Here is a 72,089-nt window from a genome sequence, read left to right on the forward strand (position 1 = left end):
ACCCATGACCACTGGCACTGTGCCTGCACCAGCTGCCAAGGGGAAGGGCAAGGAGGCACCAGCAGCTGCAAAGGGCAAGGAGGCACCACCACACGGCAAGGGCAAGGAGACACCACCAGCTGCCAAGTGCAAGGAGGCACCACCAGCTGCCAAGGGCAAGGACAAGGGCAAGGAGGCACCACCAGCTTCCAAGGGCAAGGGCAAAGGGCCTGCTCCTGCAAGCAGGAGGGATAGGAGGCCTGGTGCTGTGACAGGATCTGAGCCCCCACCACCAACCATGGCACTTCAGCCGTCTGAAGCTGCACGGTAAGTGCTGGAGCCTCCTCCCACCACTGGCAGCACCGCCACCTGCACCGCCACCTACATCGCCATCAGCACCACTGGCAGCAGCCCCAGTGGACAACCGTCCGAGGCTGCAGGGGAAGGGCTGGAGTCTCCCCCCACCACTGGCAGCAACACCACCTGCACCGCCATCAGCACTGCCACATGCACCGCCACCAGCACCACTGGCAGCAGCAGCCGCCCCAGTGGGCAGCTGTCAGAGGCTGCAGGGGAAGGGCTGGTGCCTCCCCCCACCACTGGCAGAACCAACACCAGCACTGGCACTGCCACCACTGTGCAGCCGTCGCCGCCGGCGGATAGACTGTAGTCCTGCCTCCATGTAGTGTTATGCATCCTGCCCACTGCAAATCTTGTGGGTATGACACACAAGTGAGAGACTGTGACCTTGCACTCCCCAAGTGCTGCATCACAGGGCACAAGGCCCCCTCCAGAACCAGTGGAAGAAGGAATCCACTCACCCCCTCCTTGCCAGGATGAAGCACACTGGGCACAAAGCCCCCTCCAGAACCAGTGGAAGAATGCATCCACTCAACCCCTCCTTGACAGTACAAAGCACAATGGGTACACAGCACCCTCCAGAACCAGTAGAAGAAGGCATCCACTCACCCCCTCCTTGCCAGGATGAAGCACAATCGGCATGAAGCCCCCTGCAGAACCAGTAGAAGAAGGCATCCACTCACCCCCTCCTTGCCAGTATGAAGCACACTGGGCACACAGCCCCCTCCAGAAGAGGTGGAAGAAGGCATCCACTCACCCCCTGCGTGCCAGGATGAAGCACACTGGGCACAAAGCCCCCTCCAGAACCAGTGGAAGAAGGCATCTACTTGAAAGACTGTGGCTTTGCACTCCCCAGGACCAAGCAGTGGGCAAACCACCCACTAGAGAGACTGTGGCTTTGCACTGCCCAGGACCAAGCAGTGGGCAAACCACCCACTTGAGAGACTGTGGCCTTGCACTCCCAAGGACCAAGCGGTGGGCAAACCACCCACTAGAGAGACTGCGGCTTTGCACTCCCCAGGACCAAGCAGTGGGCAAACCAGCCACTAGAGAGACTGTGGCCTTGCACTCCCCAGAACCGCGCAGTGGGCAAACACCCACTAGAGAGACTGTGGCTTTGCACTCCGCTGGACCAAGCAGTGTGCAAACCACCCACTAGAGAGACTGTGGCCTTGCACTCCCCAGGACATTGCTTAGGGCATGTGCCCCCCTCCAGGACCAGTGGTGTTGTACCATATTCCGGCTGAGGTGCCCCCGTTACCCGTCCCCCTGAGGTGCCTGTGTATTTTCAACCTGTTGCCCCAGGAGTGTTCTCTCCGTGTTGATGCAGGAGTCAAGTGGGGCCTTGGCCTATGTGATGTGGCCCTATGGCCCACAGACATTATGGACTGGGCAGTGTCCCTCTATTTGTATATCTGTAAATACTGTTTAGAATTTCGAGGACGTATTTCTAGTTTTTAATCTTATTACACTCACTTAAATCACTTCCTTTTGTCCTTGCATTATTCCTGAGAGGTACGGGGTTGATGTGTATTGTTGTTGCATCTGTTTGTGTGTATGGTGTTGGGGATGGGGGTGGGGGTGTTGCGTGTTGCATATGTGTGTCACTCTCTTTTCCTCCCCCTCCCCTGTGTGCTAGGTGGCAGTACTCACCGGGGTCGGCGTTGGTATTCCTGGTGTACGAGGAGGTAGACCACCATGGGGAAGATCTGCGGTTCGGGCTCCATGGTGTCGTTGTTCTTCCTTGAGTCTCCAGAGGTGGGTCCTTTGCCTTCTGTGTACTGTTTCCGCCGTGCTTTTGTCACTGGTAGCGCCCCTGAAAAGGTGGCGGATAGGCCAGTTGTAATAGTGCGGGCGGTACATCATCTTCCGCCTGGCTGTTGGCGGTTACCGCCACAGTGCTTGTTGCTACCGCCATGGCGGTCGGTGGGTTAAAGTGGCTGTCTGTGTTGGCTGTTTCTGCCGTGGTCATAATGACATTTTTTTTACCGCCGGCTTGTTGGCAGTATTACAGCCGCTTTATCACCGACCGCCAGTGTTGTAATGAGGGCCCCAGTGCCTTAGCGCGGTCACTTTTCTAATAGCAGCAGTGTGAGGTGGGGGGATGGGAGCAATCAAGGATGAGTGATAGGCAGCCTGCATCTGGAAAATCGACATGTGATGCATCCATCACTTGGTACAAGCGCCTAATATTTAATGACGTTCTACAACCTGGTATAGACCCGCATAGGTTCACATGGACCAGATCTGGTAGCAATGGGAGCAATCTATGGGCTAGTATTTTACTAAGGCCCAGATTTAAGAGGGCCTAGAACCTCCTTGCACCACATTAGCGTCTTTTTTTATGCTAATGTGGCCCAATGAGACCAAATTTGTTGCACCATATTTACAAAGTGGCGCAATGCAGGAATTGCACCACTTTGTAACCCCTTGCGCTACATTATGCCTGCGAAAGGCATAATGTATGCAAGAGAGACCGCAAAAATGACGCAGTGGAATCTAAGAGATTCCACTGCATAATTTTTCATAGCTACTTTTAACACCTGCACAGAGTAGGCGTTAAAAGGGGGCACACCAATGTTTTCAATAGGCCCTTATGTACTGTGTAGGATTAGCACCAACATTTTGGCACTGATCCGACACAGTACATCAATAGCCTAAAAAATGTCCACGCTATTGCTCCTACCCTGTGCCATGGTGCGTTGTCTATTAAATATAAAACACACTTGGTGGAGGTAGGAGGAAGCTAAGGAGCACAAGGAAATTGGCGCTGCATTGGATGCAGCACCACTTTTCTTAAATCATGCCCTAAGCATTTTATATTCCTTAGTCAGGAGGGAGAGCGGTCTGTAGGAAGACAGCTCTGTGGGATCTCAAGCTGACTTAAGCAGCGAGGTGACCAGAGCCTGTTTAGTGGTTGGGGGCAGAGTGTTCTCAGCTAGGGTGGCCTGGTATAATTTTTCAAGATTTGGTACTAAACGTGAACTAAATGTGTGATAAAACTCCACAGGTATGCTGCCTAAGCCAGGTATCTTATTGCGTGCCATATCCCTGATCACTGGGGTAATGGGTGACCCCAATGCTTCCTGTGCCGTGGGGGTAATTTGTGAAAGTCTCAGAGCTTCAAATAAATGTTTCTGTCTGTATCAGATGGGGCAGACGGATGTTTGTAAAGCTCTGTATAATAAGCGCGGAATGCTGTGTTAATGTCTGTTTGAGTGGTAAATAAGGTTCCGGCACTGGATTTAGGACCACATGTACGTAGCCTTTTGTACGTCGCAAACAGCGAATCGGGCCGTTTGTGACATGCAAAATTCATTTCGAAATGTACCGAACCATTTTTGTGATTCGGTAAACTATTTAACGAATTGCAAAAAGGGATTGCGAGTCGCAATTAGGAAGGGGTGTTCCCTTCCTGATTGCGACTCGCAGTCCCATGTATGATTGCTTTGTGACCGCGATTGCGGTCTCAAAACAATCATAGTTACCCATTCGCAAACAGGAAAGGGGTCCCATGAATGTCAGTAAAAACATTTTTTCAGAGCAGGCAGCCCTGAAAAAATTAAACAAAAACGTTTCATTTTTTGTTTTTGAAATGCATCTCATTTTCCTTTAACCCCTTCGCTGCCAGGCCTTTTCCCCCTCCTGTGCCGAGACTTTTTTTGGCTATTTGGGGCAGTTCGTGCTTAGGCCCTCATAACCTTTTGTCCACATAAGCTAGCCAAGCCAAATTTGTGTCCTTTTTTCCAACATCCTAGGGATTCTAGAGGTACCCAGACTTTGTGGGTTCCCTTGAAGGAGGCCAAGAAATTAGCCAAAATACAGTGAAAGTTTCTTTTTTTTTTTTAAATGGGAAAAAGTGGCTGCAGAAGAAGGATTGTGGTTTTTTCCCTGAAAATGGCATCAACAAAGGGTTTGCGGTGCTAAAATCACCAGCTTCCCAGCTTTCAGGAACAGACAGACTTGAATCAGAAAACCCAATTTTTCAACACAAATTTACATTTTTTTGTGCATTCCGCCTCCTTCCAATCAGTGACAGAAATGGGCATGAACCGAATGCTGGATCCCAGAAACCTAAACATTTCTGAAAAGTAGACAAAATTCTGAATTCAGCAAGGGGTCATTTGTGTAGATCCTACAAGGGTTTCCTACAGAGAATAACAACTGAAAAAGAAAAATATTGAAATTGAGGTGAAAAAAAATCACTTTTTCTCTACGTTTTACTCTGTAACTTTTTCCTGCAATGTCAGATTTTCAAAAGCAATATACCGTTACGTCTGCTGGACTCCTCTGGTTGCGGGGATATATAGGGCTTGTAGGTTCATCAAGAACCCTAGGTACCCAGAGCCAATAAATGAGCTCGACCCTGCAGTGCGTTTTCACTCTATACCGGGTATACAACAATTCATTTGCTGAAATATAAAGAGTGAAAAATAGCTATCAAGAAAACCTTTGTATTTCCAAAAAGGGCACAAGATAAGGTGTTGAGGAGCAGTGGTTATTTGCACATCTCTGAATTCCGGGGTCACCATACTAGCATGTGAATTACAGGGCATTTCTCAAATAGATGTCTTTTTCACACACTCTTTTATATTTGGAAGGAAAAAATATAGAGAAAGGCAAGGGGCAATAACACTTGTTTTGGTAATCTATGTTCCCCCAAGTCTCCCGATAAAAATGATACCTCACTTGTGTGGGTAGGCCTAGCGCCCGCGACAGGAAACGCCCCAAAACGCAACGTGGACACATCACATTTTTTTAAAGAAAACAGAGGTGTTTTTTGCAGAGTGCCTACCTGTAGATTTTGGCCTCTAGCTCAGCCGGCACCTAGGGAAACCTACCAACCCTGTGCATTTTTGAAAACTAGAGACCTAGGGGAATCAAAGATGGGGTGACTTGTGGGGCTCTGACCAGGTTCTGTTACCCAGAATCCTTTGCAAACCTCAAACTTTGGCTAAAAAAACACATTTTCCTCAAATTTTGGTGACAGAAAGTTCTGGAATCAGAGAGGAGCCACAAATTTCCTTCCACCCAGTGTTCCCCCAAGTCTCCCGATAAAAATGATACCTCACTTGTGTGGGTAGGCCTAGCGCCCGTGACAGGAAATGCCCCAAAACACAACGTGGACACATCACATTTTTTTAAAGAAATCAGAGGTGTTTTTTACAAAGTGCCTACCTGTAGATTTTGGCCTCTAGCTCAGCCGGCACCTAGGGAAACCTACCAAACCTGTGCATTGTTGAAAACTAGAGACCCAGGGGAATCCAAGATGGGGTGACTTGTGGGGCTCCGACCAGGTTCTGTTACCCAGAATCCTTTGCAAACCTCAAAATTTGGCTAAAAAAACACGTTTTCCTCACATTTTGGTGACAGAAAGTTCTGGAATCTGAGAGGAGCCACAAATTTCCTTCCACCCAGCGTTCCCCCAAGTCTCCCGATAAAAATGATACCTCACTTGTGTGGGTAGGCCTAGCGTCCGTGACAGGAAATGCCCCAAAACACAACGTGGACACATCACATTTTTGGAAAGAAAACAGAGGTGTTTTTTGCAAAGTGCCTACCTGTAGATTTTGGCCTCTAACTCAGCCGGCACCTAGGGAAACCTACCAAACCTGTGCATTTTTGAAAACTAAAGACCTAGGGAAATCCAAGATGGGGTGACTTGTGGGGCTCTGACCAGGTTCTGTTACCCAGAATCCTTTGCAAACCTCAAAATTTGGCTAAAAAAGCACATTTTCCTCACATTTCGGTGACAGAAAGTTCTGGAATCAGAGAGGAGCCACAGATTTCCTTCTACCCAGCGTTCCCCCAAGTCTCCCGATAAAAATGATACCTCACTTGTGTGGGTAGGCCTATCGCCCGCGACAGGAAATGGCCCAAAACACAACGTGGACACATCACATTTTTGGAAAGAAAACAGAGGTGTTTTTTGCAAAGTGCCTACCTGTAGATTTTGGCCTCTAACTCAGCCGGCACCTAGGGAAACCTACCAAACCTGTGCATTTTTGAAAACTAAAGACCTAGGGAAATCCAAGATGGGGTGACTTGTGGGGCTCTGACCAGGTTCTGTTACCCAGAATCCTTTGCAAACCTCAAACTTTGGCTAAAAAAACACATTTTCCTCAAATTTTGGTGACAGAAAGTTCTGGAATCAGAGAGGAGCCACAAATTTCCTTCCACCCAGTGTTCCCCGAAGTCTCCCGATAAAAATGATACCTCACTTGTGTGGGTAGGCCTAGCGCCCGTGACAGGAAATGCCCCAAAACACAACGTGGACACATCACATTTTTTTAAAGAAATCAGAGGTGTTTTTTACAAAGTGCCTACCTGTAGATTTTGGCCTCTAGCTCAGCCGGCACCTAGGGAAACCTACCAAACCTGTGCATTGTTGAAAACTAGAGACCCAGGGGAATCCAAGATGGGGTGACTTGTGGGGCTCCGAACAGGTTCTGTTACCCAGAATCCTTTGCAAACCTCAAAATTTGGCTAAAAAAACACGTTTTCCTCACATTTTGGTGACAGAAAGTTCTGGAATCTGAGAGGAGCCACAAATTTCCTTCCACCAAGCGTTCCCCCAAGTCTCCCGATAAAAATGATACCTCACTTGTGTGGGTAGGCCTAGCGTCCGTGACAGGAAATGCCCCAAAAACACAACGTGGACACATCACATTTTTGGAAAGAAAACAGAGGTGTTTTTTGCAAAGTGCCTACCTGTAGATTTTGGCCTCTAACTCAGCCAGCACCTAGGGAAACCTACCAAACCTGTGCATTTTTGAAAACTAAAGACCTAGGGAAATCCAAGATGGGGTGACTTGTGGGGCTCTGACCAGGTTCTGTTACCCAGAATCCTTTGCAAACCTCAAAACTTGGTTAAAAAGCACATTTTCCTCACATTTCGGTGACAGAAAGTTCTGGAAACAGAGAGGAGCCACAGATTTCCTTCTATCCAGCGTTCCCCCAAGTCTCCCGATAAAAATGATACCTCACTTGTGTGGGTAGGCCTATCGCCCGCGACAGGAAATGGCCCAAAACACAACGTGGACTCATCACATTTTTTCATAGAAAACAGTGCCTACCTGTGGATTTTGGCCTCTAGCTCAGCCGGCACCTGGGGAAACCTAGCAAACCAGCGCATTTTTGAAAACTAGAAACCCAGGGAAATCCAAGATGGTGTGACTTGTGGGGCTCTGACCAGGTTCTGTTACCCAGAATCCTTTGCAAACCTCCAAATTTGGCTAAAAAACACATTTTCCTCACATTTCGGTGACAGAAAGTTCTGGAATCTGAGAGGAGCCACAAATTTCCTTCCACCCAGCATTCCCCCAAGTCTCCTGATAAAAATGATACCTCACTTGTGTGGGTAGGCCTAGCGCCCGTGACAGGAAATGGCCCAAAACACAACGTGGACACATCACATTTTTGGAAAGAAAACAGAGGTGTTTTTTGCAAAGTGCCTACCTGTAGATTTTGGCCTCTAACTCAGCCGGCACCTAGGGAAACCTACCAAACCTGTGCATTTTTGAAAGCTAAAGACCTAGGGAAATCCAAGATGGGGTGACTTGTGGGGCTCTGACCAGGTTCTGTTACCCAGAATCCTTTGCAAACCTCAAACTTTGGCTAAAAAAACACATTTTCCTCAAATTTTGGTGACAGAAAGTTCTGGAATCAGAGAGGAGCCACAAATTTCCTTCCACCCAGTGTTCCCCCAAGTCTCCCGATAAAAATGATACCTCACTTGTGTGGGTAGGCCTAGCGCCCGTGACAGGAAATGCCCCAAAACACAACGTGGACACATCACATTTTTTTAAAGAAATCAGAGGTGTTTTTTACAAAGTGCCTACCTGTAGATTTTGGCCTCTAGCTCAGCCGGCACCTAGGGAAACCTACCAAACCTGTGCATTGTTGAAAACTAGAGACCCAGGGGAATCCAAGATGGGGTGACTTGTGGGGCTCCGACCAGGTTCTGTTACCCAGAATCCTTTGCAAACCTCAAAATTTGGCTAAAAAAACACGTTTTCCTCACATTTTGGTGACAGAAAGTTCTGGAATCTGAGAGGAGCCACAAATTTCCTTCCACCCAGCGTTCCCCCAAGTCTCCCGATAAAAATGATACCTCACTTGTGTGGGTAGGCCTAGCGTCCGTGACAGGAAATGCCCCAAAACACAACGTGGACACATCACATTTTTGGAAAGAAAACAGAGGTGTTTTTTGCAAAGTGCCTACCTGTAGATTTTGGCCTCTAACTCAGCCGGCACCTAGGGAAACCTACCAAACCTGTGCATTTTTGAAAACTAAAGACCTAGGGAAATCCAAGATGGGGTGACTTGTGGGGCTCTGACCAGGTTCTGTTACCCAGAATCCTTTGCAAACCTCAAAATTTGGCTAAAAAAGCACATTTTCCTCACATTTCGGTGACAGAAAGTTCTGGAATCAGAGAGGAGCCACAGATTTCCTTCTACCCAGCGTTCCCCCAAGTCTCCCGATAAAAATGATACCTCACTTGTGTGGGTAGGCCTATCGCCCGCGACAGGAAATGGCCCAAAACACAACGTGGACACATCACATTTTTGGAAAGAAAACAGAGGTGTTTTTTGCAAAGTGCCTACCTGTAGATTTTGGCCTCTAACTCAGCCGGCACCTAGGGAAACCTACCAAACCTGTGCATTTTTGAAAACTAAAGACCTAGGGAAATCCAAGATGGGGTGACTTGTGGGGCTCTGACCAGGTTCTGTTACCCAGAATCCTTTGCAAACCTCAAACTTTGGCTAAAAAAACACATTTTCCTCAAATTTTGGTGACAGAAAGTTCTGGAATCAGAGAGGAGCCACAAATTTCCTTCCACCCAGTGTTCCCCGAAGTCTCCCGATAAAAATGATACCTCACTTGTGTGGGTAGGCCTAGCGCCCGTGACAGGAAATGCCCCAAAACACAACGTGGACACATCACATTTTTTTAAAGAAATCAGAGGTGTTTTTTACAAAGTGCCTACCTGTAGATTTTGGCCTCTAGCTCAGCCGGCACCTAGGGAAACCTACCAAACCTGTGCATTGTTGAAAACTAGAGACCCAGGGGAATCCAAGATGGGGTGACTTGTGGGGCTCCGAACAGGTTCTGTTACCCAGAATCCTTTGCAAACCTCAAAATTTGGCTAAAAAAACACGTTTTCCTCACATTTTGGTGACAGAAAGTTCTGGAATCTGAGAGGAGCCACAAATTTCCTTCCACCAAGCGTTCCCCCAAGTCTCCCGATAAAAATGATACCTCACTTGTGTGGGTAGGCCTAGCGTCCGTGACAGGAAATGCCCCAAAAACACAACGTGGACACATCACATTTTTGGAAAGAAAACAGAGGTGTTTTTTGCAAAGTGCCTACCTGTAGATTTTGGCCTCTAACTCAGCCAGCACCTAGGGAAACCTACCAAACCTGTGCATTTTTGAAAACTAAAGACCTAGGGAAATCCAAGATGGGGTGACTTGTGGGGCTCTGACCAGGTTCTGTTACCCAGAATCCTTTGCAAACCTCAAAACTTGGTTAAAAAGCACATTTTCCTCACATTTCGGTGACAGAAAGTTCTGGAAACAGAGAGGAGCCACAGATTTCCTTCTATCCAGCGTTCCCCCAAGTCTCCCGATAAAAATGATACCTCACTTGTGTGGGTAGGCCTATCGCCCGCGACAGGAAATGGCCCAAAACACAACGTGGACTCATCACATTTTTTCATAGAAAACAGTGCCTACCTGTGGATTTTGGCCTCTAGCTCAGCCGGCACCTGGGGAAACCTAGCAAACCAGCGCATTTTTGAAAACTAGAAACCCAGGGAAATCCAAGATGGTGTGACTTGTGGGGCTCTGACCAGGTTCTGTTACCCAGAATCCTTTGCAAACCTCCAAATTTGGCTAAAAAACACATTTTCCTCACATTTCGGTGACAGAAAGTTCTGGAATCTGAGAGGAGCCACAAATTTCCTTCCACCCAGCATTCCCCCAAGTCTCCTGATAAAAATGATACCTCACTTGTGTGGGTAGGCCTAGCGCCCGTGACAGGAAATGGCCCAAAACACAACGTGGACACATCACATTTTTGGAAAGAAAACAGAGGTGTTTTTTGCAAAGTGCCTACCTGTAGATTTTGGCCTCTAACTCAGCCGGCACCTAGGGAAACCTACCAAACCTGTGCATTTTTGAAAGCTAAAGACCTAGGGAAATCCAAGATGGGGTGACTTGTGGGGCTCTGACCAGGTTCTGTTACCCAGAATCCTTTGCAAACCTCAAACTTTGGCTAAAAAAACACATTTTCCTCAAATTTTGGTGACAGAAAGTTCTGGAATCAGAGAGGAGCCACAAATTTCCTTCCACCCAGTGTTCCCCCAAGTCTCCCGATAAAAATGATACCTCACTTGTGTGGGTAGGCCTAGCGCCCGTGACAGGAAATGCCCCAAAACACAACGTGGACACATCACATTTTTTTAAAGAAATCAGAGGTGTTTTTTACAAAGTGCCTACCTGTAGATTTTGGCCTCTAGCTCAGCCGGCACCTAGGGAAACCTACCAAACCTGTGCATTGTTGAAAACTAGAGACCCAGGGGAATCCAAGATGGGGTGACTTGTGGGGCTCCGACCAGGTTCTGTTACCCAGAATCCTTTGCAAACCTCAAAATTTGGCTAAAAAAACACGTTTTCCTCACATTTTGGTGACAGAAAGTTCTGGAATCTGAGAGGAGCCACAAATTTCCTTCCACCCAGCGTTCCCCCAAGTCTCCCGATAAAAATGATACCTCACTTGTGTGGGTAGGCCTAGCGTCCGTGACAGGAAATGCCCCAAAACACAACGTGGACACATCACATTTTTGGAAAGAAAACAGAGGTGTTTTTTGCAAAGTGCCTACCTGTAGATTTTGGCCTCTAACTCAGCCGGCACCTAGGGAAACCTACCAAACCTGTGCATTTTTGAAAACTAAAGACCTAGGGAAATCCAAGATGGGGTGACTTGTGGGGCTCTGACCAGGTTCTGTTACCCAGAATCCTTTGCAAACCTCAAAATTTGGCTAAAAAAGCACATTTTCCTCACATTTCGGTGACAGAAAGTTCTGGAATCAGAGAGGAGCCACAGATTTCCTTCTACCCAGCGTTCCCCCAAGTCTCCCGATAAAAATGATACCTCACTTGTGTGGGTAGGCCTATCGCCCGCGACAGGAAATGGCCCAAAACACAACGTGGACACATCACATTTTTTCATAGAAAACAGTGCCTACCTGTGGATTTTGGCCTCTAGCTCAGCCGGCACCTGGGGAAACCTAGCAAACCAGCGCATTTTTGAAAACTAGAAACCCAGGGAAATCCAAGATGGGGTGACTTGTGGGGCTCTGACCAGGTTCTGTTACCCAGAATCCTTTGCAAACCTCAAAATTTGGCTAAAAAACACATGTTCCTCACATTTCGGTGACAGAAAGTTCTGGAATCTGAGAGGAGCCACAAAGTTCCTTCCACCCAGCGTTCCCCCAAGTCTCATGATAAAAATGATACCTCACTTGTGTGGGTAGGCCTAGCGCCCGTGACAGGAAATGCCCCAAAACACAACGTGGACACATCACATTTTTTTAAAGAAAACAGAGGTGTTTTTTGCAAAGTGCCTACCTGTAGATTTTGGCCTTTAGCTCAGCCGGCTCCTAGGGAAACCTACCAAACCTGTGCATTTTTGAAAACTAGAGACCTAGGGGAATCTAAGATGGGGTGACTTGTGGGGCTCTGACCAGGTTCTGTTACCCAGAATCCTTTGCAAACCTCAAAATTTATTTTGGCTAAAAAAACAAATTTTCCTCACATTTCGGTGACAGAAAGTTCTGGAATCTGAGAGGAGCCACAAATTTCCTTCCACCCAGCGTTCCCCCAAGTCTCCCGATATAAATTATACATCACTCGTGTGGGTAGGCCTAGGGCCCGTGACAGGAAATGCCCCAAAACACAACGTGGACACATCACATTTTTTTAAAGAAAACAGAGGTGTTATTTGCAAAGTGCCTACCTGTGGATTTTGGCCTCTAGCTCAGCCGGCACCTGGGGAAACCTAGCAAACCAGCGCATTTTTTAAAACTAGAAACCCAGGGAAATCCAAGATGGGGTGACTTGTGGGGCTCTGACCAGGTTCTGTTACCCAGAATCCTTTGCATACCTCAAAATTTGGCTAAAAAATCACGTTTTCCTCATATTTCGGTGACAGAAAGTTCTGGAATCTGAGAGGAGCCACAAATTTCCTTCCACCCAGCGTTCCCCCAAGTCTCCCGATAAAAATGATACCTAACTTGTGTGGGTAGGCCTAGCGCCCGCAACAGGAAATGGCCCAAAACACAACGTGGACACATCACATTTTTTCATAGAAAACAGTGCCTACCTGTGGATTTTGGCCTCTAGCTCAGCCGGCCCCAGGGGGGGCAGAAATGGCCTAAAATAAATTTGTCCCCGAACCCCGCCCGGGAGCGACCCTTGCCTACGGGGTCGCTCCTCCTGCGTGACATTGGCGCCAAAAAAAAAATCCCTGGTGCCTAGTGGTTTCTTTCCCCTTGGGGGCAGATTGACCTAAAATCGGCCAATCTGCCCCCAAGGGGGGCAGAAATGGTCTAAATACAATTTGCCCCCCAGGGGAGCGACCCTTGCCAAATGGCAATAGTTTTCCCCAGATAAGTTGATCAAGTAAATTTCCGTAACATATGAAAAGTGCATAATATAAGATCGAGTCGAGTGTGGAGGTTATGTAGGGGGGGAGAAAAAGGAATAATTACACATGCCTGCTTTATATTCTCCGCAGATGTCAAGTAAGGACTAATTGGACACCAAGGCCCATATTTATATTTTTTTTTAGAGCCGCATTTGCGCCGCTTCTTGAGGCAAAAAAGGCGCAAACTTACAAAATACAATTGTAAGTACCTTAGTGTGGTCACTTTTCTAATAGCAGCAGTGTGAGGTAGGGGGTATGGGAGCGATCAAGGTCAATATCAAGGATCGCATTGAAATCTCTCCCAATCACCGATGCAAAGTGGGACCATTGCAAGAATGGGGGAGATACATTGTAGAAATAAATCTCGGTCAAAATTGGGAGCATAAACGCTGCCTAAGATCAACATCTCCCCATCCAACCTCCCATGAATAAATACGTATCGGCCTTCCACATCTAACTTCACCTCTAGTGCCTCAAGGGAACCCCCACACATAACCAGTGTGGTTTTACTGTCTCACTGGGATCCTGCTAGCCAGGGACCCAATGCTCATTGTGAAAACCCTATTTGTCAGTGTGTTTTGCCTGTCTCACTGGGATCCTGTTAGCCAAGACCCTGCAGGAAAGTACCATCTTGCCTGACATGTTACCCCCATTTTTACTTGTGTGTCAGTTTGTTTTTGCCTGTGTAACTGGGATCCTGCTAGCCAGGACCCCAGTGCTCATAATTTGTGGCCTGTATGTGTTCCCTATGTGGTGCCTAACTGTATCACTGAGGCTCTGCTAACCAGAACCTCAGTGTTTATGCTCTCTCTGCTTTTAAAATTGGCTCTGCAGGCTAGTGACTATTTTCACCAATTCTGATTGGCACACTGAAACACCCTTATAACTCCCTAGTATATGCTACCTAGGTAACCAGGGTATTGGGGCTCCAGGAGATCCCTATGGGCTGCAGCATTTCTTTTGCCACCCATAGGGAGCTCAGACAATTCTTACACAGGACTGTCCACGTTATTTCACAGCCATTTTACACTGCACTTATGTAACTTATAAGTCTCCTATATGTCTAACCCTCACTCGGTGAAGGTTAGGTGCAAAGTTACTAAGTGTGAGAGCACCCTGGCACTAGCCAAGGTGCCGCCACATAGTTCAGGGCATTTTCGCAGACTTTGTGAGTGCAGGGACACCATTACACGCGTGAACTACGTATAGGTCAATACCTATGTGTAGCTCCACAATGGTAACTCCGAACATGGTCATGTAACATGTCTAAGATCATGGAATGTTTCCTCCAAGCCAAATCTGCTTTTGGGGTGCCAATCCCATGCATCCCCAGGGCTCCAGCATTGACCCCGGTTACTGCCAAACTAGCTCTCTGGGGTTTTCTCTGCATCTAGCGCTGCTGGCAACCCACAGACAGGTTTCTGCCATCCTGGGGTCTGGGCAGCCCAGTCCCAGGAAGGAAGAACAAAGGATTTCCTGTGAGTGAGGGTGTTACACCCTCTCCCTTTGGAAATAGGTGTTAAGGGCTGGGGAGGTGTAGCCTCCCCCACCTCTGCAAATGATATGTGCCCTCCTTGCATAAGCCAGTCTACACCAGTTCAGGGAGCCCCCAGCCCCTGCTCTGGTGCGAAACTGGACAAAATAAAGGGGAGTAACCACTCCCCTGTCCATCACCACCCCAGGGGTGGTGCCCAGAGCTCCTCCAGTGTGTTCCAGACCTCTACCATCTTGAATGCAGAAGTGTGAGGGCACAATGGAGAGCTCTGAGTGGCCAGTGCCAGCAGGTGATGTCAGAGACCCCTCCTGATAGGCTCTTACCTGGTTAGGTAGCCAATCCTCCTCTGAGAGCTATTTAGGGTCTCTCCTATGGGTTCCTCTTCAAATAACGAATGCAAGAGCTCACCAGAGTTCTTCTGCATCTCTTTCTTCGACATTTGCCAAGGATCGACCGCTGACTGCTCCAGGACGCCTGCAAAACCGCAACAAAGTACCAAGAAGACTACCAGCAACATTGTAGCACCTAATCCTGCCGGCTTTGTCGACTGTTTCCTGGTGGTGCATGCTCTGAGAGCTGTCTGCCTTCTTTAACAGTGACCTTTGCAACTAGCAAGGCTTGTTTGTGGTCTTTCTCCAAGGAAGCAACTTTGCATCCTCCAGCACTCCGTGGGACATCTTCTGCACAAAGGAGAAGTTCCTAGCACCTTTTGTTATTGCAGAATCTTCAGCTTCTTCCATCTGGAGGCAGGCATTTTGCACCTTCATCCGGGGTTTAGTGGGCTCCTGACCCCCCTGGACACTTTCACGACTCTTGGACTTGGTCCCCTTCCTTTGCAGATCCTCAGGTCCAAGAATCCATCTTCAGTGCTTTGCAGTCTGTTGTAGTCTTTGCAGAATCTCCTATCACGAGTTTAGTGTGTTTCTGGGGAAGTAGTAACACTTTTACTCCTACCTTCCAGGGTCTTGGGGTGGGGTATCTTTGACACCCTTAGTGTTTTCTTACACTCCCAGCGACCCTCTATACACTGCACTAGCCTAGGGGTCCATTCGTGGTTCGTATTTCACTTTCTTAGTATATGGTTTGTGTTGCCCCTTGGACTATTGCATCCTATTATATTCTACAGTGTTTGCACTACTTTCTGACTGTTTTACTTACCTGATTTGGTTTGTGTGTATATTTTGTGTATTTTACTTACCTTCTAAGGGAGTATACCCTCTGGGATATTTTTGGCACATTTTCACTAAAATAAAGTACCTTTATTTTCAGTAACTCTGAGTGTTGTGATTCTTATGATATAGTGCTATATGATATAAGTGGTATAGTAGGAGCTTTGCATGTCTCCTAATTCAGCCTAAGCTGCTCTGCTATAGCTACCTCTATTAGCCTAAGCTGCTAGAACACTACTACTCCACTAATAAGGGATAGCTGGACCTGGCACAAGGTGTAAGTACCATTGGTACCCACTATAAGCCAGGCCAGCCTCCTACATTGGTGGTGCAGCGGTGGGATAAGTACTTGTAACTGCTTTGCCACTTTGTCATTGGTGGTTTTCATAAGAAAACCATATTCTAAATACTTAGAAATATACACAAGTAACCTTAACAGTCTTACTTTCTCTCTAAAAACGTTCTAAAAAGTTTCAGAAAAGTTTGAAAAAGTTTTTCTCTTTTCTTTAAAAGTTTTCTAAACGTTTTCTCTCTCCCCCTAAACTCTTTCTTTCCACTATGTCTGTGGTAGAGGCCACTCCCAAAGTTGTGCAGACAACTTATGATAATTTGAACTTTAAAGGTTTGAGGGGTCTCTGTATAGAAAGGAGTTTAGGGTTTGGTAAGAACCCTACCAAAGATCTCCTTCTTAGCCTTCTCCTTGAAAGTGACCAGAATCAGACTAGTCAAACCCAGGATCAGGAGGCAGAGGACGGGGCTACCCAGGTAGAATCAGGGAAGGGCCCTGAGGACTCTGGGGAGGGTACTTCTAAAGGCCTTTCAGTTATCAGGCTAGCTAGTGAAGCTGGTAGTCGGAGGGGGTCACACACTAGTAGGGCACCTTTACTCCAAAAGGCCAGGTCACTAGGGTTCAGGAAGTTAGAGAAAGGTCCACTTCTGCTAATTCTCACATTACCTCTGTGTCAGAGAATTCCCAAACCTCCCACCTTGAGGATAACACCCTAGACAGGGAACTCAGAAAGCTGAGGTTGGAAGAGGACAGACTGATTCTAAAACAGCAGCAGTTGGCCTTAGGTAGGGAATCCCTAGATATAGAGAGGGAAAGACAGAAGTTGGGGTTAGTTCCCCATGGTGGCAGCAACTGCAGCAATCTTGATAGTTATCCTTTTAGAGAAACAGATTCAAGAGACCTGAACAAAACTGTCCCCCCTTACAAGGAGGTTGATGACATAAACAAGTGGTTTTCTGAACTTGAGAGGGCCTGTATGGTACAGTTGGTCCCTCAAAGACAGTGGGCTGCTATCTTGTGCTATCTTTCACTACCAAAGGTAGGGACGGACTCCTTACTGTCAGGGAGAGTGATGCCAACAATTACAAAGTTTTGAAGGATGCACTGTTAGATGGATTTGGCTTAACCACTGAACAATACAGGATAAAGTTCACAGATACCAGAAAAGAGTCCTCTCAAGACTGGACAGACTTTGTAGACTGTTCAGTGAAGGCCTTGGATGGATAGTTACATGGCAGTAAGGTGACTGACTATGAAATCCTGTATATTCCTATTTTGAGAGAGCATATTTTGAATAATTGTGTGTCTGACTTGTTGCACCAGTACTTGGTAGACTCAGATCTGACCTCTCCTCAAGAATTGGGAAAGAAGGCAGACAAATGGGTCAGAACAAAAGTGAGCAGAAAAGCTCATACAGGGGGTGACAAGGATGGCAAGAAGAAAGATGGTGAAAAATCTCAGGATAAGCATGGGGCTAAAGGTAAAAACAAAGATCCTTCTTCACATCCTAAACACTCCTCAGGGGTGGGGATAAATCATCTTCTTCCTCTTCTTCATAATCCACACACACTAAAAAGCCTTGCTGCTATGTGTGCAAAAATAAAGGCCATTGATCCGGGGATAAGTCCTACCCAGGTAAAGCCCCTGAGCCTACCATCAATAAAACATCAAACTCTAGTGCCCCTAGCAGTAGTGGTAGTAGTGGTGGGACTTCTGGCAAAAATCCAAATAAGGGTGTAGTTGGTTTCACTTTTGGGTCCATAATAGAAACTAGGGTAATCAGTCCCAAGACAGTTTCTGTCACACCTGGTGGCATTGGCCTTGCCACACTGGCTGATTGTCCCCTTACAATGCATTAGTACAGGCAGTCAGTTTTAATACAGTTTTAAGACACAGGTGCCAGTATTACTTTGGTGACTGAAAACCTGGTGTCACCTTCACAACACCTCATTGGACAACAGTACAAGATTATTCATGTCCATAACTCCACTCAGTTCCTCCCCTTAGCTATAGTTCAGTTTATTTGGGGTGGAGTTACTGGCCAAAAGCAGGTGATGGTATCACCTAGCTTACCTGTATATTGTCTCTTAGGTAATGACCTAGAGGCGTCAGGTTTGGCTGAAGTATAGTTTAGGACCCATGCTTCCATGCTGAGTATCCCCAAGGAATTGCTTCCTCTCATTTCAGCTGAAATGAAAAAGCAAAGGAGAAAAAAAGGCCTGAAATCTCAGGATCCTTCTCCAACAACAGGTAAAAAGGGCATCAATGTATCCCCTACCCACCCTGCCACTAAGGATACCAGTCCTGTGGTGGGAGAAACCTCTCCTGGGGTGGATCCTGTACCAAGGGAATCATCAGCTACCACAGCTGTACTCCCTGAGTTAAAAGTACCTCTCTGTGAGATAACTAGTCCTGATGTGAAAAATTGCACCATTTTAGTTAACATGGAGCAGCCCTCCAAGCCTCCCAGAGAAACTTTAGTGCAGCAGCCCTGCACTACCTCAGAACACTTAGGACAGCAGCCCTGTCCTAGTGTGGAGCTTATAGGACAGCAGCCCTGCCCTGCTCCAACCCCAGAGTAACAGCAACCCTGTTCTCTCTTATAACCATATGGACAAATGTTTTGCCCAGATATGGCTTTATTGGGACAGCATCCCTGTCTGGCATTCTCTTCACTTGATATAGGCCCAGTGGATCAATCCCACTGCTCTAAACTATAACTTACTAATAGTAACTCTGAGAATATAACCTCACATTGTTGGTTAGCTAAAAAACTCCAAACAGGGTGGTTCACATCCCCACAGGGAAGTAACCGTACAGTGGATGATAAAGGGAGTAACCAATTTATTGCAGAGGTACACTCCACTTATCACCACTTAGACAATAAAGACTCAAATGGCCAAGGATAGCCTTATTGTCCTTCCTTTTGGAGGGGGGTTATGTGAGAAGGTGGCCTCTTTCTAGCATTGTTACCCCCAGTTTTGGCCTGTTTGTAAGTATATGTCAGTGTGGTTTTACTGTCTCACTGGGATCCTGCTAAGCAGGGGCCCAGGGCCCATAGTGAAAACCCTATTTGTCAGTTTGTTTTGCCTGTCTCACTGGGATGCTGCTAGCCAGGACCCCAGTGCTCATAGTTTGTGGCCAAAATGTGTATGCCTGTGTAGTGCCTAACTGTGTCACTGAGGCTCTGCTAACCTGAACCTCAGTGTTTATGCTCTATCTGCTTTTAAAATTGTCACTGCAGGCTAGTGACTAATTTTACCAATTCTGATTGGCACACTGGAACACCCTTATAATTCCCTACTATATGGTACCTAGGTACCCAGGGTATTGGGGTTCCAGGAGATCCCTCCGGGCTGCAGCATTTCTTTTGCCACCCATAGGGAGCTCAGACAAATCTTTACACAGGACTGCCACTGCAGCCTGAGTGAAATAATGCACACATTATTTCACAGCCATTTTCACTGCACTTCAGTAACTTATAAGGCACCTATATGTCTAACCTTCACTTGCTGAAGGTCACTAGCAAAGGTTCCCCCCACATTGTTCAGGGCCATTTCCCCGGACTTTGTGAGTGTAGGGACACCATTACACGTGTGCACTCCATATGGGTCAATACCTATATGTAGCTTCACAATGGTAACTCCGAAAATGGCCATGTAACATTTCTAAGATCATGGAATTGTCTCCCCACTCAAATATGGTATTTGGGAGCCAATTCCATGCATCCCCGGGGCTCCACTGTGGACCCCAGGTACTGCCAAACCAGCTCTCTGGGGTTTTCTCTGCAGCTACCGCTGCTGCCACCCCACAGACAGGGTTCTGCCCTCCTGGGGTCTGGGCAGCCCAGTCCCAGGAAGGCAGAAGAAAGAATTTCCTCTGAGAGAGGGTGTTACACCCTCTCCCTTTGGAAATAGGTGTTTAAGGCTGGGGAGGGGTAGCGTCTCCCAGCCTCTGGACATGCTTTGAAGGGCACAAATGGTGCTCTCCTTGCATAAGCCAGTCTACACCGGTTTAGGGAACCCCCAGTCCCTGCTCTGGCGTGAAACTGGACAAAGGAAAGGGGAGTGACCACTCCTCTGTCCCTCACCACCCCAGGGGTGGTGCCCAGAGCTCCTCCAGTGTGTCCCAGACCTCTGCCATCTTGGATCCAGAGGTGTGAAGGCACTCTGGAGGCATCTGAGTGGCCAGTGCCAGCAGGTGACATCAGAGACCCCTTATGATAGGTGCTTACCTGACTAGGTGGCCAATCCTCCTCTGAGGGCTATTTAGGGTCTCTCCTGTGGGCTTTTCCTCAGATAATGACTTGCAAGAATTCACCAGAGTTCCTCTGCATTCTCTCTTCGACTTCTGCCAAGGATCAACCGCTGACTGCTCCAGGGCACCTGAAAAACATCAACAAAGTAGCAAGAATACTACCAGCGATATTGTAGCGCGTCATCCTGCCAGCTTTCTCGACTGTTTCCAGGTGGCGCATGCTTTGGGGCCTGCCTGCTTTCATCCTGCACTGGAAGCCACAAAGAAATCTCCCATGGGTTGCCAGAATTTCCCCCCTGCTCCAGGAGGCACCAAACTTCAGCGTCACCAGTACTCTGGGTCCCCTCTCATCCTGACGAGCGTGGCTCCTAGTACACAGGTGGAGAACCCAAGTGACCCAGACTGTGCAGTGGTCCAACTGTCCAAATTTGGAGGAGGTAAGTCCTTGCCTCCCCTCTCCAGACAGTAATCCTGCGCACCGCGTGAACTGTAGCTACAAGTGCTTCTGTGCACATTTCCACAAAATCCTGCATGCACAGCCAAGCCTAGGTCCTCAGCACTCTGTCCTGCGATGCGATGCTCCCTGAGTTGATATCCAGTGTCATAGGACCCTCTTTTGCAGTGTTGAGATGACTGCAGTGTTGAGTCTTCTTTAACGTGTTCCAGGGGCCACGTTTGTCAGGATGAGAAGGGTCACAGAGTACAGGTGACGCTGAAGTTTGGTGCCTGCTGAAGCAGGCGGAAGATTTGTCGACCCACAGGAGATTTCTTCTTGGCTTCCAGTGCAGGATGAAGGCAGGCAGCCCGCAAAGCATGCACCACCAGGAAACAGTTGAGAAAGCCGGCAGGATTGGGCCCTACAATGTTGCTGGTAGTCTTCTTGCTACTTTATTGCAGTTTTGCAGGCGTCCTGGAGTAGTCAGCGGTTGATCCTTGGCAGAAGTCCAAGAGAGAGGTGCAGAGGAACTCTAGTAAATTATTGCAAGTCGTTATCTGAGGAAAAGCCCACTGGAGAGACCCTAAATAGCCCTCAGAGGAGGATTGGCCACTTAGGCCCTCATTCTGACCTTGGCGGGCGGCGGAGGCCGCCCGCCAAAGTCCCGCCGTCAGGTTACCGTTCCGCGGTCGAAAGACCGCGGCGGTAATTCTGACTTTCCCGCTGGGCTGGCGGGCGGTCTCCTTCAGACCGCCAGCCAGCCCAGCGGGAAAGAGGCTTCCACGATGAAGCCGGCTCGGAATCGAGCCGGCGGAGTGGAAGCTGTGCGACGGGTGCAGTTGCACCCGTCGCGTATTTCACTGTCTGCGCAGCAGACAGTGAAATACATGTAGGGGCCCTCTTACGGGGGCCCCTGCAATGCCCATGCCAGTGGCATGGGCACTGCAGGGGCCCCCAGGGGCCCCGCGACCCCCCCTACCGCCATCCGGATCTCGGCGGTCCGACCGCCGGGATCTGGATGGCGGTAGGGGGGGTCGGAATCCCCGCGGCGGTGCAGCAAGCTGCGCCGCCGCGGAGGATTCAATGGGGCCGCGGTACACTGGCGGGACCCCGCCAGTGGTGCCGGTCCGACCGCGGCTTTACCGCCGCGGTCGGAATCCCCATTGGAGCACCGCCGGCCTGTCGGCGGTGCTCCCGCGGTCCTCCGCCCTGGCGGTCAAAGACCGCCAGGGTCAGAATGACCACCTTAGTCAGGTATGCACCTATCAGGAGGGGTTTCTGATGTTACCTGCTGGCACTGACCACTCAGAGGCCTCCAGAGTGCCCTCACACCTCTGAAAACAAGATGGCAGAGGTCTGGGACACACTGGAGGAGCTCTTGGCACCTCCCCTTGGGTGGTGATGGACAAGGGAGTGGTCACTTCCCTTTCCTTTGTCCAGTTTGTGCCAGAGCAGGGACTGGGGGTTCCCTAAACTGGTGAAGACTGTTTTATGCAAGGAGGGTACCATCTGTGACCTTCAAAGCATTTCCTGAGGCTGGGAGAGGTTACCCCTCCCCAGCCTTTAACACATATTTCCAAGGAGTGAGGGTGTAACACCCTGCTCTCAGAGGAAATGCTTTGTTCTGCCTTCCTGGGACTGGGCTACTCAGACCCCAGGAGGGCACAACATTGTCTGTGAGGTGGCAGCAACAGTAGCTGCAGAGGAAACCCCAGAGAGCTGGTTTGGCAGTACTGGGGGTCCATAGTGGAGCCCCCAGGATGTATGGATGTTGCTCCCCAATACCAGATTTGGATCGGGGGACAATTCCATGATCTTAGACATGTTACATGGCCATGTTCGGAGTTACCATAGTGAAGCTACATATAGGTATTGACCTACATGTAGTGCACGTGTGTGATGGTGTCCCCGCACTCACAAAGTCCGGGGAAATGGCCCTGAACTATGTGGGGGCACCTTTGCTAGTGCAAGGGTGCCCTGACACTTAGTAACTCTGCATCTAACCTTCAGCAAGTGAAGGTTAGACATATAGGTGACTTATAAGTTACTTAAGTGCAGTGAAAAATGGCTGTGAAATAACATGTGTGTTAATTCACTCAGGCTGCAATGGCAGTCCTGTGTAAGGATTTGTCTGACCTCCCTATGGGTGGCAAAAGAAATGCTGCAGCCCATATGGATCTCATTGGACCCCAATGCCCTTGGTGTCTAGGTATCATATACTAGGGATTTATAAGGGGGGTCCAGTATGCCAATTGAAATTGGTAAATGTAGTCACTAGCCTATAGTTACAAATTTAAAGGTAGAGAGAGCATGAGCACTGAGGTTCTGATTAGCAGAGCCTCAGTGACACAGTTAATCACTACTGATAACACACTCATTAGGCCACAAACTATGAGCACTGTAGTCCTGACCAGCAGGATCCCAGTTAGATAGGCAAAACATACTGACATACAGTTAAAAATGGGGGTAACATGCCAAGTAGGGAAATGGACCACCTAAAAAATGTAGGGTTTTCACCTTTCATTTGTTTAAGCCATCCTAGAGGTTTGTGGTTTGTTCCACCCGAAGGAAATGCTTTGTTCTGCCTTCCTCGAACTGAGCTGCTCAGACCCCAGGAGGGCAGAACCATGTCTGTGAGGTGGCAGCAGCTATAGCTGCAGTGCAAGCCTCAGAGAGCTGGTTTGACAGTACTGTGGGTCCATGATGGAGCTCCCAGGATGCATGGAATTGTCTCCCCAATTCCAGATTTGGAAATGGGAGCCAATTCCATGGTCTTAGATACATTGCATGGCCATATTCAGGGTTACCACTGTGAAGCTACATATAGTTATTGATCTATATATAAGTACCTTGGGTACTTACACCTTATACCAGGTCCAGTTATCCCTTATTAGTGATATGTAGTAGGTGTTCTAGCAGCTTAGGCTGATAGAGGTAGCTGTAGCAGAGCAGCTTAGGCTGAAATAGGAGACATGTAAAGCTCCTGTAATACCACTATAGTTACACAGTACTTATACACAATAAAAGACAATACTCAGTGTTACTAAAAATAAAGGTAGTTTATTTTAGCGACACAAGGCCAAAAATATCTTAGAGACAATACTTCTTCTGGAGGTATGTATTATACCCAATAGATACACTGGTAACCACAATCAGATAAGTAAATAGTCATAGGATAGTGCAAACAATAGAAAATACCATAGAATGCAATAGGAATAAATAGGTCTGGGGCAATACAAACCATATACTAAGAAAGTGGAATGTGAATCACAAATTCCCCCCTAGACAAGTGTAGTGTGTAGCGAATCGCTGGGAGTGCAAGAAAACCATAAAGGTGAGTAAAATACCCTACCCCAGAGTCCAGGAAACTAAGAATAAAGTACTGCAAGTTTTCATAGGGCACACTACTAGTCGAGATAAGAGTTATTGCAATAACCAAGCAAGACTGCAAGCAACAAATGGTGGATTCCTGGACCTGGAGACCTGTGCATAGAGAAGTCCAGAAGTCAAAGAAGATTCCAGGAAGGACAGGAGCCCCTGCCAACCTACAGATGGTGCAAAAGAGGATTCTCCGGTTAGAAGAAGTCTGCAGGAGAGCACTAAAGAAGATGGCTGCTGGTTCTTGCATGATGCAAAGGATGTCCCTCGTGGAGATGTTGGATGCAGGTGAGTTGCAGCGCTGGATTCGTCCAACTAGCTTTGGTTCAAGGAATGTTGCGGTTTGTGTCAAAATGGCACTACCTGGACCCAGGAGAGACCTGGGGCCTCAACTCGGACTGAGGAGGCACAGGGGGCTCCCAACACTGGGGGGAACCCACAGATGACCAGGCAGCACCCACGGAGGACCCAGGACACCGGGACAAGGAAGGTGCAAGTTGCAGTTGTTGTATCACTACAAAAAAAGGTCCCACGCCGCCCGAGAACAACTCGGCGAGTTGATCGTTGAAGAATAGAGTGCTGGGGACCTGGGCCAGTCCGTGCACAAAGGATTCTTGCAAATAGTGCACAGAGGCCTCAGGAGATGAATATGACACAGTGCACAGGGGTACTTTCGCAAACGGGGAAGGAAAGCTCTTACCTCCTCCAAATTTGGACAGCAGGTCCTTAGGACAGTCTGTGTCAAAGGGGTCCACAACCTGTGTTCCAAGAAGTATGCTTGTCACCAGGAGAGAAGTCCAAGAGAACCAGTTGTCAACTTAAAAGGTGCCTGCAAGAGCAGGGAAGCGACTCCGTCACTCCACAGGAGATTCATTTTTTGGAGTAGTTTGGGCTCTTCAAGACAGGTGTAGAGCACATAGCCTGCTTAAGCTCCTCAAAAGCTTTCTGACAGCTAGCTGTCCACAATACCTTTTTAGGCATTTTCTTACTGGTGAGGTCATTAAGAGGGGCAACAATGGAGCCATAGTTCTTAATGAACCTCCTGTAATGCCCAGTGAGACCTAAGAAGACTCTGACCTGGGTCTGTGTAGTAGGGGGAGCCCAGTCCATAATGGTCTGTAGTGGTTCAATCTGTTCTCCACCTACCAGGTAGCCCAGATAAACCACTTTCCCCTGCCCTATCTGTTACTTTGAAGCACTGATAGGCAGGCCTGCCTTTTGCAGGGCCTCCAAAACGTTCCAGGGGTGGACCAGGTGGTCATCCCAGGTGGAGCTAAATAAAGCAATATCATCTAAGTATGCTGCACTGAAAGCTTCCAAACCTTGGAGGACTGTATTCACCAGTCTCTGAAAAGTGGCAGGTGCATTTTTCAAACCAAAAGGGCATAACAGTGAATTGAAAATGCCCTCCTATGATAGAAAATGCACTTTTTGCTTTAGCATCCTCTGACAATTTGATCTGCCAATACCCTGCAGTCAAATCAAAGGTGCTTAGATACTTGGAAGGTGCCAATGAATCTATTAGCTAATCATCCTGGGCATAGGGTGAACATCAGTTTTGGTTACAGTATTAAGACGCCTATAGTCCACACAAAACTGCATTTCTCTCTTTCCTTCTTTGCTATGCGGTTTGGGGACAAGCACCACTGGGCTGGCCCAGGGGCTATCAGAAGCCGCAATAACTCCTAGATCTAACATTTTCTCAACCTCAGTTTTTATGCAATCTCTGACATGGTCAGGCTGCCTGTAAATGTTACTTTTGACAGGTAAACTGTCTCCAGTGTCAATTGCATGTTCACACCAGGTAGTTGTACCAGTTATGAGTGAAAAGAGGTCCGAAAATTGTCCTAGGAGATTTTTGCAGTTCTCCCTCTGCTCAGGAGTGAGGCAGTCTACAAGAACCATTCCTTCCACCAAGCCATCAGCTTCAGTGTTAGAGAAGAGGTCAGGAAGAGGGTCACTCTCTTCTTCCTGCCCATTATCTGTGGCCATGAGCAGGGTTAAGTCAGCCCTGTCATAATAAGGCTTAAGGCGATTGACATGAAGCACCCTAAGGGGGCTTCTGGCAGTGCCCAGGTCCACCAGATAGGTGACCTCACCTTTTTTCTCCACAATGAGATGGGGTCCACTCCATTCGTCCTGGAGTACACTTGGTCCCACAGGCTCCAATACCCACACCTTCTGTCCTGTTTTCATGTACTCAGCAATTACGGATCTTAGGCCTAGTACATAGTCCACAATGTCTTGCTTTGGAGGTTTTAAAGGTTGTTCTCAATCCTCCTTAACAAGAGCAAGGGGACCCCTAACAGGGTGACAAAATAGGAGCTCAAAGGGGCTGTAGCCCACTCCTTTTTGTGGTACCTCCCTGTAGGCGAAGAGGAGGCATGGCAAGAACACATCCCATCTCCTTCTGAGTTTCTCAGAGAGTCCCATGATCATGCCTATGAGAGTTTTATTAAACCTCTCACCCAATCCATTTGATTGTGGATGATAAGGGGTTGTGAACTTGAGGGTAACACCACACTCCTTCCACAGTGCCTTGAGGTATGCAGACATGAAATTACCACCTCTGTCTGATACAACTTCTTTATGGAAACGCACCCTGGAAAAGATTCCCAGGAGGGCTTTTGCCACCGCAGGTGCCGTAGTGGTCCTTAAGGAGATAGCTTCTGGATACCTTGTGTGATGGTCCACTACCACAAGGATGAATCTATTGTCAGAAGGTGTTGGAGGGTCAAGGGGGCCAACTATGTAAACCCCAAACCTCTTAAAGGGCACACCTACCACTGGCAGTGGAATTAAGGGGGGCTCTGACGTGCCACCAGTCTTGCCACTGGCTTGGCAGGTGACACAGGAGCAACAAAAACTCCTTTGTGTCTTCTGACATGTGGGGCCAGTGAAAATGTGGAACAAGTCTGTCCCATGTTTTATTCTGGCCTAAATGTCCAGCCAAGGGAATGTCATGAGCAAGAGTTAGGAGGAATTCCCTCTACTGAAGGGGGATGAACAGTCTCCTGGTGGCACCAGGTTTAGGGTCCCTTGCTTCAGTATAGAGGAGATTATTCTCCTATGGGTGTGATTGACATCCCCATTCTGCTGCTTGACAGCTTGCTGTCTGAGACCCTCCAGTGTGGGACAGGTTTTCTGTGCCATACTCAGCTCTTCCCTGGCAGGCCCCCCAGCAACCCAAACCTCAGCTGTATCAGCTTACACCTCCCCTGGCATAGGTTCTGCGTAGGGAGAGGATTCCTTTTCCTCAAAAGGGGAATCGTCTGTGGAGGGAGGAATAGTGGAAAAGGGATTGCCCTTCCTACCCCTAGTTTTTGGGGTCCATTGTTCCAGGTTCCAAGTTTCCCTGTCCTCTTTGCTTCTTGACCTGAGCCCTGGTAAGAGCAAAGATATGCCCAGGAATGTCCCACATTGCTGTATGGGCCTCCAACTCAACTTCAACCCAAGCTGAAGTCTCCAAATCATTGCTAGAAGACATTCTACAGGTAAGTCAGTGGCTACCACAACTTTCTTTGGACCAGTAACCCCCCCAGTTCAGATTCACAACAGCCATGGGTGGCTAATAGTGTTGCTATGTGCGTCTGTCACTTGGTACTAATGACCAAGTAGGTGCTGCTCAGAGGCAACCATTTTTTCCATCACCATAGTGACACTGGCACCTGTGTCCCTGTAGGTCTCAACCTGAATATCATTTATTTGGGGTAGTTGCTGGTACTTATCCATGTTAAGGGGACAAGCACTAAGGTGTCAAGGTCAATGCCACCACCAGAGACTAAAACAGCCTCAGTGGTCTCCCTAACTAGACCAACCCCAACCACATTACCAATGGTGAGCCCAGCTACACCCTTTGACTGGCTATTAGTAGTGCTCTTCCTACCACCACTGCTATTACTAGGGACACAAGTGGAAGCAGCAGGGGTTGTGGTGGTGGGAGGTTTGATGTTTCTTTTTGGACAAGTGGGATCAGTTGCCCAATGACCTTTGGCTTTACAGAGATGACACCATGGCTTTTTATTATTGTGAGAAGAGTATTTGTGCCCACCACCCCCAGACGATTTTTGTGGACCTGATGAAGACTCAGAAGATTTTTTTATATTTGTCCCCACCCTTGTCATGAGAATTACCATCCTTCTTCTTGCTGTCTTTGTCACCCCCTGCGTGAGCTTTTCTGCTCACCCTTGTTCTGACACATTTGTCAGCCTTCTTTCCCAATTCTTGGGGAGAAGTTAGATCTGAGTCCACAAGATACTGATGTGACAAATCAGACACACAATTATTCAATATATGCTCTCTCAAAATTAGGTTATATAGGCTTTCATAGTCAGTCACCTTACTGCCATTTAACCAACCTTCTAGTGCCTTCACTGAACAGTCTACAAAATCTGTCCAATCCTGTGATGACTCATTTCTGGTCTCTCTGAACTTTATCCTGTATTGCTCAGTGGTTAATCCCAGACCATTTAATAGTGCACTTTTAAGAATTTGGTGATTATCTGCATCATCTTCCCTGACAATAAGGAGTCTGTCTCTCCTCTTGCCAAAGAACGATAGCCACAGGAGAGCAGCCCAATGAACTTGAGGGACCTTCTGAACTTTACATGACCTCTCAAGTGCAGCAAACCACTTGTATGTGTCATCTCCATCCTTGCAAGGAGGGACAACTTTATGCAGATTTTTCTGGAATCAAATGAAGGTTCCCTAACATTAGAATTCCTGAAACTGCTGCTGCCACCATGGGGAACTAACCCCAAACCCTGCCTTTCCTTTTCCACAGCCAGGGATTCCCTGTCTAAGGCCAACTGCTGCTGCTGTAGCCTTAGTCTGGCTTCCTCTAACCTCAGCTTTCTCAGTTCCCTATCTAGGGACTGTTCCTCAGGGTTAAAAGTGTGGGATACTTCTGAGACAGAAGTAACATGGGAATTTTCAGGGGCTTATCTTTCCCTAACCTGAGCCACCCTAGTGACCTGGCCTCTAGGTGTGAAGGGAGCCCTACTAGTGTGTGAACCCTTCCCACTCCCAGTTGTACTACAGGGTCTGTTAACAGAAATACCAGTGGAAGGACCCTCCCTAGGATTATCAGTGTGCTCCTCTGAGCCTGCCTGGTAGGAATCTTCCTCAACTCCCCCATCTGACTGATCCTGACCAGTGCTAACTCCCTGGTCATCCTTCAGGAGAAGATTTAAGAGGAACTCCTTATTGGGGTTCCTCCCAATCCCTAAACTCCTTTCAATACATAGACCCCTCAAGTTAAGATTCTCATAGGTTGTTTTCACAACTCCAGGGGTAGCTTCTTCAGAAGACATATTGAAAGGGAAAAATTTAGGAAAGTGAGTAAAAAGTTAGTAGACTAACAGAGCTAAGGGCCAGATGTAGCAAGCATTTTGCACATCGCAATGCACAAACCTCAATTTGCGATTCGGTAACCTGCCTGCTCTGAAAAAACGAAACAAAAACATTTCATTTTTTGTTTTTATAATGCATCTCGTTTTCCTTTAAGGAAAACGGGCTGCATTACACAAAAAAAAAATATATATTTGTTAAAAAGCAGTCACAGACATGGTGGTCTGCTGTCCTGCTGTCCAGGCCACCATCCCTGTGAGGGCCGCCATTCGCAAGGGGGATGCAAATTGTGACCCACCTCATGATTATTCATGAGGTGGGCATTTGCGACCCCGTTGCAATTCGCAGATGGTGTCAGGGACACCATCCAACATTCAGAATTGCGACTCGCAAATTGCGAGTCGCTCTGACTCGCAATTTGCGGGGCGCAATTCTAAATGTTGCTACATCAGGCCCTAACTTTTCAGAAAAAAGAAGGAAACTTTTCAGAAAACTTTGTAAAACTTTTGCAAAGTTAAAAATACTTTTTAGGAAGTTAGAAATTACTTCCAGGTATAATTATGTATAGCTCTAAGTACTGGAACGAGCTTTTCTTGTGAAAGCACTAGTAACAAAGTGGTAAAGTAATTGCACGTACTTATCCCACCGCTGCACCACCAATGTAGGAGGCTGGCCTGGTTTGTAGTGGGTACCTTTGGTACTTACACCTTACACCAGGTCCAGTTATCCCTTATTAGTGAAATGTAGTAGTGTTCTAGCAGCTTAGACTTATAGAGGTAGCTATACCAGAGCAGCTTAGGCTGAACTCGGAGACATGCAAAGCTCCTGCAATACCACTTATAGTTACACAGTACTTATACACAAGTAAAGACAATACTCAGTGTTACCAAAAATAAAGGTAGTTTATTTGGGTGACACAAGGCCAAAAATATGTTAGAGACAATACTCCTTCTTGAGGTAAGTATTATACACAATATATACACTAGACACCAAAATAAGGCAAGTAATTAGACATAGGATAGTGCAAACAATAGGAAATGCTATAGAATGCAATGGGAGAAAATAGGTCTAGGGGCAACACAAACCATATACTAAGAAAGTGGAATGTGAACCACAAATCCACCCCTAGACAAGTGTAGTGTGTAGAGAATCCCTGGGAGAGAAAGAATACAGTGAAGGTAAGTAAATTACCCCACCCCAGAGCCCAGGAAAGTAGGAGTAAAGTGCTACAAGTTTCCTTAGGGCACACTACAAGTCGTGATTAGAGTTATTGCAAGAACCAATCAAGACTGCAACCAACAAATGGTGGATTCCTGGACCTGAAGACCTGCAAAGGAAGGGGACAGAGTCCAGAAGTCGAAAGAAGTTCCAGGAAGGACAGGAGCCCCTGCCAACCCAGAAGAGGGTGAAAGAGGAGAGTTCCCTGTTGGACGAAGACTGAGGAAATGCACCCAAGGAAGATGTCAGCGGGTTCCCGCATGATGCATGATCTTGGGGATAACATGCCAAAAGGAGGGTACTTTCCTACATAGACACCTTTAATGGCCATATTCGGAGTTACCATTGTGAAGCTGGACATAGGTAGTGACCTATGTCCAGTGCACGAGTAAAATGGCGTCCCCGCACTCACGAAGTCCAGGAAAATGGTCCTGGGCGATGTGGGGGCACCTTTGCTAGTGAAGGGTTGCCCTCACAGACAGGTACTTTGCACCTAGCCTTCGGAATTTGAAAGCCGGACATATAGGTGACTTATAAGTGACCTGGTGCAGGGTAAATTGCAGTGAAAGGGTGCATGCACCATTTCACACAGGTTGCAATGGCAGTCCTGCAGAAGCCTTTGCATGGGCTCCCTATGGGTGGCAGCAGAAATGTTGCAGAATAGTCAAAGGGTTGTTTAGACCCTGGCAAATAGTCGCCTGATCCAGCAGTGGGCAGAAGACATCATATGCAGCCCTCTGGTGGAAAACAATCCACCCAACCTGGTGAGGATTTCTGTGATGGAAGGGGAGATACCAATGAAGCAGCTTCCTTCTCAGCACTGAAGGTTCTCTGAATGGGCAGCAGGTATAAAACATCCACTCAGCAAACTGTTATATGGTTTCAAATAATCAAGTAGGACTCTGGATCTGATCAACATAAATGTCAGAGTATAGGGACTCAGTCCACATATACCATCACAAAATGTTTCCACAATTCCTCACTAGCTCACAGTGCCTCATCTGAACCCCGAAACACCACAGGATACAAGATTGGCTTTGCAACCTCGAACGTGACTACTCAGATTCCAGAGGAAATCATGGAAGCAGATTTATCCTTTCATTGTCAATCAGTTTACCAAAGATGAGAAACAGGCAAGATGCAAACATGTATTTTAGAACATTATTTGCCACAATCTTATTCTTGCATATCAAAAATGTGATACGATTATTGGACAGTTCACCTATGGTAATGATATTGTGTTGGTACACTCCTATCTACTACTACCTATACTGCTGAGAGAATAGTGGGAGTACCCTCTGCCAGATCTATTAGGACAGCCTGACCAGCCATACTTGAGTAAGATATACCGGGAAGCCAGGAAGCCTGTATGGCGTAGTGCAGACAATTTGTCCTGTGTAGGGTATAGGTCAAAATCAGGGGCAGCATTAGAGCCAACCAAGTTTCATCTCTGCACTCCGTGCCACATTCCAGGATAATCCCAGCAGAGGTGCTCCTTTGCTAAATATGGTGCAGACGCAATATTTTACAATACAGGCAGTGTTTGTGCCGCACTGTGTCAGAGGCGCAGACTTAACATTATGAAATGTCTACAATCATGGAGCTGTCTCCATGGACCATCAGAATACTTATGGCATTGTGTTCTGTGTGCTCAGCCTTGAACAGAATGTACACACTAGATGGCATCAACGCTTACAAGGGATAAGCAACATGTACAGTGTTTTCACAGTACATTAGCATACAGGAGAAATGCCATGTAAAAGGTTGCCAACAGAAAAAAATGCTAAGTTAAAAATGTGTATTAGAATTGGAGGATTACATTTCCCTAAACAAATAACACATGGCCAAGAAAAGCAATAGGTTTTCTCACTAAGTGTTGGGCCATTCTAGATTTTTCCTGCCTGTGTTCTCCATGCCTCCCAATTTATTGATGATGACCAAGACATAAACAATAAATGCCTTTTCTGTAACTTGGTAGTCCTTTGGTGGCTGGGCCACTAGGTCAGAGATTTAAAGTGTCAGATTCCCCGAAGGCCCCTCTTTTGTAAGCACAGCACTCGCTGAGTTTGGAGCACCACCAAATTACAATGGCGTTCCTGCTCTGCCAACCTGTAACCTAAATTTACTACGCTTTGGATTATGAATTTGGTAATGATAATTTTAAATTTCGACCTTACTGTAGTAGTGCTATCATTCCTGCTGCGTGCACTTAAATGTCGATGCAGAGTGCAGGATGATTGCAGCAGGTGCAATTTTCTGCTGAGTCAATGATTGTGATACAAAAGTGAAAGCTAAACAATGTATCTCATTTAGAAAGTAAGGATGTAAAAACAGATATGCTTGGGGCTGATTTCAGGATGATATTCGGAGTTTGCTGTTATCTGACTGGAGAGCTATACAGGACAGTACATGCATGTTATGACTGGAAATTTCTAGAAAAGTTAGGATAGTTCGAGAGCCAAGAGGAGGCTCTCACACCATTTAACAATCTTGCTGCTCCTTTCCTCTTCCAAAAACGAAATGGGTGGCTAAAGATTCAGATCACAGAGTAAGGAGCACTCTACATTTTCAATGGACCCCTAGCATGAAAAAGGATCTAGCCTGGGAACCCTGTGTCTGGATCCCCTGGCACTATGCCTGGCCTAGACAGCAATTAACAGCTTCCTCAAGGCTCTCTGGGTCAGGATCCTGTGCTTGTGAAGTGCACAGAGCCATGTTGGACTGATGAGATGTTTCTAGACCCGGACCTGATGATTCCTGAGCAGGCACTAATGGGCAGATTTATCATTATTTCACGCAGCACAGCACAGCATAGCAGAGCACAGCAAAGCCACCTTGCTATGCTGTGCTGTGTGAAAGCACAGTATTCAACATAATATGGCACATCCCTGTCCTTTCCTTCTGCTGGTACACAATATGCTGACTTGCGCCCACGCAGGCACCCTTGCACAATGGTGCAAGTTTGCTTGCAGCGCAGGCAGGATTGTTTTTGTGCATGAAGGTTCACCTTCCTGCACAAAAACAATCTTCAGATGGATGCATTTTTCTATTTCTGAGTGTGCTGCAGAATGCGGCACACTTAGAAAGAGGAAACAACAAGGAGATTTAAAATATGTCTCTTCGTTGCACCTCCCCTGGGAAGGCGTAGAATTTTAACACGTTGCCAGGTTTACTACTGTTGGTAAATCTGAGAATGTGCCAAAATCCGTGGGTGGATGCATTGACACACTCATGCTTCACCCCTGGAACACCTCCCTGAGGCAGTATAATGCAAGGCAGCGATTTGCCCTGCCTTTTGTTACTCCAGATTTCTCAAGCCACTCAATGCCTGGCAAGGTGGCCTTACGTGGCTTAATAAATCTGACTTTCATGTTGCCTCGCCTTTGCATCCCCTTATGTGGGGCAAGGGTGGCACAACACAAGGATGAATATCCCCATAAGTTGGTGACATACTTCTGGTCATCACAGCAGAGTAACAACCCAGGAAGATCAGACCCGTGTAAGAGTTAGGTTCATATTTCATATGCCATTAAAGAAGGATCTGCTCAGAGCCATTACCAGATTGCTCATGCTTTTCACTCAGGAATTCAAGGTGCACCCCAGGTGATAGATGGACTTAATGTGAATTCAAATGGTGAAGTGTCCAAACGAGACCATGCTTGTCATCATATTATTCTGTCAGAACTGATATGTTTTATGTTGCAGTAGACCTAGGTCATAAGTCTTCTAAACTCATGATTTTGTAATGATGTTCACCAAGAGAGTTCTAAAATCTGATAGGAAATCAAGATACACCCAAAACGTACTCCTGTTAGCATGAGTGACTATTGATTCCGTGTCTAGATTATTGCATTGCCATAGGTTCAAGGCAGCTGATTCTAAGAGTGAAGTACAGCCTTTTCTTTGACACCACCGGGGAGCCTACCTACTCAATCTCCTTTGTGTACCTGTGAGGTTTGCCATAACTGCCCCTTTCATTCCTCTAATTGCATCTGGAATGTGTTGGCACAAGTTTGGGAAATATTTGTGGGATGGTTCTCATGATGTAGTCCCCTATGTGTATGTAGTGTGTAGGCTTGTAGGGTGCTCCGTACAAAGAGGCAGAGTTAGCTGTTCATCCTTTAGCTGTTATGTCTCTCCCACCTGCTTCTTAGAGCTCCCACTCACTGGAACTCATTATTGCAAGTTCACTGTAAACCACCGTCCAGGGGAATACCATTTTGTTGAAAGTGAATGAAAATAAACCAGTTTTAGAAGGTCAATGTGCAACCAGGCCAGAGAGGAACGCTTTGACAAAGATCATATTTAGGAAGCATGACAGGGAAGGGCACTCCTCATAAAAAGACGTGTTCCATGTCCATCACCTTGCATCTGTGCTTTGTCCTGTGAACAGAAACTGTTGTCCTGATTTTCACAAACTGGAACATGACAGTTTTGCCTACATATGGCTGCCATAGAACTGCGGTCAAACAAAGGAAAATGAAACTCACTATGATTCATCCCCTCTTAGAAAATATTATTGGGAACTTAGAACTTGATTGGATACCTTGAGTGAATCAGCTGTCCTCAGGACTGGATATAAACTTTCACTGAAGAATATTCTCTTTTCACTATTTAACTTTGGGAATTCTACATACCAAAGCAAAGGAAGGCGAGTACTTGAGGCAGAACTCATGGTTTTCTCCATTAATGAGGTAAGGACTATGCCCCACCTGCTCAGAAGGAACACGACTGCAACTGTTGTGATGGGCATAGGAGATAGGCTGCCCAATATGAAGGTAATCTGCCTATTCAGCCAGCATCTGAATACAGCAAAACTGCTTCATCACGAAGACATCTGAGATGTTGATCTGTAGAGACCAGGAGCTGTTCAACATAAGCATTGGAAATTGGAATGCCGACGTGCTTAAACACTGTATATCACCTCATCCTGTTCTGTGTCGATGATCATGAGGGCTCTGTGTCCTTAGCCCCTGCATCTTTGCATATGCAATCGACTACTGCCTGTTCAGTGACGAAGCATGGGCTCCATGCACCTTAGTGCAAGCAAGGAAATAAGACCGATATTTGGGCAATAAAATGCACCTTTACTTTGTGTTCGGTGGGGCTCTGGGTCGTCTGAACCTCCGTGGACTGCATTCGCTGCATTGTGTATCACATCAGATGTTTTTTCTAGTGAGTGACAACTGTGTGATGCCATTGAGCCCCTACACTGGTGCACCACATTTTTTCATGCAACTGATGACCGGTTGTGACCTTTATTTCCCTCACCCTGCTTCCTGAGATGCAACATGATTTCAATTGGCTGATAACAACGAATGGCCTGTGTGCCCCCGATTGGAGGAATGCAGCAATTCTTCAAGCATTTTTTGAATGGGCGAAGCGTCTGTGCCTCACCCGCAGAGACTACTACTCACACTCCCATCACCCAGAGGTGGCTGACATACAGCCAGCTTAGTGTACCCTTGGCCTCGATTGCCTGCTCTCCCGTGTGATCGGGACTTCAGTTTCTACCACCGAGGCCCCTCCAGCAACTTTGCAACTGTTTCCTGAATGTGTATACCCAGCGTACGTTCCCTTCACACCTGCAACAATATGCAACAAATACTTTTTTTAATCAAACTGTGACAGCTCAAAAACCATTATTCTATGCTGTTGGCTAGGAATCATCTGCATGACACTAAATGCATTCAAGTTTTAGTGTAAATTATAATACCCGGTCAGATGGTGTTGTTAATGCCCTTAAGTTGCTAATCATATTTCAGTATAATTAGCTCGTACATATTATACCAAAACGAGTAACACTACTTTGCAAATGTATTTATTGCTAGCGATGCATGCGCAGATTTGTCTGGCTGTTGTTGTTGCAGCATTATCCAATGCAATCTTGGCCCAAGGGCCCGAGCACCAGATAACATTATTATTTTGTGGGCACTGGGAGATTAAGTCATTGGAAAGGATCAAGGGGTGGCGAGCCAAGGGCAGGACTCGAACCTGGTGTCCCTGTTCCAAGGGCAGCAGTTCTGGCTATGTCACATTGCCTCCACCCTAGCCCACACCACCGTCCAAACCTAGTTCATGGTTGTTTGACCCGACTCCTGGTCACCCTTCCCCAGAATATTAAACCCCCAAAATTAGATTGTTGGTATTTCAGGGAGCTCAAATTAGTTCTTATTTTTTGCATTTCCCCTTTTATTAAAATATTTATAGAGCTCTCCATCATCCCCCAAAGGACATCCTGGCGCTGAACCAGAAATACCAGACTCCGGGGGTCATTCCAACCTTGGCGGTAAAAGTCGCTTACCGCCGTGCAGAAGACCGCCAGAACACCGCCGCGGCCGCGGTAAACCGCCACGGTCATTCTGACCCACAACAGGCAAACCGCCAAAATACAGACATCCACAAAAGTCCGCCACACCAAAGGGCAGCGAGAAACTGGCGATGACCAAACCTCCACCATCACGCCAACAGAAATACGCCCATGCCATCACGACCCACGAATCCACGCGGCGGTCTTTCAACCGCGGTATTCTATTGGCGGTACACACCGCACACTCAAAATACACACACTTCTACAAAACACTGCCACATTGGACAATTACAAATACACACACCTGATACACATACACACACCACTCCCACACACCCATTACAATATAAAACACACACCCACATCACCCACAAACCTCCACTCCAACAGAATCGTGAACACGCACAGAGAAAAGAGATCTGAGCACCCAGACTCCCATTTTACTGTCACCCAGCAATATTACCACGCACTTCACACAACACAACAATACACATCACCACACTTAGCACCACACAATCCACCCCACACATCACCCACACCACCCCATGGCACCGCAAAGACACCCCAGGTTTTCTGAGGATGAACTCAGGGTCATGGTGGAGGAAATTGTACGGGTAGAGCCACAGCTCTTCGGGACACAGGTGCAGCACACCACCATTGCCAGGAAGATGGAGCTATGGAGCAGAATAGTCGATAGGGTCAACGCTGTGGGACAGCACCCAAGAAATAGGGATGACATCAGGAAGAGGTGGAACGACCTACGGGGAAGGTGCGTTCAGTGGTATCCAGGCACAACATCGCGGTGCAGCGGACTGGCGGCGGACCCCCACCTCCTCCACCAGAATTTACAACATGGGAGGAGCAGGTCTTGGCGATCCTGCATCCTGAGGGCCTCGCAGGAGTATCTGGAGGAATGGACTCTGGTAAGTCTCATCTTCACTACTTCATCCCCCCCACCCCACCAGCATGCCAACTCATACCCCCACCCTCACCCTCACCCCCATCACACCTACTCCTTGCAAATGTCTCACCATCACAACCCACCCATCCCAACCCCAAACCCAGCATGCGACCACAAAGTATGGACACCCATCACCAAAGCATGCCCACTGCACATACCCATCCCCCCCCAAACCACCGTCACTAAAGCCCCCACACGGGAATGCCAGCACTGGGGTACACGGGCACCCACCCATTGCACGCTATGGCACACACAGATGCAATAACCATACTTTTATACCCCTGCAGGACCCGAACGCCACGTCACCGCGCAGGAGGGTCCACAAATGTCCACTCCACCCCCAGAAGAGGCCCACAGTGATGACAGCACCTCTGTCCACCTGGATCTAGATGACCAGCCCGGCCCATCTGGGACCTCGGGACAGTCGGTTCCCCTCACCCAGTCACAGGCCTCCACAGACCTTCCCCCCTCTGGAAACACCAGCACAGCACCCACCCAGCGGGCCCATACCTCTGTCCCCAGGACACGTCAATCAGCGGTGTGTCCACCACTACAGGGCACCCAGGCTATCCCACCACCCCAACAACAACAGGGACCTGGGGGCAGTGGTAGTGGGCACACGGTCCAGGGGACAGAGGCCCAGGGAAACAGGGGAACTGGGAGAGCTGCTGTGCGACAGGGGGGGGACAGGCCCAGGGAACCCACTCTCCATGAGGCCCTCTCCTCCATCATGGGAGCCTAGCATCATTCCCAGGAGACAATGGCGACGGTACTGGCCAGGTTTCAGGAGATCCAGCTCCTGTAGGAGGAACAGTATTTGGGCTTCAGGGAGGAACTACGAACCATCAGTTCCGCCCTGGGCACCATCGTAGGGGCTCTGAATCAGGTAGTCACCACATTGCGGGACACTGTGGCACCACAAAGGGCCCCTCACACTAGCATGGACCAAGAACTGCCTACCACCTCTGCCGGCGCTAGTGGACAGGAGGCCCCGCCACAGGACCAACAGGCCACCAGTACCCCACCCCCTGCAGAAGGAGAACCACCCCGCAAGCGGGCCCTGAGATCCAGGAAGAAGACAGAGTAAGATGCCAAGACCCCCGTCAGAGAGGATACCTCCCTGATTGTCATCCCACTGTCCCACATTGTCACCCTGTCCATCCTTAAACTGCCCCTGCTCCATTTTCCACAGGCATCTGGACAATGCACCTGTGATATAAGTAGTCTGGACTCTGCCATGGACATTCCTCCACCATCACCCCTCACCGATTTGCCACCACCCACCAATATAGAGCACTGTAATAAACACAGTTATTGCACAAAACAATCAGGAGTCTGGCTGTGATTTTGAACAAATGTATTAGACATGACCGTGCCAAAATGCTCATTTACATTGTGATGACAAAATACCACTGTCACACAGCTGTAGTCCATGGGGAAACAAAGCAGATGTCACGCAGTGGGGCCCACAGCTCTGACATCGGAAGGGAAAGTCACAACTCAGTTACCATACACTGGGGGAAAAGGTCAGACAGTAGAGACAGTCTTTAAGTAAATGTAATATGTCGGTGTGGATTCTTACCTGTGTGTCATTGAGAATACTGCTGTATCACTGTGTTCCTGTTCTCTATGTCGTCCTCTTCGGCTTCCTCGTCTTCACTCTCCACAGGCTCCACAGCTGCCACAACACCACCATCTGGACCATCCTCCTGCAGAAAAGGCACCTGGCGTCGCAAAGTGTGAAGCATACAGCAGGCCACGATGATCTGGCACACCTTCTTTGGTGAGTAGAATAGGGATCCACCTGTCATATGGAGGCTCCTGAACCTGGCCTTCAGGAGGCCAAAGGTTCGCTCGATCACCCTCCTAGTCCGCCCATGTGCCTCATTGTACCGTTCCTCTGCCCTTGTCCTCGGATTCCTCACTGGGGTCAGTAGCCATGACAGGTTGGGGTAACCAGAGTCACCAATTAGCCACACACGGTGCCTCTGGAGTTGACCCATCACGTAAGGGATGCTGCTATTCCGCATGATGTACGCGTCATGCACTGACCCAGGGAACTTGGCATTAACATGGGAGATGTACTGGTCAGCCAAACACACCATCTGTACATTCATCGAATGATAACTCTTCCTGTTCCTGTACACCTGTTCACTCCTGCTGGGGGGGACCAAAGCAACATGTGTCCCATCAATGGCACCTGTGATGTTGGAGATATGTCCAAGGGCATAGAAATCACCCTTCACTGTAGGCAAATCCCCCACCTCAGGGAAAACGATGTAGCTCCGCATGTGTTTCAGCAGGGCAGACAACACTCTGGACAACACCTTGGAAAACATAGGCTGGGACGTCCCTGATGCTATGGCCACAGTTGTTTGAAATGACCCACTTGCCAAGAAATGGAGTACTGACAGAACCTGCACTTGAGGGGGGATTCCTGTGGGTTGGCGAATTGGTGACATCAGGTCTGCCTCCAGCTGGGCACACAGTTCCTGAATGGTGGCTCGGTCAAGCCTGTATGTCAGTATGACATGTCTTTCCTCCATTGTCGACAGGTCCACCACTGGTCTGTACATCGGAGGATGCCTCCATCTCCTCGCATGTCCCAGCGGACGGTGCCTATGAAGGACAACAGCGAGCACAGAGTCAATCAACACACAGGTACATAACCACAGCTTGCACAGAACACGAATCCCAATGCATTGAATGGCTTGTATGAGTGTTGATGCAAGGCCTAGGTATGTGTGACGCAGTAGAAAGTAAGCCATGTGGGCCCTTGAAATGGCGGCTGCCTGACCTGTGAAGTGCGACAATGGGATGTGAGGTAAATGCGCTGGCGTGGCACACCGTGGCAGTAGGCGGTCGAAGACCGCGGCGCAAAGCAGCATTGGTTAACATTGAACCATATGGGTCTCAGGAGCCAATGATGATGTGCGCCAGCGGTCACGGTACGCACCGCCGCGGTACGCACCGCCGCGGGCGTGACCGCCATTTTCTATCTGCTTAATCACTCGATACCTGATCTTCGACAGGAGAGGACCTACACTGCAAGTGCTGCTGTGACCTTGGTCTGGAAGAGACAATGGCTCATGCGACTGGGGAAAGGGCCCCTGCCTTCACTGCTCAGGAATTGGAGAAACTTGTGGATGGGGTCCTCCCCCAGTATGCGCTACTCTACGGTCCTCCAGACCAACAGGTAAGTACACTGGGACCATGCTTTGTGGGCAATGCCTGTGTTGAGTGGGGTGGATGAAAGATGGTGGGGAGGGGAGCGATTGAGGCATGCATCAAACGACGGATGAGAGCGTGTGCCACATTGCAAGGGTGGGGATGGTGGGCCACTCACATCGAGCATGCAGAAGGTGATGAATATTTTTCTCCCCCTGTACATGTCACATAGGTCAGCACCCACCAGAAGATCGATATTTGCCGTGCCATCGCCAAGGACGTCCGGACCCTGGGGGTCCACCACAGACGGGGCACCCACTGCCGGAAGAGATGGGAGGACATCCGCCGCTGGAGCAGGAAGACGGCGGAGGCTCAGCTGGGGATGGCCTCCCAACGTGGGAGGGATGCCAGTCGGACTTTGACCCCCCTGATGTCCCGGATCCTGGCGGTGGCCTACCCCGATTTGGATGGGCGCGTGAGGACATCACAGCAGACACAAGGGGGTGAGTACACTCTAATCCTGGTGACTTTGCGCGCAGTGGAGGTGTCTGGGTGGGGGAGGAGGGCTGTGGGTATCCCTAGGCCAGGGCGATTTCTGTAGGCTAGGCCCCTCTGTAAGGCTTGGCCCTGTGCCCCGCCCCCACCTCTGTAGGGTGCCAAGTACAGCTATTCATGGCCCTGTGTCATCAATGTGTGCAGATGTCGCCCATAGGCTTGTAGGCCATGTCCCACGGATTGAGTAGTCGACCCCAAGTGCGCGGTGTAGTGCAGGGGGCTTCTGTGTCTGTCCTGTCCGCCAACGGTGTCGCCAATGCATGCACTCAACATGTCTTTATTTCCCCCCCCTTTTTTGTGGTCTTCCTGTTCATGTGTGCATTAGCATCATCAGGCGGAGGAGAAGTGGCATCGGAGCACGAGGGAGCTGCATCCCACATGGCCATGGAGGGCCATGCAACGGACTCGGAATTCACCAGTGGGACGGAGGGCGAGGGGAGCTCCACAGCGGGGACTCGTACAGATATCAGTGACAGCGACTCGTCCTCTGAAGGGAGCTCACTTGTGGTGGCGGCAACATCTGTGCCCCCCGCAACAACAGGTACAGCCGGCACCCTGCGCACCAGCACCGCCCTCCCAGCAGCCCCTTAGCGTTTGCCCCGTGCCCGCTCACCCAGGAAGGTGGGCATCTCCTTCACCCCAGGCACCTCAGGCCCTGCCCCAGTCACCCCTGCTGCCCTCAGTGAGGAGGTCATTGACCTCCTGAGGACGCTCACTGTTGGGCAGTCTACCATTTTGAATGCCATCCAGGGTGTCGAAAGAGAGGTGCACCAGAGTAATGCGTACCTGGAGGGCATTCATTCTGGTCAGGCTGCCCTTCAGCGATCGTTCAACACTCTGGCCTCAGTCCTGATGGCAGCCATTGTCCCTGTCTCTAGCCTCCCCCCTCCAACTTCCTCCGCCCATACCCTATCACCTTTACCTCTGCCTATCCCAGACACACCATCAGATCAGCCTGCACACACCTCAACACCCAAGGGAAGCTCAGCCAGACATAAGCACCACACATCACACAGGCATTCACACAAGCAACATCCACATACAGACATAACAACACCCACTGCCTCCACTGTGTCCCCCTCCTCCTCGTCTCCCTCCTCCCTCCCTGTCACGTCTCCACTCACACCTGTATGCACAACATCTTCAGCCACTACCTCCATCACCAGCACACACACTAGAACCCCCTGCACACGTGAAGTCACCACCCCCACTACTATTTACACGTCCCCTGTGTCCTCTCCCAGTGTGTCTGTCACCCCCTCTTCCAAGATACACAAACGCAGGCAGCCACCCACCCAACAGCCATCCACCTCACGACAGCCTCCAGCCCAAGCACCTGCACCCAAAGACACCAGACTAAAAACTCCTACAACCACAACCTCTTCCTCCACTCCCGTACCCACTACACCTACCCGTCCCACTGTTCCTAAAATGCTTTTCCTTTCCAAACTTAACCTATTTCCAACAACTCCCCCACCCCGTCCATGTCATAGGACTCCAGTCAGCACCTCAGCCACCACAAAACCGGGACCTGTCATGACAGTCTGCCATGGACTGTGGAGTCCCCCACCCTCAAGGGCAGCCAGTTCAGAACGGAGCCAAAGCACGGCCAGCCCACCCCCGGAGAAACATCCGAAGATAGGCAGTGGCCGGCGCGAGAGGGTTAAAACATAGGGACTAAAACCCCTACCATGGCTCCGGCAGGAAGTGTTGAGCCAGCTGGCACACCGCCCACAGTGGTGAGGGGGCACAGGCGATCAGGAAGGCTGGGAAGGGCAGCAAGCCCAACAAGACCGCCATCAGCCCAGCTGGCCAGGAGGGCCCCGCCAGCCCCATCCCAGGTGGGCAGGAGGACACCAACAGGCCCGGTACTGCAGCCCAGGAGGGCCCCGCCAGCCCCATCCCAGGTGGGCAGGAGGACACCTACAGGCCCGGTACTGCAGCCCAGGAGGGCCCCGCCAGCCACACGACAGATGGGCAGGAAGGCCCCGCCAGCCACAGCTCAGGTGGCAAATGACCTCCACGCCATGGCCGGAGCCGCTGAACTGGGCCCTTCATCTCAAGCACCGCTGAACTGGGCACCGTCGTCTCAAGCACCGCTGAACTGGGCCCTTCATCTCAAGCACCGCTGAACTGGGCCCTTCATCTCAAGTACCGCTGAACTGGGCACCGCCGTCTCAAGCACCGCTGAACTGGGCCCTTCATCTCAAGCACCGCTGAACTGGGCCCTTCATCTCAAGCACCGCTGAACTGGGCACCGCCGTCTCAAGCACTGCTGAACTGGGCCCTTCATCTCAAGTACCGCTGAACTGGGCACTGCCGTCTCAAGCACCGCTGAACTGGGCCCTTCATCTCAAGTACCGCTGAACTGGGCACCGCCGTCTCAAGCACCGCTGAACTGGGCCCTTCATCTCAAGCACCGCTGAACTGTGCACCGCCGTCTCAAGCACCGCTGAACTGGGCACCGCTGTCTCAAGCACCGCTGAACGGGGCACCGCCATCTCAAGCACCTCTGAACTGGGCCCTTCATCTCAAGTACCGCTGAACTGGGCACCGCCGTCTCAAGCACCGCTGAACTGGGCCCTTCATCTCAAGTACCGCTGAACTGGGCACCGCCGTCTCAAGCACCGCTGAACTGGGCACCGCCGTCTCAAGCACCGCTGAACGGGGCACCGCCATCTCAAGCACCGCTGAACTGGGCCCTTCATCTCAAGTACCGCTGAACTGGGCACCGCCGTCTCAAGCACCGCTGAACTGGGCCCTTCATCTCAAGCACCGCTGAACTGGGCACCGCCGTCTCAAGCATCGCTGTACTGGGCCCTTCATCTCAAGCACCGCTGAACTGGGCCCTTCATCTCAAGCACCGCTGAACTGGGCACCGCCGTCTCAAGCACCGCTGAACTGGGCACCGCCGTCTCAAGCACCGCTGAACTGGGCCCTTCATCTCAAGTACCGCTGGCCCATTAGCGGCAGGGGCAGGCCCACATCTGTGTCAGGCAGGGCTGCACGAAGCACTCTGGGCACCAGTCCCCCTCCAGAACCAGTGGAGACTGTTGTCCACTTGAGAGACTGTGGCTTTGCACTCCCCAGGATGTAACAGTGGGCAACCCACCCACTGTTGAGACTTGTGAGACTGTGGCTTTGCACTCCCCAGGATGATACAGTGGGCAACCCACCCACTGTAGAGACTTGTGAGACTGTGGCTTTGCACTCCCCAGGATGTAACAGTGGGCAACCCACCCACTGTAGAGACTTGTGAGACTGTGGCTTTGCATTTCCCAGGATGTAACAGTGGGCAAGCCACCCACTGTAGAGACTTGTGAGACTGTGGCTTTGCACTCCCCAGGATGGAACAGTGGGCAACCCACCCACTTTAGAGACTTGTGAGACTGTGGCTTTGCACTCCCCAGGATGGAACAGTGGCCATGGAGGTCCCTCGTGGATCTGGCGTCGTGGACTCATCTGGCTGAGGTGCCCCCCCTTCCCTTCCCCCTGAGGTGCCTGTAGTTTTGCTATCTGATGCCCCTGCAGTGTTCTCTCCGTTGGAGTCAGGTATCCTGTGTGGGCTTTGCCCATGTGATTTGGGCCCAGTGGTCCACGGACAATGCCTGCTGTAATGATCGGACTTGTACATTTATGTATATAAAAGTATTTGATGTGTTATATATTTTTAAGCCAGTAATACAATATTTTCAAATGTTTAGAATCATTTCCCTTTGTCTTTGCATTCTTCCAGGGGGTTTGGGGGGGGGGGGTAACTGTGATGTATTGCTATGCATTGATGTGTGTGTTGTAGTGGGTGAGGGTGGGGGTGGGTGTGTGGCATATGTGTGTCCCCGTATTTTTTTCCCTCCCCCCTCCCCTGTGTCGTAGGTGCAGTACTCACCGTTATCTTCTGCGTCGGCGTTCGTGCTCCTGGTAGAGGAGCAGGAAGACTATCGCTGGGAGGATGTGGAGTTCGGGTTCCATGCTGTCCTGATTCCTCGTGGGGTGTATGGAGGTAAGCGTTTCAGTTCGAAATGGCTGTTTCCACCGTGTTTTTATCGGCGGGGCTACCGCCCCGGAAAAGGTGGCGGATTGGTAGGTTGTGATAGGGTTGGCGGTACATTGACTCCCGCCTGTCTGTTGGCGGTGATCGCCGCGCTGTTTGTTTGTCCCGCCGTGGCGGGCGGTGTGTTGATGTGGCGGTCTTTGTTGGCGGTTCCCGCCAGGGTCGGAATTCCATTTTTTTTACCGCCAGCCTGTTTGCGGTTTGGCCGCAGCTTTAACACCGACCGCCAGGGTTGGAATGACCACCTCCGTCTCCTAACCACTGCTACAGCGGGAATCTAAGCACCTGCGATAAAAATGAATACAATGTGCAAATTACTTCTCTGCTAGACCTCTTTGAGCTTGAAGATTCCTTATGAGATTACAAGGGATGTTTCTTTTCCTGAGAACAGCTGAGTATCATATTTTTACTATCTTCCTATGATTCTTATATGGATTAAGGTTTACAGTTATTTTAAACATCGCTCTTGTACTTTAAATTATCGAATGATTGCCCGTGCTTCCTTTGGACTGCTAGTGCAGCACTGTGTTAATGGTCTTGGTGAAAAAAAAAAGTTGTCAGAGTTTGTTTTTCTGCTGAAGATTTGGACCAACATTTTGCACAAAAAAAATCATTATCCTGAATTAAATTGTGCAAAATAATTCTTTCCTTTTTTATATTACGCGAACTCGACCACAACAAGTTATATTACACAAGGACACATTCGGTTTTTTGTAGGCCCTGCTGGATTAAGTAATTTGCCCAGAATCACAGGATGTTCCAAAGTCAGCAGCTCTCGTCCTTATTCTCATCCTCTTCTCCAGGAAATAATTATTTCGAACTTCTGCGTCGCAGTCATCATCATCTTAAGTCTTTCTTCTTAAAGCAAATGTCATGTTCTCATTGTTTAAATTACACCATCCATTCTCATTTACTTTGTATTTTAAAATGAGATAAATTAAACATCAAAAGGAGTTGAAATGTATGTTCACTCTTGTAATAAATCACTTTAGTCTCACCAAGCACCAGCAATAACCTCACGCGGTTCTGCTCCTCACTGCTGAATCTCCACACAGCAGTCGTCTACTGGGACCTAACATGCATAAGGGCCCACACCACACGTAAGAGTGTGAACAGGACAGAAAATTGTCTCTAGGTCCAAAGCGCATATATCGTAAGTAAACATCCATCACTTAGTGATTGCACCCACAAGATGGCGATGCGCTAATGAGCAAATTGCGCGCAATTATATTAAAAATACATCAGAGGAGGGGGGCTGCTTGACGTTTCTCCTGAATAAAAAGCGCTCTTCCGACTAAAACGTCTACCAGTCTTCAGCGGACTGCATGATGCAGAGGCCACGACTCGTTGTAACTGCGTTTGAGACCACTTTAGTTCAGTCTGCCGTCAGATATAATCAGCTAACAAACATTTTCCCATTTTTTTTGTATACCTAAATTGTCGAAACAGAGCAATTGTATTGATCAATGACGTTATCTAACGTACATATGCGAATTATTATCTCCCTTAAATATTTTGTATCGAGTAGCCAACATCGAAACAGGTTCCCTAATCGACCACATCTGGGACCTGATATTCAGATGCAAACCATGGATAATGCTCTTTCGTTCCTAAGCTTCTCCATCACTCCGACCTTCTTCTCTACGAGCCCCACATCCCCTCGGGATGAAGCCAGTCTGGCTCCCTACACTCCAAGTGATGGATACCTGTTCTCAGGTGCAACACTGGTATCACTGGGAATCTTAATGTCTGTAATGGTCTCAGTAATTGTCCTGGGGAATGCCCTGGTCATACTGGCCTTTGTGACTGATAAGAATTTGAAAACACATAGCAACTTTCTCCTTTTCAATTTAGCGATTTGTGACTTTCTTGTCGGTAAGTTTGCTTTTATTTTGCTGTTGCTCAAAACTCGTGCTTTGCAATTATGATAGTACTTTGATTTGCCATGTATAGTATAGGTTTAAGGATCTTTTAATGGAAGTATGGTAAACAAAATGTGTTTCAGACGGTTTCGTAATGAATTGGAGAGATTTGATAATGATCTTGCGTCACACAAAGGTCACATACTTTACAATCTAAATATAAGTAGTGCATTTTTTAGACCACCCCGTGCAACCTTCACACCCACAATTTCTAGCCTGTTTAATTTAATAGCATATTCATAACCCAGTTCCTATAACAGAAACAACATTACAACCCCATCTAAATTGAATAGAGCTTTCATTTATTGTATTTGTTCAGTTGTATATAGCACAACCACAACCCAAAGTCTTTGGACCTTTTTGCATGAACAGCACATTACATTACGCAGGGTTAGGTTCAATTGTTTTTTGTCTTTTTTTTAGGGCACCAGGAGTTTAAATGATTTGCCCAGAATCACAGGATGAGGAGCCGACACCTAGACTCCTGACTTGTTTCCCCAGTTCCAAAATTAGTAACTCTTGCCCTTAGGCCACACTACAACCTGGATTTTGTCTGCATTGACATAAATATATATAAATATACAATAATGCTTTCCGTTTCTTTTTCACAGCTATCGACATTGCGCTCTTAAAAATATTAGGAATGTAAATTTGGAACCAAAAATCAGTTCACGTTTCATAACTTGGAATCAACCTATAAAACATGATCATCGTGCACGAGTTCCCGGGTTGTTATCTTCTGTTTCTGGTTTGGCTTTCAGGAAAAATTAGTATTCTAGTGTTGTTTACCAGGACCACGATTGTATCGTAATAGGAGGAGTAACTTTACCAGAGAAACTTTGGGGTAGATTTAAGAGCTCCTTGCGCCACATTAGAGTAATTTTTTTAATGCTAATGTTGCCCAAAGAGCTCAAAATTATCACGCAAAATTGACAAAGTGGTGCAATGCATTGCATTGCGCCACTTTGTAACCCATTGTGCTACATTATGCCTGCGCCAGGCATAATGTATGCAAAGGGGCGTTCCCCTGTTAGGTAGGCCAACAAAATGGCACAACCAAATCTAAGATATTCCTTTGAGTCATTTTTTCTTGCCACTTTTAACGCCTGCTCAAAACAGGTGTTTAAAGGAGGGTCCCATTGGTTTCAATGGCCCTCTGGGGGTGCTTTGCAGGATTAGCATCAGAATTTTTGATGCTAGTCCTGCAAAGTGCTGAGCTTGCATTATAAATTCTGATGCTAGGTCCCTAACTATTGCCATGCTGCACATTAAATACGGTGCACACATGGTGGCATTAGGAGGGCGCTAAGGGGCACTAGAAAAGTGGAGCTGCACTAGGTGCAACCTCACTTTTCATAAATCTGCCCCTTTGTTGTTGACAATGCAAAAATGGAAAATGTTTATTAAAGGTGGTGGCAATTTCAACAAGATAAGCAGGTCATGGGAATCTCCTTCAAAGTGGGGAGCACGGGCAGCCCTTGTTTAATGTTATAATTATAGCACATGATAACATTTGAAATTAATCAAGTGTGATAATTGTCTTCTTTGGGTAATAACTTGCGAATGCAAATGCTCACCTAACCAAACCATGCATTTCCCATTAAATACCAGGCATTTCTTTATTGTTAAAATTCATTAGGGTTGACCTGCAGAAATTTAATGAAGGATGGCAACTTCATCAAATGTGGTAAATACCAGATGCAATAGGCATCGCACCACATATAGTTGAAATCTGGAGTTTGCACAGGGATCACAATATAACTGTCCACATATAATCAGGCTTATAGTCATTTCCACAAACATACCATGGGCACAGTCCAGTATGTTAGGGAAACCTTTATTCTTTTTCCTGCTTGTTCAGCTGCTTTTCAAGGAGTTAGATTTGTCAGTTGGTGACAGATCACTCACCATAGTTTTAGTGGTTGATCCATACCATATCTTGTGGAATCAAATCTGGACTATGGCTAACCAATGTCAGAAAAAGGGACCAGCGTGTGTAACATAGGACACAGAAAATTACGTGACTAACTCTCTGTGTGCTGACGTGGAATATGCTCTTTTTGGAGAGAACTCTCTGTAACATCTCTCTTCAAAATCAGGCTGATATTCATAAAGCTGGACACCCATTAATCATATTAAATGGATTACATTTATGATGGCATTGCTAGGCAGAGATTGTGTATGGGCTTTGCTTCATTTAAAAAAAAGCTGAGGATACATCACATTTTGTAGATTCAGTCGGTGATTGCTTTTAGTACCACTTTATGTTTATGTCTCATTTGGTAACATGTATGGAGCATTTTGTGATTTTTATTATAGCCGTATAGCCCACTGTAGTGGGCTATACCAGCCATTAATGGCCCGCTCCAGCTTTAAAGGCCCGAGCCTTTGGCTAGGGCCTTCAACAAGGGAGCAGGACTTTAATCCCGGTATACCCTAGCTAGGGAGGGCTATAAGGCTATTAGAACATTCTGCCACTAGAGGACAGAGGCCCTCATTCTGACCCTGGCGGATACAATCCGCCAGGGCCAAGGGGCGCGGGAGCACCGCCGACAGGCCGGCGGTGCCCCTAAGGGCATTCTGACCGCGGCGCTAACGCCGCGGTCAGACAGGGAAAACTGGTGGTCTCCCGCCAGTTTCCCGCTGCCCTGGGGAATCCTCCATGGCGGCGCAGCATGCTGCGCCGCCATGGGGATTCCGACCCCCTTCCCGCCGGCCTGGCTCTGGCGGTTCTTACCGCCAGAACCTGGCCGGCGGGAACGGGCGTCTTGGGGCCCCTGGGGGCCCCTGCAGTGCCCATGCCCATGGCATGGGCACTGCAGGGGCCCCCTAACAGGGCCCAACTAGGCTTTTCAGTGTCTGCGATGCAGACACTGAAAAGCGCGACGGGTGCTGCTGCACCCGTCGCACGCCTTCCACTCCGCCGGCTCGATTCCGAGCCGGCTTCCTTGTGGAAGGCGCTTTCCCGCTGGGCCGGCGGGCGATCTGATTCAGATCGCCCGCCGGCCCAGCGGGAAAGTCAGAATACCCCTCGCGGTCTATTGACCGCGGGGCGGTATTCAGGCGGCTTCCGACGGGCGGGCGGCAACCGCCGCCCGCCTAGGTCGGAATGACCACCAGAATGTTCTGATAAATAAAACAAAGGCCTCGCACGGGTCAGGAGATTGAAATCGTGGAATGTTGGCACTCCGGGTTCTACCGGACATTAAAACCCCAGAGCCCTCCATTGTTTTCAAAGGAGCTTCCAACATTCCAATGTTCCAATATAGCCTTAGAACCTACTGTAGCGGGCTCTACCGGCCATTAAAGGCCCGCTCCCGCGTTAAAGGCCTGAGCCGATGGTGTGTGCCTTTAGCAAGGAAAAGAGCCTTTAATGTCCGTTACAGCCCGCTATGGCGGGTTCTAAATCTATTAGAACATTCTGCCACTAGAGGTCAGAATGTTCTATGAAATAAAACAAATTCCTCATGAAGTCGGAGGGGATTTAAATCCCCTCAGGCGAACAAGGAGAACATTGGAATGTTGACGCTCCGGGCTTTTACCAGCCAGTAAAAGCCCAGAGCACTTCATTGTCTGCAATGGAGCCCCCAACATTCCAATGTTCTAATATCTATTAGAACGTCGCTTACTCATCTGACCTCATAGAGAGGCACATTGACAGAGGTTAAAACAAATTGATTTTGAGCAGCTGTCTGCACTGCAGGTGGTTATATCACCATTTAAAGGAAAATGTAGAAATATTTTAACTGGGGATCAGATTTTTGGCACCCACATTCTTTTTTGTTAGAGAGATGAATTACAAGGATGGCTATTAGCACTTGTGCTATGAATGGAGGTTGAGTTTATGTATGTTTATTCTTTCCATGAGGTAATGGGGTACGTTGGCCAACTGTCATGTGCCCGTGTGCTCAATAGTTGACAATTCAGTATCCTTCTGTGCTGGAAACCAGAAAGAAAGCAGTCATGTTGTTCCAAAGTATTTTAACATTTTGTGATTGTGATTTTTGTAGCCCCAGGAAGGCTTCTATTAAGTTAGTTCAAGTATTTTAACTGACTCTTGACGGTAGTACTTTCTTCTCAATGAGACATTATGGGATTTGGCTGCACATTCGCATGCAGTAATTACAGGGGTTAAACATACTGTGGGAGGTAGTCTGGCCACACTCAAGATGCTCGCTACTTGCTAGATCTACACAGAACAAGAGCTGTTATACCCTAAACATTGTTGTGGATTAGTGTTGTTTTACTGCAGAGAAAAAGCAGAGCACATTGACTGCTAAAGATGAGCAATTCCATTGCTATGGGCAGTAGGTGAATGACCATCTAGGCAAGACAAACAGGGTAGAACAGAGGACTGGAATTCACATTTCATAATGCTGGAAGTAAAAGACCAAGCAAATACTCTCTCTCTCTCGCCTGTGGACCTTACATTGATGACCCATATCACAATATTGAGAGTATATCTGTTTATGCTTCCCTAGTATCTAAAACAGACCCCGAAATCTGTAAGAGAGGTTTTTATTGCAAACCGAGTGCCTTGACCTCCTTTTTTTAGAGGGGGAAGTGGGAAAAGTCACAGAAGATGTTAACTACACCACAATATAAAGGAAACTCCATCAAGGGTCATACTTACTCTGATTGAGAGATTGATCCCACTCAAGGACTTGATGCAAGATCTGAGGATTATGCATTTGTGTTCTCTGGCACTTACAAGGGGAAGTTGGGAAGCACTAACAATCAGATAGTATCACTGGAATGAGTGGTGAAATTCAATGGTGGCTGCCACTGAACGGGGTGGTGGGGCGCGAGGTATTAAAAATAAAAAAAATGACTTATCTGTTTCCTCTGGAGATAGGTTCATCTCCTCTGTCCTTTTGTCCGGGAGGCACACAGGCTTCCAGACTCCCCTCAGCCTATCATGAAGCTGCTGTCACCAGCATGACAGCAGTATCGTGATTGGTGTGAACGGTCTGCTTCTGCGCTCACAGAGGGAGTTAAGGCCTGTGAACTTTCTCCTCCCGGCTGCACAATACAACCAGGAGTAGAAATGCAAAGTGTGCATGTGTGTTTGGCTGGCCCACCACAGCTGGCATAAAACACATGTAAACTTTTGGTGCACAAACCACTCCTCCCTCCAGCCCTGCCCACCCTAAACTGGCCCATCTGAAAAAATGATAATAACAAACCGTTATTAAATTGTTTTATTTTTCCTTCTGCTAAAAGCAGTGGGGTGACGCTCCTCCGCATTAGCGGAGGAGCCGCCCCTGGTAAGATTCCTCATATGCCTTTCTCAAAGCACTAGAGACAATTGGGTGTAACATAAGCAGTTTTATGAAAATAGAATAACACTAAGGGCCCTACACTTCAGAAATCATGACAAGCTAGAGCATAGTTTCTATCCAGTGAGAACTCACCTCCATTAAGGGGATCAAGGTATGCATCACAGCATTAAAATGCTGCACAGCAGACACACGTGTAGAAATTAAATCCAATTAAGTGAACTTTGCTACCTTTCAGACTAGACTAGATACAACAGAACGTATTTGGACCACTGCAGAAGACCAATTAGAACTGATCAGCAAAATGCCCTACTTAGAACAGGACATGTGAGCAAAGTAACAGAAGAGTACTGGTTTAGAAGAGAAAAAAATATGAGAAAACGTGAGTTTCAGGGGACCTAGGATAAGCTGAAGGGGTATATAAGCTGTCTTTCTTGAGCCATTTCCACATTCTGAACAGGCCTTTCTAATCCCCTCTGGTGTTCCATTGTGAATAAAGTGTAAGCACAAGACACCCACCCAAACTTGTGTATTACACATCAAGAAGACCAGCATATCATTATAATTGCTTAGCACAACATTGGCCTGTTGCACTTGTAAACAATCCCCTCTTTACCTCAGCAGACTTTTTGCATGACACAACTGTAAATAATTAAAATCTTTTGACTACACCCAGGTCTCCGAATGCTTTGTATCAGGTACTGCAATGCTGCTCACGATGGCAGAAACAGTTAATTTCATGAACTGGGAGACTTGTAGCACTATCCGGAGACGTGGTGGAGTGGACCTATGGACGCTGCAAATCTAATAGGGAAAGGAATCATTCGAAAACACTGGTTCATCACATCATACATCTGAGAGACACTTGACGGCAGTGGCGTGAGTGGCGGAGATGGAAAGATTATAATCCGACACCAACAAGGGCAGCTAAAGAGCACCATTGTGAAAAGGGCTGGCTTTAGCGCTGGTGGTGTCCTGTGCGACAATCCTTTTTGGTGCTAGCACCCCATGACCTTCCCCTCAGATTCCCTCACAACGACCTTGCAGAAGTGCCGCTCATCTCTCCATACCACCTCTCTCCTCGCATACATTTAATTTGTTATAAAGAGCTGTTAAAAGCTGGTTTTACTAATCCAGTTGGCTTGCCACATAAAACATAAATGTTCTTTGCAGCAGGAAAATTAACCCTCTGGACTAGTTTATGGCGAGTTAAAACTAGACGAACCTCCAATCTTTCTCTAGCAGGAACATTAATCATGAGTTACCCTGACTTTTTTATTTCTGGCTGAAAGCTGGACGCACAAGAACCTCTGCAGCAGGTGTTTTTAAATAGTCAGCTATTGCTAAACACAGCGCCCCGATGAGGTGAGTTCCCCTCCTTCCAGGTCACCATCAGTGCGGCCGCACCAGTCGCACCACTCGAAAGCCGTCCCTGATTGTGAAGGGTCCACACCGCAAGACACAGACAAGATACTCCACACGAACCCTGAAAAAGACGAGAGCCACCCTGAATGACACTCCAAGTGAACGTAGGCCAGTGGGCTGCCCTGCGACATCCTGGTACAGCTCTTCTTCTCTTCAGCAGAGTCCCCAGACAACACAACTGGTACACAGCTGAAGAGGTGTACTTTATTTGTCCGAAACAGCACCAAATATTACATTCGGCAGACTGGCTGCTAATGCCGGTAACCTTCACTGAATGGGACTATACTCAGGAAAAAATACACACCCAGAACAGACTGCCTCGATGTGACGGTCTCGGATATCTACCTACGTCATAATTTACATGGATAGTCATGTTCTTCCGTTTCAAAGACCCCTATTGTATTAGTGTTCAGCATTTTCACTACATCCTCCCAATCGTGCACCATTTCCTATGCTTTTTTAATGCATGGATGGAAGAGGGTGGGCAAGATGGGTCATGTGTTGTGCTAGCCTGTTAAAAGTTTATTTCAGGAGTACTTACCCCTTTAGTTTGTCACTAATAAAAGACCGTGTTCCAAGGGCCATTGGTAGATCTATCACACTTGCTGAACAGCCAAAGGTGCATCTTCTTCCTGTAAATTCCCTTAACCTCCCCCCCCCCCCCATCTCATTTGACCTCTTATATCCTCGACAGATAGGGATCCCTTTGAGAACTCTGTGTGCCAGACTAGGTCATGCATTCACTAACATCATCTTCCACCTCTCCCCCTAGTGAACTGTGTGTTAGCTATCTGTACAGACCACTTGTATTGTAGTGGATCTGGCAAACCAAATTGAACTTCCACAGATTGATTTGATAAACACTGGAGGTGCATCTCATACTACAAATAGATCACATCCACATTTTTTACCTTCTTGGCACTCTAAGGTTCATTCAGCACCCACATTTTTGTGATCTCATTGGAATAACAATATACTTTCTTTAGATGTGAATGAATTCACACATTACACCAAAGGGAAGAAAACATTTATATTTCTCTCTTCTGAATCTCCATACATCGTCATTTCACAGGAAACAGATATACCCCCTTCAGAGGGTTCAAAACATAGGCGAGAATAAGCAAGCAAGGTTCTTTACACATACAATTCAAGCCATTCAAATCAGATGACATTAACTCTACAGCTCATGAGAAAGAGGGATATTCCCTGTTGTTTAAGAAATCCCTACCAGTAACGGTGCACAAGGTCTCGAAGGATGAGGCCTGGGCATAATTTTCATTACATTGGAATAACTTGACCTTATTTGGGCATTTTACATAATGAAAATATGTGTTATGCCCAAGATTATGCCAATACGCTATGTTGCTCAACAAGAACCAAGTTTGAGAGGGCAGAGGAATAATGGAATTGACATAAATGGTTTGTGACTTGCACTTCTCTTAAAAATTTCGAGTTATTATTTTTTGTATGCTGAAGCAGACTGTGTAGTTTTTTGACACTTGGGGCATGTTCTTTACAGGGAGAATTCCCAAAGAATCGTAGACGCTACTGTACACACAAAATCAACTTCCTCCTCCTGTCCTAAAGGCTCATCCTTCTGCTTTATTCACCTTTTGGTCATTTTGAATTTAGATTTTTGAGGGAATGCACCACTTTCTTTTTGTCTGCAACCTCTGCTACATCAACACCTTTGGAATCTTTATTTTTTGGAAAAATCAAGTAAGTTTGATGAAGGAGGGTAGCTACCATGATTCTTTTTTTGTTTTCTTTTACTGCTGGATGGGCAGATATTTGGAGTAGGGGTCCACATGGAATAAATACATAATTCATATTTTGTTTGTATGGTGAAGGCCTGGGTTATAGATACGTACTCCCTTTAATTTTGTTTTTGTGAGTTTGACCAGTTTTGTCATTTTACCATGGGTGTTTCATACTCTGACTGCGGCTGTGCTACAGTTTTCAGGTCGAGCATAGCAGTGCACAAGTGCTGCTTTACTGATGTGTTGGAATGTGTCTGGGCTTTTAACCACGCCCATCTCATGTCCATCACTATCGCTTGTTCATGGGCTTGCCTTTCAAAAATCCTTTCTTTTCGTTGGTAACTGCTTTACATTTGTCCCTCCTTAGGGCGGTTCTGTTACAGCCCTGGCCATCGAGCCTTTTACATGGATTACTTCAATATTGCTAATAACTCTGACTGCGAGTGAACTTATTTTTCCTTTTGTCTCTATCCTTCGACTCACGGAGGCACTTTGAATCGGCTCGCTTATGTCAACTGTTTTACTTTTTATTTTCAGTTTGTGTGGCAAGAAACGTCCAGTTAGGGATTTACATCGTTAATAACTCTAACTTGAGCAAACACAAGACCCATTGCATTTGCAAATGCTTGTTTAGTTATTCTAGGGATGGCTTTGTATTTATGCCAACTGTAGGTTAATTATTGTCCAAATGTGCCTGTTGGTGGCTAGGCGCCTAGGGGTGGGGTGGGTCCAAAAGTCCAGACTCAGGGAGCAGACATTTGTCTTTGTTTTCAGCTATGTTCCTTCTCATGTGTGTGCCCACCATTTTGTGTGTGTGAGATTGCAGATTATTGTGTTTCTTTCTGCAACTTTTTAACGTATCTTGCAGGGGTACATGTTGCCTAATGGTGTATGTATTTCGGGCATTTTTTAATTTTATTTACTTTTGTGACATTGATGCTTTATTGGTGGTGAGTAAACAGCAGACCCATGACTGGGCACATTACAGCTATTTATTTGTGCAGTCATTGCTCTGCAGTGTTATGGACGAGAGAGAAAGGGGCTTTAGCCAGGGTAGGACAATCATGTTCTTTTTGTTCTCCAGACCTCCTTGTTTTCTACCCTTAAGGGCAACCGCCTGTTTTGTGGAGAGTGTGTGTATGTGTGTTTGTGTGTCTGTGTGTGTGTGTGTAATAAGTTATCTTTGTTCAATATGCCTCCTTTTTTGCTGGCTATGTGGCAACAAAGACCATGCTTTTGTGGGCTCTGTGTGTGATATAGGCAGTCATTTTGTCTTTGTTATCCATGCCTCCTTCTTTGCTGGCCATGTGGCAACCATGCCAACCCTTTTGTGAAGTTTGTGTATCTGTGTGTTATAGGTGGCCATTTCGTAGTTGTTCTTCATGCCTTCTTTTTGCTGACAATGTGTGGCAACCATCATTTTGTGGCACATGTGTGTTTCTGATTAATAATCATTTTATTCCACTTTTGAAAGCCTTTTGTTTGGGATATTGATTGCTATGGCCCTTTCAAAGACCAGGTTATGTTTGTGGGGTTTTTTGTTTTATTTTTTTCAATATATTTTTCTTAGTTTATTATTTATTAGTGCTTGTCTGGTTGTAATAGTTGGTAGTACATGGCCGGCCTTTTTCATTAACTTTTTAGATTTTTCTCTGCTTCCCTTAGGGATCCTGTTGGGCCTAGAGAAACACAAGCTATATGTTGAATTAAGTTATTAGATTCATGCCTACTCATAGCTTCCCATAGGCATCCCATGGGCCTTGGAAGGACACCAACTATTTATTAATTTATTCAGTATCTATCTGTCTCCTCAAGTCTCTCTCACAGGAGTCTCATGGGCTCTGGATGAATATCATGTTAGCTTTTCCTGTGTAATGTCTAACACAACATTATTTTAGGCATGGATACATTACTGCTAAGCATTTATAATCATGAAAACATTTATTACTTTAAGGAGATTGTTCAGGTCTCACTGTCATCATGCTTATTTTCTGTTGCCCACAAGTGCACAAGACATCATGATACTGAAAAGGAGAGAAGTCTGTAAAATATCCAACAGTAACACATGAATTAAGCATCCTCTTTCTAAGTGACGTAGAGAAGATAACCCTAAATAAGGAGATTCATGTGTCGAGTGGCCATTGAGGAAAAGAAGAAGTATGATTCCCCATTCCTTTTTACCAGCAATATCTGTTCTTGCTCCACTCCCTCTGGGCAAGAAGAGAATGGAGATGGACCAAGCCTGGGTAAACAACAGTAACACCACCAAAAACGAAGCTGATGTCTCTTAACACTGCAGTGACTGCAGCCTTGTCTGAGAGCAGTGAGTGTGAACTCAAACTGCCCCAGTAGCAAATCAATCTTCTTCACGGAAAACTCAGCAACAATTCCAGTCTGTTACACTTGATCTTCCAGAGGTAAGAGAAGAGCAGTAAGTAGGGCCTACTGCATAGCACGATGTTGTTGTGACTGGTCTTCCACTGGGTAAATTGTCTTTATGATCACATGCAAGGAAAAGAAAGAACAAAACCTCATCTTCTTCCAGCCTGCCTTCCAATTGTTTTGACATGGATTTCTTCCCCAACTGAGGACCACAAATAGGGACAATACAAAAGGAGGATTCCTGAAAGCCTTGGATGTGAGGAAGAAGAACCAGTAATTTTTTGCGTAGAAAGTGGCACAGAGAGTTGCAGGACACCTTGATTCAACCTACTCTGCATAATGTAGTACACCAACACAATCTAATTTTGTCTTTGTGAGAGCACAGAAACATACTGCACATGCCACTGCACATGTTGCTGTAACAGTAAGCCTTCTTGAAAGACAAACAAAACCAACTACCTTCACCTCAGCAAGTTCTTCAGGCATTGACGCAATATGAAATCTCTCCTTCTCGGTTTGGGACTTCATTACACCTAGGCTGCATGAGGAACATATCATAGAACGCTCAACCAGTGTGTCAAGGTAAGTAAAGTGGCATTACAATAATAGTGTCACCTGGCCAATCTAAAAAATCAACATACAATTGTGTCAGAAAGCACCTCAGAAAGATAGCTGCTTTTGAGAGATGAGAAGAAGTTGAACTGATAGGAGGTAGTAGCGAGAAAGAAGATGTTGTCATGCAAAAGCCTGTGACTGTTGATCATAAGTGTACAACACCTTCACTAGCAGCAACCTCAGTATGGCACAAAGAAAAGAGGGATAGTCCCTCTAAAGCATGCAAGCAGCTTACCTCTTACTGTTCGTCACTTGTGGAGGTATCCTCACAAAGAAAACAGTCACAGCAATCTACCACCAAGTTACTATTAAGCAAGGAGTTGCTGTACTATTAAACCTATGAAATGTCCATTGATACAATGGAAAGCTAGTCAAAATGTTAGCATTAGACCTTAGTGCCTTTTCCTTTGGTGCATTAAGGGGGGTGTCTGGAATTTGTGGTGAACATCTGCCCAAAATACATCAATTAATTGTGTTGGACTTCATAATAAAAGCAAAAAAGAAGTAGTAGTCAACATTATTATCATCACCTGTCACAGATTTGCACTCATTTCTGTCATTCTTTCAAAGCCAAGAAGGAGCTGAGGATCATTCAACATTCTAATAAGTAGGAGGTGGGTGGATTTTGCAGATTTGGATTCAGCAAAAATTCTGCAGAATTAGATTAAAATTCAGTGAGATTCTGTGGAATTCTGCAGGGGGTGGAGTGGGCATTTGGTGCTATTTTCTTAGTACAAAATGCACCCTTGCGTCCATAAATGGATAGAAGGACGCAATTTGCACTGAGAAATAATGCGGACATTTACCTAATGCACATAGATCCCTCAGCACCCTTAGATGCTCTGCAGTGATGAAAGTTTAGTATTTAAGGGCGACAAGAGATATGTACTGCTGTGCATAAACCTTGGCACCCTTACATACACAGAGTATATAGGCCTTATATACTCTGAGTACTTAAGGGCATTCAGGTGTTTGCACGGTAGTGCAGTCAGTGGTTTTTAAACAGGGCCAGCAGAGAGAACTGCCCCTCCATGTTTAAGTTTAATCTGCAGTGGTTTTTAAACATAGAAAGAATGCTCCCATTTCCAGGCCTGTTTTAAAATCAGATAGTACTGATTAATTCCCCTAGCAGAGCAGAAGAGTTTACTTGTAATTTCATGTTACAAGAGCAATGTGGAATTACTAAATTCCTCCAATTACGGCAACGGAATTAAAAATTCCACCCATGCTTACTAATACGTTTCTTGTAAAAGCTCTCATACAGGAGCTGTCAACCATTGGAATTCTACCTTCTATTTACTGCAATGCCTGTTTGAGCAGAACAGGTGTACCAATGATTTCATACTATGAAGGGGAGGGGATGCAACTGCCAAAGCCATGATGTTGATCTTGACAACAGGGTCCTGGGGATTGCATGATTCAAATGGCAGTGCGTTTTATAATTTTGGCATAGAAAGTCAGCAAGGAGGACAGTAACATGAGCCAAATGATCACATTGTTGCGCATTGTGCTAGGATCTTTTCAAAAGGTGGAATGGACATTTACCATTGTCAATAAAAAATGCTTTGTTAAACAGCTTACTGCTTTGTGTAAACATAAATCAAAGGCTACAAAAAGAGATTGTGTCCTCTGAAAATTACATTTGGTCTACAATACTTGATCCACAGCACAAAAAAAGTGCTGCCTTTTAAGCAGCAGCTGTCTCAATACAAAAGAAATTTGGGCCCAGATTTACAAAACATTTAAGTAGCGCAGCACAGAAGCAAAGAATGATGTGCTGCACTGTGTAAGAAGGAGAGAGCAGGAGAGCACAATATTTACAGAAATATTACTATCTCTTCCCCACTCCCTAGCGCTGGTGCTGATTGTAGCTGCTGTGCACCCCACACACACACCGCTGCACCATAGTGTAAGGGTGTTTGTGTGTGAGTCTAGCATAGGTTTTGTAGTATAGTAGTAGTAGTGTTGTGTAGTAGTAGTTTCTAGTGCAAAATACTATGATAAGACTTTAAAACACTTCCTATGTTTCATGTGTGTTGCACAGTGCAGCACACATACAAAGTTAGAAAAGAAAGGGGAAACGAAAACATTTCTCCTTTTAACACCTGCTTTCAAATGGCATAAACTTTTGGCACAAAACGCTGTCTACTATTGTTTGTAGATATGGGTTTCCATCAAAAGGCATGGGTGGTTGCATGGGAATGCCTATGTATCACCCATGTAATGCCTCCTTGGTGCAAAGTAATGCAAAGAAGTCACGTTGCTTTGTGTTACTTTTAGGGTACCTTCAATAGAAAACAAGTTTTGCGCTGGAAAGTAAATAGGTTAAAAAAGATTTTGTGTCAATTTTCATCACTTTTGTGACACAAACATGGCATAAAATCTTAGTAAATATACCCCTTAATGTCTGGGAAGTGTGTGACCCAGAAGATAAAAGATAACAAATGTGTACCATAATAGAATTAGAGTGTAGCCTTCAATCTCCAGACAGTGAGGTTTTGGTTCTGAATCCAGAAGCATGTTACTAATGCAGCAGCAGCACCCACCAGTGGTAACACCATTGCCTGCAACGAAACCTACAGCACCAATAGATATTTTTCAAACTCAAGCTAAGATCTTATTACAATACCTTTAATGTCATTTAAACCATGTTTTTTTTGTTTAACATAATGTAAGGTCTTATTACTATACCTTACTAAAATATAATTGTAACTTTTGATTTGATTTTTTAAGTGAATTTCTGTTTTTTAATAATATTCAGCCACATAGCCCATTGCTAATGGCCTTTGACTATGTGCAGCCTGGGTTGTCTGTGGGCCCTGGCCAGCCTACCAAAGGCAGCCAACACAGTTGCACATGGCCTTTGGCCTTGCACAGTTGAGAGTTGACTAGAACCCCTGAGTACCCGCACCAGACCCCCAACCCTCATTTAGTTTTTTTGTCTTTTTTATTCATTTTGGGTACAAAGGTACTCCAGTGCTCTGAAATGCTGAAACCTTATTCCCATGGCACCGGGGTACAGTGCAAGGTTCCTAAATGGAAGTTTGCACTGTACCCTGGTACCATGGAGGTAAAGCTTGAGCAGCAGCTTGAGCATGAGTACCACACAAGGGAAGGGCACATCACATTGGAGCCTGCAGGAGTACAACAGTATCCCCACACCACACAAAACATTGTTTGATTTTGGCCCCATGGTGGTGCCTCTAGGGTCCCCTGTAAGTGTCTGGGGTTCAGGGTGTCCCTATAGATTTGGTGTTTTCCACAGAATCTTTGTTTTTTTCAACAAACTGTTGATTACTTTTATCTTTTTTGTTAGTGAATGTCAGTGTTTTTGATCATATTGCGGTGAGAGGTTGGCCACAGAACCTGCACTCAAGCCTGTCTCCAGCGGTCAGCCCCCCCACCGAGGACGTCCATTCCCACCCTCCCCCCGTAGCCCCAATACCAATAGTGCTTATTTTTTTTTTTTTTTATGGGCACATCTCAAGAAATAATGACACTAACTTCTTGGGTGAACCCCTTTTTCCCTAAATTAAAATGAATTCCACCCCCCAGTACAATGGCAAAGAGCAGGTTTAACTTAGTGCAATGTGTAAAGTATTAATTCATTACTAAGACAGTAATCAAGTTAAAACACCAAACAATAAAAATCACACAATGAAATGGAAAAACATGAAAAAATGTAGTAAACAAAATCAAGCAGTGTGAGAAAAATTCAATAAGGGGAACCGGAAAAATGAATTTAATTTTTACTTTAAGTGTCCTAAGTTTCAAGCAAAACAGCACCAAAAAAGCAGAAAAAACAATGAAAGTCCATGGAAGTGGTAAAACAGGACCTATGCATGATTTCAGGTTGACTATAGTGGAGCCTATGTCAGATACGCCAAGCATGTTTGGCCAAGTCAAAAATGTTATCATAGGGACTAATTTAGATCTCAGCAGAGGGGTTACTCCATCGCAACGGTGAAGGATATCTAGTCTGCGGTAATCCAAATACCACTGTTTTCCATGGTCCGCGGTATTTAGATTTCAGTGAATGGGATAACTGTCACAGTTGTGGCGGAGTAACCCATCCGCTGTGATCTAAATCAGGACCATAGTCTTTTTATACAGCTCAAAATCCTCCAAAGCAGCAAGCTGGAAGCTGTAGCCAAAGGGCGAGCATCAAAAGCAGACTCTTTAGCAGTGGGGTCACCCTGACACCTCTGGATGTCTTGGAAGTTCAAAATCTTTCTAAGTCTCAACTTTTCAAGTTTTCTGAAGCAGCTCCTTTGGGCTATTTTTAAGGATTCCAGTATCTAAAAAAAACACTTAGTGGACAGCAGTGGCCACCTGCAAGGTCCAGTCCAGCTTCAGTTGATATGTGCCTTGGGGACTTTCCCTTCTTCACTTCTCTTCTTACACTAAACTATAAATGGGCAGGCCTCACCTATGTGTCCTTTGTGAGTTAATAAAGTTCCTGGGTTCACCCCAACTGACCCCGTGGGCTGATAGGAATCACATGCCCCAAACCCAGTCCATACTGTAGGCAGGCCTAAATCTTTGTTCTGCTTTGGGAGCAGTTTTCACACTTCATGAAGGACAAATATTTGCTTGGACAGCTGCTGGAGAACTAACGTAAATTCGCCTCCATGACCTTCAGGCAGGCAAAAGATAACTTCCTAAAAGTTACCTTTCTTAAATGTTTCTTAAATATCCAACATCACTATTGAACTGGGCATTTTAAAATATTGAAAATAGTCTTTGAATTACTTTTTTGGCTGGTTACTTTCAGCAGGTACATATTAAAGCATATAACCTCTATTTTGACATTTTTGGGGATTCATCTGCAGCCCTGTCAGTAAAAATAGCTTTCACAGTCAACAGATGGCATTTAACTTGTAGGCCCTTGGTGTATTTTGTATACCATAGACTAAGAACGTATAAGCAAGATAAGTATGTCAATTGGAGTAAGCCCACTTGTTGGACTTTTTGGCTTACGCAGGGTCATGCCCAGCCTTTTTGCCTCCTTCCTCCTGGTTTTTCTGACCTCTTGCTGTTGTCTCTAGGACTCTGAGTACTTTATCACTGCTGACCAGTGCTAAAGTGCAGGTGCTCTCCCATCTAAAGTTGGTATGATTGGCTTATACCTAATTGGCATATTTAATTTACCTATAAGTCCCTTGTACAGTGGTATCTCTATACCCAGGGCCTGTAAATTAAATACTACTAGTGGGCCTGCAGCGCTGATTGCGCCACCCACTGAAGTAGACTTTCAAAACCTGTCTCAGGCCTACTAGCGCAGGGCCTGTGTGCGCAGTTTTCTGCCACAGGGACCTGGCATCTAAACTTACTTGCCAGGCCCAGAACTCCCCTTTTACTACAAGTAAGTCACCCCTAAGGTACGCCCTAGCTAGCCCTATGGGCAGGGTGCCATGGATGTAGAAAGGCAGGACATGTGCCATATTGCATGGCTTGTCCTAGTAGTGACAAACAGCCTAACTCAGTGTCTCACTGCTGTGAGTGCTGCCTTCTCATAGGATTGCATTAGAAATGCCCTGCCTTATGTGTGAGGGGTATTGTCTGATTTATGAGGGGTAGCGTAGGCATGTTTGGTATGGTTGTGATGGTGATAATAACTGCTGCTTACTGGTGTGGGTGTATTTTTTATTACTATCACAGAAATGCCACTTCTAGAAAGTGCACATTTATCTGTGCTTATGACTCTGGTGTTTTGCAGCTTGACTCCAATCCACGTCTGGGCAGAGTGACAGTTGGGGCTTTGTGCATACTTTTCAGACAGCCTGTACACAGGGAGGGTGGAGGTGTCACAGAGGTGCATCTGCATACTGAATAGTCTTCCTGGGCTGAGAGAAGGGAGAGGCGGGGCACACCTGCATTTGTAAAGACTGTGCCCTGGCCTCACACAATAGGGTCGTTAACCCCCCACTGATGTTTGGAGCCTGTGCTGAAAGGAGAGAGGGGGCACTCCCAGAACCAGTTGTAACTGGCTGGAACCTCCTCTCCCTACCATTGTAAAACACTGTAAGAACTGACTATAAGTACAGGGGAATTTTCCCCACAATTTGGAGACTCTTGGAATCATCTTGGAACTGGACACCAAAGGCTGAAAGGACTCACCAGGAACCGCCATGGACGGCTGCTGCTGTGCTGACCTGTGACCTGCCTGGTCACTGTGAAGGACTTGCCACTTGCTGCCTTTCCCTTGTGCTGGCCTGTAGCTGGGCCCTCCACCTGAGGACCTTGTCTTAAGATTCTGCTCCCTAGGGGCAGGGCCCCTGACTACTGCATCCATTTCTTCACGAGGGGTGCTTCTCCGTGGTTGCGGCTGCCATAGCGCTGATTGCAGCGCGCTTATGGAGCCTTGGGAGCTCGTAGGCTCCTTACTGCATTGTGCCCCTTTAAATAAGATCACAGCAGTGGCCCGGGAAGCTGGAAGAACACTTGCGCACCGCATCGGGTGCAGGCGAGTGTCTGCTCGGGCCCCAGGAGGGGTCTGATCTTCTTGTGGCTTCACGGCAGGACCAGGGGAAGGCGCGGGGAGTGCCCCCTTCCCCCTGGCCTCTGCGTTAGGAGCAGGACGCTCCTTTTCTGCTGTTAGGTAAAACAGGCATTATTGTGGGCCCCCCCCCTTTGTGGAAGGGCCAGTGGAGGCCCGGGGGGGCCCCCAGAGATCGCGGGTCCCGGGAGGGGCCTGTCATTAAACCGGAGGGGGTGCGTGGTGGCCCCCCCACCCTAAGTTGTTTTTGCTGGCTTTGGCCCCCGTGTGAGGGCCGGTTGAGGCCCTGGGGGGCCCCCAGTAATCACAGTCCCCAGAGGGGCCTGTCTATAAAAGAGAGGAGGTGCATGTCGCCCTCCTCTGACCCCAGAGTATAAGGGAGGCCCCCGTGTTGAGCATAGGAGCGCCGGGGGCCCCATTGTTCGCCTTCTAGACACTGGAGTTGCCTTGATCCAAACAGGTACTGTTTAAAGGACCAATATAGTTGCAATCCAAAGTTCTTTCTACAGACTTTTGTTTGATTCATATATTACCTACCTGCGTTTGATGTTTTTACATATGTGTATGCAAATGTTCCTTTTATGGACATGCTTGCTAATATGTTTTTCTAACTTGCCATATGTTTTCTAATGTTCCTACTATGGGCATTTTATGATATTCTTATGACAAGTTCTGTGATGTAATAACGTGTTTTCCTGACTAGTGCTTATGTTGCAGAATACTGAGTAACCTGTGTGTTATGTGTGACTACTGTTAGGTTGCAGAGTAACTAATGTGTAACGTTCTGACAACTGCTAAGGTAGCAGGATAGTACTGATATGTGATGTTTGATCTGATAATTGCCTTGTGTACAATACAGTATATTTTCATATGATCTGGTGTTGTGTTTCCTATGTGATGGGTATATTGCGTCACATGTGTTGTGTGTGTTGTGCAAACGCTTTACACATTGCCTCCGGGTTAAGCCTGACTGCTCGTGCCAAGCTACCAAGGGGGTGAGCAGGGGTTATCTTGGACGTGTAACTCCCTTGCCCTGACTAGAGTGGGTAGCTTCTGCCTGGCTGAGATGCATACCCTAGCCAACCAGAAACCCCATTTCTAACACCACTCAACCATGTTAAAAGGGGAACACAGGCACTTTCCTCCTGTTTAGTAGACATGTAAGCTCACAGAGTGCAAAAACCATTAATAATGGGGTCCAAAAAGTGTTGAAAATTTTGGGTGACCACATAAAAAACACAGATTTGGAACACACAGTATTTTGTGGCGGCAGCCACTCAAGCTTCACCCCATGGTACCTAAGTGTCATATAGGCTTCCATTGGGATACTTGCACAGTATTAAAGTACAGCAGGACTCTGGTGCTGAAGCTTTAGAGACACCTCCTGCAGGGGGATAACAGTACCAGATGGTAGGGCCACACTGGGTCCTGCAAAAGCTGTACCCACCTTGGAAAGATTAATTTTTTAGAATTTTGGTCCTGCGGGGTCCCTTTCCACCCCTGCAGAAGTGCCTGGTGGTCAGGTTGCCTTAAACTACCCACTTATACCTACTTTTTAAATCTTTTTCATAACATGGGGACTAAGTCCCCAAGTGTTGTAACGGCAGCTGCAACATTTTGCTTTGAGTTGTAGTCAGAAAATTAGATTACTTGGTACCACAGGACCAGTCTGGGTTGTGCAGTACTGACAAGGACAATGAAAGAAAAATCTCCCTCAGCTAGTCAGAGGGCCCCTTGCCCTATTTCTTAAGTTTTTGATATGTCAAGGACCCCGCGGGATCAACAAGTCCTTCAAACCCAACCGAGCACTTCTTTAAACACAGGGTGTAAAGAAATTATCATGAATTCAACCCCCTAGCACAATGGCAAAGAGCAGGTTTAACTTAGTGCAATATGTAAAGTATTAATGCATTACCAAAACAGTAAACAAGTTAAAACCCCAAACAATAAAACTCACGCACTGAAATGGAAAAACATGAACAAAGTTAGTAAACAATCAAACAGCATGAGAAAAATTCAATAAGGGGAACAGGAAAAATGAATTACATTTTTTACTTTAAATGTCCCAAACTTCAAGCAAAATAGCACCAAAAAAGCAGTAAACGCCAATGATATTCCATGGAAGAAGTAAACCAGGACCTATGCATGATTTCAGGCTGATTGCAGTGTAAACAAATGATTGAATAGATGCCCACCAAATCACAAAAAACTGACTCTTTCTGACTAAGTTCTAACGTTTTGCCAAATGTAGTTAAATTCCGTCAAGCCACTTTTTTTGTATAGGAGAGCCAAGGTTCCTATGGGAACTAAAAAGGAAAATCAACATTTTGGGAATGCACCTTTTTCTTGGACTGCACTTAACAGATCAGCATAAAACATTCCTTGAAGGAGCTGACGTGAACTTTTTTTTGGAATGTTTTGTACAGATTCAACAAAGATATTAGCAAACAAAAAATTATCTTCCTGTGGAAACTTTGATCTGACTATAACTGTACAGTGGTGATCACCACTATGTCATTTATATCACTACTTGTGTGCCTGATGTATCAAAGGGGTTTACCCATTCTGGACCATATTTACAATGAACTGTCTCAGTGCGGTGCTGCGCCACAATTGGCAGCGCCATGCTGCATCAGTTCTGAAATGCCGGGATGCAACGTAATTACAAACATATGGTGCACCCCTGTGTTTCCCCTAGCTCTGGCGGTACATTTAGCTGCCAGCACCAATGCAGGCATCCTTGCACCATAGTGCAAGGGTGTCTGCTTTGAAGGGAATGATTGTTTATGTGCAGGAAGGTATCCTTTCCTGCACATAAACAATCTACAATGGCGATCTGGCACTTCTAGTGTGCAGAAGAACACAGCACACATCGAAGTACCAAATCGTCATTATTTAATGATTGTTCATGTGCAGGAAGGGACACCTTCCTGTACATAAACAATAATTTATGGTGGTTTTGCTCTTTCTATGTGTGCTGCAGAATGTAGCACACAGAAAAAAGTAAAAATTAGGAGAAATGAAAGCATTTCTCCTTATTGCACCATGCTAGCCCCTCCCCTGGGGTGGTGTTAATTTCTGGCGTTGCCACAGATATACAGATTCTTGTAAATCTTGGGCAGCGTCAAAAGGAATGGGTGTTGCAGTGGAATGCCCGCCGCAACACCCATTGCCCACCCCTCTGCCCACAGGGTGGTGTAAATTTACAAGGCGCCGTTAAGCCACAAAAAGTGGCTTAGCGCCGCCCTGTAAATATGCGTAATGAACAGCACCACTGGATCGTCACAAAAAGTGATGCTCCAGTGGCACTATGGGGCTTGTAAATATGCCACTCTGTGTCTATGGGAAAATGTGTTAGCACATACGGGCTGTAATCTTTAATACACAATAATTTGGGCATTATGTAATGTTTAGCACTGTTTAAAATGAAATCTTAATTGTCTACATTGATATACCTTATTTGTAATGTATACATAATTTTGTATATATGCAAACGAATGTGTATGAATTATGTGTGTGTGTGTGTGTATGTGTGTGTGTGTGGTTGTATATCTCATTTCAGGGATGTAATGATTGGTTCCATTCACATAAATAAATGCACTTTTCACACTGTAGTGCCCATTCCCGCATGCACCATCTTAGTTGAAAGAGAGTTGTGAAACAAAAAAAAAAAAAATCTATCTATCTATCTATCTATCTATCTATCTATCTATCTATCTATCTATCTATCTATCTATCTATCTATCTATCACTTAATCTTACACCTATAATGTAGCATGCAATGCAATAAATTAAGATTACAAATTTTTGAATCTCACTTATCTGTTGGAGCTGTCCCCTCAAACCCAAGTAGGTCCAGCAAGTCATTCCATGATCGATGACATAGGTCCAGCGGTGCATCACCTGCCACAGAATCTGCCCTGGTGGTGGTGACTGATCAAGTGAGAAGTATTCTGAATAGTGGAGGGAAGACAGCTCTAATCTTACTAGATCTGTTGGCAGCTTTTGATACTGTCGACCATGAGATCCTTATTGCACGACTGGAAGAAATCAGGATTGGAGGATCTTCTTTACAACTGTTTTGCTCCTTTCTTTTTCAGAGAGAGCACATTGTAGCTGTGGCAGATTCAAAATCAAAATCTTTTACCTTGCCGTGTGGAGTTCTGTGAGAAAGTAGCCTCTTTCTAGCATGGTTACCCCCACTTTTGGCTTGTTTGTGAGTGTGTCACTGTCTTTTTACTGTCACTGGGATCCTGCTAGCCGGGACCCCAGTGCTCATAGATAAAAACCTATATGTCAGTGTGTTTTGCCTGTCACACTGGGATCCTGCTAGCCAGGACCCCAGTGCTCATAGTTTGTAGCCTAATGTGAATGCCTGTGTATTGTCTAACTGTGTCACTGAGGCTCTGCTAATCAGAACCTCAGTGCTTATGCTCTCTCTGCTTTTAAATTTGTCACTGTATGCCAGTGACTTCATTTACTAATTTGAATTGGCATACTGGACCCCCCTTATAAGCCCCTAGTATATGGTACCTAGGTACCCAGGGAATTGGGGTTCCAGGAGATCCATATGGGCTGCAGCATTTATTTTGCCACCCATAGGGAGCTCAGACAAACCCTTACACAGGACTGCCACTGCAGCATGCGTGAAATAGTGCACACACTATTTCACAGCCATTTTCACTGCACTTAAGTAACTTATAAGTCACCTATATGTGTAACATTCACTTGCTGAAGGTTAGGTTCAAAGTTACTAAGTGTGAGGGCACCCTTTGTAGGAAAGTATCATCTTGCCTGGCATGTAACCCCCAATGTTACTGTATGTATGTTTGTTTTTCCCTATGTGTCACTGGGATCCTGCTAGCCAAGACCCCACTGGTCCTAAAGTATGCCCTGTATGTGTTCCCTGTGTAGTGCCTAACTGTATCACTGAGGCTCTGCTAACCAGAACCTGTGTTTATGCTCTCTCTGCTTTTAAAATTGTCACTGCAGGCTAGTGACTAATTTTACCAATTCTGATTGGCACACTGGAGCACCCTTATAATTCCCTAGTATATGGTACCTAGGTACCCAGGGTATTGGGGTTCCAGGAGATCCCTATGGGCTGCAGAATTCCTTTTGCCACCCATAGGGAGCTCAGACAATTCTTACACAGGACTGCCACTGCAGCCTGGGTGCAATAACGTCCACGTTATTTCACAGCCATTTTACACTGCACTTAAGTAACTTATAAGTCACCTATATGTCTAACCCTCACTTGGGGAAGGTTAGGTGCAAAGTTACTTAGTGTGTGGGCACCCTGGCACAAGCCAAGGTGCCCCCACATTGTTCAGGGCAAATTCCCCAGACTTTGTGGGTGCGAGGACACCATTACACGTGTGCACTACATATAGGTCAATACCTATATGTAGCGTTACCATGGTAACTCCGAACATGGCCATGTAGCATGTCTAGGATCATGGAATTGTCCCCCCAATACCATTCTGGTATTGGGGGGACAATTCCATGCATCCCCAGGTCTCCAGCATAGAGCCTGGGTACTGCCAAACTAACTTTCCGGGGTCTCCTCTGCAGCTGCCGCTGCTGCCAACTCCTCAGACAGGTTTCTGCCCCCCTGGGCCTGGGCAGCCCAGTCCCAGGAAGGCAGAACAAAGGATTTCCTCTGAGAGGGGGTGTTACACCCTCTCCCTTTGGAAATAGGTGTGAAGGGCCTGGGAGGAGTAGCCTCTCCTGGCCTCTGGAAATGCTTTGAAGGGGACAGATGGTGCCCTCCTTATATAAGCCAGTCTACACCAGTTCAGGGATCCCCCCAGCCCTGCTCTGGCGCGTAACTGGACAAAGGAAAGGGGAGTGACCACTCCCCTGACCAGCACCTCCCAGGGGAGGTGCCCAGAGATCCTCCAGTGTGTCCCAGACCTCTGCCATCTTGGATGCAGAGGTGTGAGGGCACAATGGACAGCTCTGAGTGGCCAGTGCCAGCAGGTGACGTCAGAGACCCCTCCTAATAGGTGCTTACCTTTCTCAGTAGCCAATTCTCCTCTGTGGGCTATTGAGGGTCTCTCCTGTGGGCATCTCAGAAGATAATGAAGCAAGAGCTCACCAGAGTTCCTCTGCACTTCCCTCTTCGACTTCTGCCAAGGATCGACCGCTGACTGCTCCAGGACGCCTGCATAACCGCAACAAAGTTGCAAGAAGACTACCAGCATCATTGTAGCGCCACATCCTGCCAGCTTTCTCGACTGTTTCCTGGTGGTGCATGCTCTGAGGGCTATGTGCCTTCACCCTGCACTGGAAGCCAAGAAGAAATCTACTGTGGGTCAACGGAGTCTTCCCCCTGCTAACGCAGGCCCCAAACTTCTGCATCACAGGTCCTCTGGGTCCCCTCTCATCCTGACGAGCGTGGTCCCTGGAACACAGGAGCTGGGTCCAAGTGTCTTTGACAGTCCAGTGGCCCTTCTGTCCAAATTTGGTGGAGGTAAGTCCTTGCCTCCCCACGCCAGACAGTAATCCTGTGTACTG

Source organism: Pleurodeles waltl, chromosome 2_2, assembly GCF_031143425.1.
Source record: "Pleurodeles waltl isolate 20211129_DDA chromosome 2_2, aPleWal1.hap1.20221129, whole genome shotgun sequence".
Taxonomy (NCBI): domain Eukaryota; kingdom Metazoa; phylum Chordata; class Amphibia; order Caudata; family Salamandridae; genus Pleurodeles; species Pleurodeles waltl.